The sequence below is a fragment of the Myotis nattereri genome (assembly GCF_964212035.1).
Source record: "Myotis nattereri genome assembly, chromosome: 10".
NCBI classification, from domain to species: domain Eukaryota; kingdom Metazoa; phylum Chordata; class Mammalia; order Chiroptera; family Vespertilionidae; genus Myotis; species Myotis nattereri.
Window position 1 is genome coordinate 57,188,902 of NC_138085.1, and position 72,089 is coordinate 57,260,990.

The following is a 72,089-nucleotide window of genomic DNA, read 5'->3' on the forward strand; positions in this document are numbered from 1 at the left end:
AAGCAGCAGCTGACATGAAATGCATTTGTGCGTGTAGGCTCATGTATTATTTAGGGCAGTCTGATCACAAGAAACATCCTTTACACAAATCCAGAATGCTACTTTGACTTATGTTGAAAATCTCCCGGGTGCAAAGAGAATAATGTGCATGCCAAAGCTAATTTCCCTTTGCCTTTTAGCACTGATTGTGTTAATGTGGTTAAAGGGACCCAGCGTTCCACAAGAAGGAAAATAAATAAGGTTCTAATTATAACTTTTCTTGATAGACTGATTATACAGAGACTTTGCTGGCCATTCATGTGTAGCAGGCGGGAATGAGTATATCTTCATGGCCCAGCTTGCTCTTAATTCCCATGAAAGGCTACCAGTGGAGATTCTCTGGCAAATTAAAAGGGAAGCACTCCAGCTTTGGCATCTGTTTGCTCAAGCAGCTGTCTTGGAGGAAGGTGTCAGAGTGGGAGGTGGACTGCTTGGCGAGGTAAGGGTCATGGCTGATATGCTAGGTTTCTCACAAATATTCCAGAACTTGCAGCCCGATGTAGTGAACACTAGCTTCAGATGGCTATTTAAAGTATAAATTAAGTAAACGGAAATAGGATAAAAAAAATCCAATTCCTCAATAACACTAGATACCTTACAAGTGTCAGCAGCCACATGTGGACGGTGGCTACTGTATAACATGGCATCGGTAAGACGTCGCCTTCATCTCAGAAAATTCATTTAGACAGTTGGGGCTCACATGATTTTCTAAGTAAATAGAAAACTTCTCAAGGACCCCACCCCCAAAGCAAAGTAGGATAAGGATTTATTTACTGTTTGTTTAATGAATTAACTATATCAGTATGACACGTTCATCTTAAGCTAGTGCATTAGGATCTGGCTACCCTTGGTGGGAGAGCAGGGGAGGGGGATATTTCATTCTAAAATACTCATTGATATCTGATATGTACACAGGAAGAATTTCATGTACCACTTCAAAAACCTTCCCAACTAAGCATGAGAGTTAAATATTAAAGATGTATGCAATTGGGTCACATAGCATTAGAGCAAAAATGATTTTTTTAATTCTCAATCACTTTTACTTCAGTTTTTTCTTCCATATTCCTCTTGTGAATTCCTCCTTTCTTTTATTCAAGCCCATATCATTTTTGCCTGTTTCTAAGCCTTCATTTCTGCTACTTCCTCCTCTTAACATTTACATCTTTGAAATCCATTTTGTCCTTGAGTCCTTTCCTTAAAAACATTAACCCATGGTGATCTATTCTCTTTTACTATTATAGATTAATTTATTTACTTATTAGTAAACATTTCTTTAAAACCCACTATATCATCACCATAAGAAAGACAATCCTTTAGGCCAAGAAGACTATAGACTAGTGTAGGAAATAGGATGTTAACCCCTATTTAAATATCCTATTGTCTTCTATGACAGATGAGTCAAAGGGTATTATGGGAGCACAGAACTGGGGAAGCCAGAGCAGCTATTATGCTGAATGATGTTTCAGACAGAGAGACTGTCACACACACATGCATGGAGGCATGAAAGAGCAAGGCAGGCTCACCCTGTTGAGGCAGGAGTGGACAGTGATGAAGCTGGAATGGCAAGCATGCAGCACAATGTAAAGGGCTTGGGAATCTAGCTAAAGAGTGTGAATTCAAAGTTATGAGCAGACAGACAAGACTATAAAAAGTATTACAAAATGTGTCATACATATACTGCAATGTATCTCAAGTTAGGTCAGAAACTCATATCTGAACATTAAATGTTCCAGGAAGAGGTTTAACAAGAGACTATTTCCCATTATTTTATATGTAACAATTTATCTCATTACACATAAACCTTAACCCCTTACCCAATTTTCTAAAATGCATATGCATTATTATAGACCTATATATAAGCAATATATATATTTAGCTAATGTCATACTCAATTGAAAGCTTTTCCTGTAAGATTAGGAGGAAGATAAGGAGGCCCACGCATTCTCACCACTTTTATTTATCCTAGCCAGAGCAATTAGGCAATAAATAGAAATAAAAAGCAACCATATCAGAAAGGAAGAAGTAAAACTGTCTCTATTAACTGATGACAGTATATTATACATAGAAAACTCTAAGGACTCCACTAAAAAACTGTTAAAACTAATAAATTTAGTAAAGTAGCAGAATACAAAATCAACATACAAAAATCAGCTGTGTTTCTATACACTAACAACAAATTACCAGAGAGATAAGTTAAAAAAATCATTTGCAATAGAATGAAAAACAATAAAATACTTAATACACCCAACCAAGAAGAGATATTCCTACATTAGCACAGAAAAGATGGATTACTATCCCCAAACACTGGAGGAAGGATGAAAGACATAACTAAGGGTGAGGTTGAAGATTGCAAACTATTAAAGATTTACTTGTAGAAATGTTTACCAAGAGAAGTGTTCATAATTTGGTATTTCCTTTTGCTTTTTTGTTCATCTTCTCCTCTCTGTTACACACCCCTTTCAGCCCATGAATTAATGAATGGTGAAGGAATCTCACAAGTCAATGATTACTAACAATGGTATATTCAATATTTTCCTGATGGTGATGAAGTAATTGTTACCTGAAGGATCAACTATCTCCTAGCTGAATAAAAAAATTAGAGAAGAAAAATTCTGGATTGATTCCTGGTTTTATGCCATTGTAATTTAGCTCAGTTTCTCTCTCTCTCTCTCTTTCTCTCTCTCTCTCTCTCTCGCTCTCTCTTTCTCAAACCTTTATAATTAAAAAACAATTTCCAATTCACTTTTTCTCTACTAAGATCTATTGGATAACTTAAAAATCAGTTTGTTGTTTCAGGAAGTAAAAATTTGTGTGCTGATTAACATAAAGAAATCTATAAAGTTTAATTAGGGAAAAAATGAACAATAAAGTTTTATTCACCCTACTAAATTTTAGTGGATAATGCACTGCTTTATTTTCCATAGCTTGATTTCTTTGCAATGTTAAAAAGTCTTGAACATTCTCATCAGAGAAGCATGCTTTAACTTTGCATATGTTGAGTGGTGGAAAGTAAAACAAAAGCTTTAGATTTTTTTATTTTCATTTTTTTTCAATGCTTAGGGTTAATTTAAGCAATTGTTCTCAATATTTATTTTCAATAATTTATTATACCCAGCCTATTGTTTTCATTAGCTTTCCTCTGAACTTTAGTAGAAGACTTTGGTGGACAGACGATAGACTTTGGTGTGAGATAATAGAAATATCTATCTATCTATCTATCTATCTATCTATCTATCTATCTATCATCTATCTATCTATCATCTATCTATCTATCTATCATCTATCTATCTATCTATCTATCTATCTATCTATCTATCTATCTATCTATTTATTTCTGCCCCTAGTTCCTGGCCCAAGTCTCTTAAACCCTAATAATGTGCTAAGTGATAAGAGCATCAGGAGCATCTGTTGTTCTAATATTTGTTCTTAACCCAGTTCTTGACACAGGGCTCCTGGAACCCTTATAATTTACTGGGTGATCGGTGTATCTTTTGTTATAATAGGTGGACTCCTGGATCGCTCCTAGATGAGAGCCACATAATTATTTGGTCACGAAAAAGTCCAAACCATGATTAGAAGCTTAGAATTGTTAGGCTCTCTTGAGAAGGGCTACGAAAGGAGTTAATGATGGATCATGCCTACATTAAAAATTCCACTGGTATGGTGTTCAGAGAGCTCCCAGGTTGGTGAGCTCATCTATGTACCAGGAGGGTGATGTGCCCTAACTCCACTGGAACAGAAACTTTGGAGAACCTCCCATACCCCTCAGTCTATGTATCTCTTCATCTGGATGTTCACCTATATCCTTTACCACATCCTTTAATAAACTGGTAAGTGTATTTCCTTGAGTTCTGTGAACTATTCTAACAAGTAATTTAACCCATTGGGGAAGAAGAACCTTTGACTTGTAAGCAAGTCACCAGAAGCTGTGTGTAATGGGAGTTGACATCTGAAGTAGGGGCAGCCTGTGGCACTGAACATTTAACCTGTGGGGCATGGCACTATCTCCAGGTGAATAATGCCAGCATTGAGTTAAAATGTAGGACACCCAGCTGGTGTCTCACAAAATTGTTTGGCGGGGGAAAAACCCCCTCACATTTGGTGACCAGAAGTGTCTCAAGTGAATTATGTTTGTTCTGTGTGAGTAGTAATGGCATAGAGGATGAATATTACTAGGTTTATTCAACATAGAATGCAATTCTTTTAAAGCAGGGGTGGGGGAACCTTATTTTTGCCAAGGGCCATTTGGATATGTATAACATCATTTGCTTAATATAATGCACTTAATATAAATTTATGTTGCTATGAAAAAAGCTCCTGGATTTACTGAATTTGAATTCCACCTGAGATTGCCTTAGCAGGGTCAGACCAAATGATTTTCCTGGCCTTATACAGCCCATGGGCTGGACGTTCCCCGCCCCTGATTTAAAGTTTATTCAGTAGCTTTCAGGCTAATGGGCATGTATAAGCAGAATGATTTGAATAAGGAGAAATTAGTAAGTGGAAATTGACTAAAATTCATCTCCCATTATTCAGTATGTAGGGGACTGGAAAAACAGAAATTTCTTTTTTTAAAAAAAAATATTTCTATTGATTTTAGAGAGGAAGGGAGAGGAAGAGAGAGATAGAAACATCAATGATGACAGAGAATTATTGATTGGCTGCCTCCTGCATATCCCACATGGGGGATTGAGCCTGCAACCTGGGCATGTGCCCTGTCTGGGAATCTAACCATGACCTCCTGGTTCATAGGTCAATGCTCAACCACTGAGCCACGCTGGTGGGGCATTGTATCCACTTTTTTAATAAAGGATTGAACCCCATACCTGGTCTGTAACCAAGGTCCTATTCACTGAACCTCCCAACCACATTGGAGTGGGAGAGCTGGGGGCATGTTTTCAGTTCTCCCATGTTGATTACCTCCCTCCTGCCACATACATATCACATCTTAGTAAACACTCTAGTCTCATCTTTCTTTGTTTTCATATATTCAGCCTTTAAAAATAATGAATACGCCAACCAAAAATTTGCACAGGAATGTGATGCTCTCTGCGTTAAGTGTGAATACCCCTTTTTTCCACATGGGCCTGTGTGGGCATGAGAAAATGTCATTCCCTGGCACAGAGAAAGGCAAGCCCTGCATGCTAATATTACTCCGATAGCCTATGGAGCAGTGACTGCGCCCTGACTGCTGACACCAGCCTTCCAACGTGATTTTCTGTATCTGCTGCTGCTTGGTTAGTTCAGAACATTGCTGTGCCCACACTGCGTGACTATCTCTGCGGCGACGCTGATGGCTTGGCTCCCTGCCTGACTCCACAGCCAGCCGAAGGGCAGGGCGAGCATGATCATCCGGGTGTGAGGTCAGAGCTGTGATTGCTTAAGAATCACAAAGCCCAGAACAGACAACTTGTTGAGAAGCTTCGATCCCCCAGCCCCTCTTCAAAACCACTCAAGCTGATCACAACTAGCGCAGGAGGACAGCACTCCCTGTTGATTTAAGGTGTTACCCCCTGGGGCTAGTATTGTCATCAGAGATTTCCCTCACTCACTAAAGGGAGAATTATGGAACTAAGGACAAGTTCTCAGCACTCAACCAATCAGGAAACTCAATGGAGAAAAGGATTTTTTCCCCCCTTTGGGTTGAAAGGAGATAATGCCCTGAATTTCTCTCTGTAAAGAAGAAAAGGAAAGATTAAAAGGAAAAAGGTTTCTGAAGGGTAACATAATTGTACAGAAAAGGAGGAGCGTTGGGAGGGGAGGCAATATGACCTCAGCTACCTTTCTGCGGTGCTTTCTTGGGAACACCCCACTGCCCAGCCTTCTTCCTAGAAGAGCTTGGCTTGTTTTCTGGACCTTCTTTAATCCTTGACCTAATCCTTTTGTGAATCAAAAGGTAGGAGCCAAGGGTCATTTAAGGAGTCTGTTGCTTTCTAGAATGAAGTTTCAAGAAAGGAACTGCATCTGTCCCAGTCACCTCCCTATGCTGGCTGTCCAAAAAGTATCTGGCACACAATAGTTTCATAATAAATATTTGTTGAATGAATGAATGTGTTATTAGATGCACCCACCTTTAATTATGTTGCATTTTTGCTTTAAGAATGCATCAGTCAAGGCTTGAAGCAGGCAATAAAAAGGGAATGGAGGCCTGGTCCCATCATTCAGCCACTAAGGCTATAGGAAGAGACTGAGATAAAAAGAGTGAAAGAGAATTGGTAAGTGGAGGGAGGTGATGAATATAAGGAAATTAAAAGGCAAAGAGAACACATTTCTTCCTGAGTCAGGCTCTACAAGTGAACATTTATTGGATGAACCAGACTATAATCCCATGAATGCTGCTCTCCTCATTCTTAAACATTTTATCATTATACTAGTGGCCCGTTGCACGAAGATCCGCACAATAGGGTTTCTTCCCCAGGCTGCCAGCACCAGTTTTCCTCTGGCACCTGGGACCCAGGCCTTTGGTCTGGCTGCAGCAGCGAGGCTTGGCTTCTCCACTCCGGCTGCTCCTAGCCCCTCTTCCCCCCCCCCCCAAGATCCTCAAGCGGAGGCCAGGGCTGGCTGGAAGCCTGGGTCGCCCCCGGCAACCCAGGCCCCCAGCTCCTCCTTGAGCAGAGTCCAGGGCCCGTTGGGAAGATTGGCTTCCTCCGTTGCCAGGAGCAACCTAAGCCTCCTGCTCACTCCAGCTCTGTGGCCGCCACCATCTTCAGTCTTCGCTCCGTGCCTGCGTATGCAAATTAACCGCCATCTTTGTTGGGTTAATTTGCATAGTCGCTCTGATTGCCTGGTGGGTGTAGTGGAGTGGCGGAGTGATGGAGTGATGGTTAATTTGCATGGTATTCTTTTATTATATAGGATTCAGGAAGAAGCAAGTGGCCAGAATAATGGAGAAGTGAAGGGAGAGGGAAAGTGGGAGAGAGAAATGGGGTGGGGGAGAGAGAGAGAGAGAGAGAGAGAGAGAGAGAGAGAGAGAGAGAGGTCTTCATGAAAACACTGTCTGAATTATTCCTACAGTCAGCAGCACAGGCGGCTCTCTGACACTCACCTGGATGCAGATAACCTACTACTAAACCTCATTTCTTGTGTAGCTATTTGTGGTTTAGGTTTATTGGATCTTAATGAAACACATTTCCATTTTACCAGAGCTTAAGCCAAAGCTGGTTCTAGTGATGCTTGTGAAATGATGCAAACATGGATTCCTCTTATTATACCCAAATGCAAGATTTAACTTTTCTCCCTTTGCAGACATTCTCCAAGAGACAGCATTTTCTCTTTTATCTGATTTTTGCCCCGCCCTTGTGCCAGATTTAATTTAATTATTGGATCAACACTTTTTATCTCTGCCAAGAAGCCCTAAGGCCAGTGGCAACATTTTTAATAAATCAAAAGGATCAAATGAAATAAATAAATTATTTAGGTGGCAAAGGGCAGAAAAGTTCCAGATGAAACTCAGAAAGGCTCTTGGCTCAGCTCAAATTGGAAACTGCATAATCAGCAATTTTCCGGAGGTTTTCAGGTTATGAGACGAGAGGTTTTTTTTGACATTGCACTAATTATGGCTGGAGTTAGAAAGAAACATAAAATAGCATAAAGAAAAAGCAAAAAACACTGATTGGAAAGTTGGCCACAGCTACCACTCTCTGACGCCTCATTTCTCATGACAAACACCAGAGAAGTAGCTCTTTGTGGTGAGTTTGTAAGACTAGGCAGTTTAGGAAGATCTGTCTCTTTTTTTCTTTTTACCATAGCCATTCCTTCTTCTTGGGGTAGGGTGGGGGAGGGGTTCATGGGCAAATGTGGTTTGATGACTTTTTATTTCTTTTAAATGTGATGGTGTGACCTTGAACCATTTCTTATCCTCATTGTTTAACCAACACATACACATACACATACTATTTAGGTACTACAAACGCCCAAGATTTTAACTCTGTGAACTCATTAGCCATCCAGTGTGCATTAGCTCTTACAAGTATACAGCAACAGCAGCAGCATAGTTCCATTTATTGCTTCTCAAGCACTGCCGTGTTTAAAAAATTTTTACCATCTGTTCTGGCTTAAGCCAAAGCTGAATTAAGAGGATAAACTTTTGCTATTGCTTCTGTTACTGTTGTGATATTATTATATTTTAGGAATTGGGAGGAGGTGAGAAGGCAAAATACATCTATATAAAATCTCTAAAAGAATAGGAGATGAGATTTCTCCCTTAGCAACTAGTGAAATTATTTTTGAACTTGTCCATGAAGTCTACTTCCTTCCTCCTTGATAAGTTCCATCAGAAGGAAGTTGAAATGATTCATGAAACTATAAGTAAAGCCATCAGTCACGTATTGATCAAATATCTTCTGAGTTTCAATATTTAACTAGGCTTTGTGGTGCTTAATAAAGGGGGTGTCAAACTTAAATGTTGCCCTCAATGAACTCACATTGTAGTTGGGGTTGACGAGATGTATGTACATGGAATAAATAGAAAAAAAAAGACTGTCCAAATGAGAAGAAAAGGCATACAGACACATTAACCATAACAGGGGCTATGGAATAGGTTTATAGCACTATTAGGTCTTACATGATACTTAACACTTTTTAAAAATATTTTTTTATTTATTTCAGAGAGAAAAGGAGAGATAGAAACATCAGTGATGAAAGAGAATCATTGATCCGCTGCCTCCTACATGGCCCACACTGGGAATCCAGCCCGCAACCTAGATATGTGCCCTGACTGGAAAGCAAACTGTGACCTCCTGGTTCATAGGTTGATGCTTAACTACTGTGCAATGCCAGTCAGGCCATAATACTTTCTACTAATATTATTTAAGCTATGTTGGTACTACGTATACTATATTATTGGCTTTCTCTGATTTTTATCTGGCTAACCCAAAGAGGAATTCTATGTGTCTAATTTAAAGGTACATGGAGAAATTACTCTATGGAATCAGAGGTTATGTAAAATATCTTTTTTGCTCTATCTTAATCCTTGTTGTCCATTAGAATCAAATAGAGAGCTTTTATAAATTAATAAATGTATATATTATTTAACTAATAAATTAGTAAATTAACTATTAGAAACATAAAATCCCTGAATTCTACCCAAGACCCCAGGTAAGGCCAGGGCATTAGCTGTCTTTAAAGTTCACCAGGTGATTTTAATGAGCTTCCAGAGAGTTGAGAATCCCTGAGTTAATTAGATCCAGATCTTATTATTTGAATTAATCCCTTCTCTCTCAAACTTGTGAATCAGTTTTTCCTCTTCTAGGTTTGCTAAAAAAATCAACAATTCAAGTGCCTGTCAATAATCAATGATATAATATGGGCAAATAACACAATAATTAATAAATAATAATATAAGAATAAACTGTATTTCACATACTCACAAGTCTAAACCTACTTTTGCCCTGTATATTTAAAAAATTTTTAACACCCCACAAAATGAACTATTTCTCATCTTGAAGCACTCTGTTCTCTTAGATTTGATGACACTATGTTCTGGCATTGTTCATACCTGCAGGGCTGCTACTCCTTTTCAGTTACTTATCCACATCTATAAATATCTGAGATCCACAGAGCTTGTTCTTATAAAGCCCCTTTGCTTTTCTCTGTAACTTGGTAATGGCACCTACTCCCAAGGCTTTAGATATCCCAGGTATGGCGGTAACTCCTAGATTTAAATGTTTCGTTTTGAGAATTCTCTGAGTTCAAATTCATTCATTCAATTGTTTATTTAGTATCTTTACTTAAATGGCTCCCAGTGTCATAAGTTTAATGTAGTCAACTCTGACTTTTGGAGATTCAAGATAAAAATATACCTCTCCTCAAACCTTTCCTCTTCAAAGCAAATGGTCTCGCCATTTGCCTACTTTCCACATACACAGAATCATCTTTGCTTTGTTCTTTTCCTCACCGTCTTCCACATTAAACCCATCAGCTGGTCATCTACATTTTACCTCTAAAATATATTTTGAATCCATGCTTTTATTTCCGTCTCTACTGTCTCTACCCCATCTCCTCATTATACCACAACCTCTTTTTTTTTTTGTAGATTTACTGATTTTTGCTTTGTTAAATTTAGAATAAGATTTAAACCACTAAATATGGTCTTCAATGCTTTGCATAGTCTGCCCCCATGGACTCTTCAACCTCATGTCATATCATTCCCCACTACTGCCTATCCATTTCTCTCCAGGCCTTCATTTGGAATTATTTGTTCCTTTCCCAGTTGGTACTCATGGGCAAATACATGGGCCTAGTTTTTTTTTCCCTTGGGGATAGTTTTTTCTTCAACATTATTTTTTCCGGTCCTCACACAAGGACATGTTTATTGATTTTAGAGAGAGGAAAGGAGAGAGGGAGAAAGGGAGGGAGGGGGAGAGAGAGAGAAACATCAATTGGCTGCCTCCTGCACAAGCCCCAATCTGGGATTGAATCCGAACCCAGGTATGTGCCCTGACCTGGAATCAAGCCTGAGATCTTGTGTAAGGTATGATGTTCTAACCAACTGAGCCACACCAGCCAGGGCCCTTTAACATTTTTAATTATTATCATCAATTCAGCTTTTTATTAAGTCAGCTTTGGTAATTTATATTGCTTTGGGACTCTTTATTGGTAAATTTAAAAACTTAGGTAGAATGGACTAAACAACTCCTATCCTCATATCTTTTTTCTTCTGATGTATTTATAATTTCGTTTCCTTTTATAAAGATTCCTAATATTGTTTCTTTTTAATCTTCTCTCCTTTACCTGGACTATTACAGAAGTTTTAAAATTTATGACTGTTTTCCAAAATCACCATCTGAGTTAATTAATCCTCTCTATTACTTATGTTTATTTGCAATGTAGCAGGCTGTCCCACCCATATCCTCTTGGGTCTTATGATTGTAGTGCCATTGCGGGTCTGAACCATGTGATTTCAACCATCTTTAGATGATTTTTTTTCTATTTGTGCCAAATTAGAAGGATACCTGGTTAGTTTAAGCAAGAGTTTTTCCAACAACTAGCAGTCACCAAGAGACTAAAAAGGCATATTGGTCATTGGTTATTATTCTTTCTGCACTCAATGATGTCACATGCACCCTTGAAGAGATCCCGGACAAGAATCTATTGCTTTCCTTTGTCCCTCAATGCATAATTCCTCTAATATTCTTTGCATGAAGTACTATTTCTCTTGCTATAAAAGCCTTTTAAAAGTCTGTATAGGCGAGTCATCCCACATTTTCATAATAACAAATATCAAGTTGTAGTGTGTGTGTGTGTGTGTGTGTGTGTGTGTGTGTGTGTGTGTGTGTGTTTGGGTTAAGATTTAATGCATTTCTTGTGGACTGCCACAAAGGCCATTACTAGTCATTTGCACTATGTTTGTAACATGTATAAGTTGAAGACATTTCCTATAAACAAAATTTCAGCTAGAGGTGCTAATATTTTTAAAAAGATAACAAGAGATAAAAATGTAATTAATGTGAGTGACTTCACTCTCTGTTCTACTCAATGAGCCCAAGCCTAGAATGAGCATGAGACAGACATTATAAATCTGATTTTCCCTCAGTTATCATTCTCATATATTTATTACATGTTCAGAGAAGAAATAAAATATGGGTTTCCGTTACAACATGGTCCTTAAACACAAGGTAACCTCTACATTTTTTTCTTTTTTCTCAGAGGAAAAGTGAATTCTTGCATTGTCGGATAAAAATTAGCTATGTAGAGAAATAATATGTAAATATTAGTAAAAATACCAGTGCTAAATCAACTGTATTAATTGAGTCATTCATTTAAACAAAAAATCTGTTGACTAACCACTACATGCTAGACATTGCCCTTCTGCCACCCACTTTAAAGCAATGATTTTATCTGATAAATAGCAAGGTCAGCTGAAAGTTTTACATCAGAGAGCTGGAAAGAAATCAAGTTTGGAGAAGTAATGATGGCATCACTAATGGGTACATTTTGTTTTCTATTTGCAGAGTCTATATTTCTTGGCTATGGAGACAGAATATTGGAACTGGAGCCAGGGGACCAGGGTGTTAGTTCCCACTCTGCTGCTAACAGGCAGTGTAATTTCAAGTGAGTCATTTCTTCACTTTAAGCCCCGATTTACTCATCTACAAAATAAGGAGTTAAAATCTTTTTTCAGCTCTCTAACCTGTGGTACTAAATTTAGTTCCCCTGGTTTCAGGAGAGACAAGACCTCATATATGAGATATTGATTTATTGCTAGAAGTCACTTTACATTTGGTTTCTCAAGCTTTTTGGTTCTCATTGTTACCATTTACAAAATGGAGATAGATATAAATCCCAATAGCATCTACCTCACATGAAGACTCTAAAGTTAAAATAGAATATTAGATTGGAATGTGCTAGTAATAAGAAATATCATTATGACTAACACATTGCTCAAATGCATAATTACATTGACATTCTTTTGCTTCATCATTCTCTCCTTAACTTCTGTTTTATTAGCTAAGACCCACATACATGTCACTGACTTATTTCTGAGTATTTGGGCTTCTACCCTTTGTTAGCAACCCTCAAAAGAGAAAATTTGGGCTATTTGCCAGTTACCCAAGAAATGTTTTGTAACATGATAAAACTAGAAAAATCTTGTTGAATTATCATGGATTTCTATTAACAACAATACTCTTCATGTCCTTATAGCAACAAAATAAAATAATAATTAAGAGCTGGCTAGTTAATTTGGCTAGTTATCTATTTTTTCTGAGTAATATTTCTGAAACCATTTAATGATCTCTGAAACAATCCTGATATGTTTATTGTTGGTATCGTCTACATATCATCTTCATTATCTATATTGAAGGTTAATATAAAAATTGAGTGAAATTGTATTTGTGATAGTATTGTGTGAACCATAAAGCATTCCATCAATGTTTATAATTAACTATTAAGCCAGTTAGAAAATTTTAACTACATGCTTCAGTTTTCCCAACAAATGACTACATTCAAAGTCTTATCCACAAGTGCAAATTAAGTATTTCATTTTAAAATTATAAATTATTACATAATGAGATACTACTCAGTCATAAAAATAGAAGGAAATTTTACCTTTTATGACAACATAGATAGACCTGGAGAGTATTAGGCTGAGTGAAATAAGTCAGTCAGAGAAAGACAAGTACCATATGTGGGATCTAATGAACAAAATGAACTAAGAAGCAATAGAGAGAGAGAGACTCACAGAGAGAGCGCAGTCTGACAGCTGTCAGGGAGCAGGGGCTGGATGAGGAGAAGTGGAGGGATTGAGCAAAAAAGAAAATAAAAGATAAAAATCTCATGGACAAGGACAACAGTGTGGTGATTGCCAGAGGGACTGGAGAGAGGGTTGGAGAGGGTATAGGGGGATAAATGGTGATGGACAAAGACTTAACTTGGGATAGTGAACACACAATACAGTGTACAGGTGATGTGTTGTATAAATTTGCACCTGAAACCTGTATAATATTTTTAAGCAGTGTCACCCCAATAAATTCAATAAAAAGTAAAAATCAAAGCAGAAGTTATCAGAAGGAGCATATCTATGTAAAAGTTTTGTCCAATAAAGAGATTTTGAACATTAATGCTAAAGCATTGTGAGAGTTTTGATGATGATAAAAGTATAGAGAAGAAAAATTTGTGGCAAATAATAGACAAGATTTTACCAGTATGCGGGATAAAATTGGCACAGAGCCAAGCAAGATCTTAAAACTCCAGCTACTTATATTACCTATAAAACTTTAATTTTTGTCAATAGTAGATAATTTGGAAAAATATTGAAAGGCAACCAAGTCAGTTAATATTCTGGACTTAATTTTCACCAAGAGACAATAAAGTACTAATGTGGTGATGGAAGGGAAGGGAAACTTTATGGAATTTACAATAGAGAAGGAAAGGAACCTTGAGTATAGGGCAGACATGTGCTGTGGGCTTTGGGAGAAAAATTTTTTTTTTTAATGGAGAGAAAATGTGTTATCCAGTAACCCAGATGATCTGGAGGTAAATAGGGCCAAAGATAAATGAGAAACTCCAAACAGAATAGAAACTCTAAAAAATACAATTTTATAAATAAGACCTAATAGGAATAAATGAGGAAACAGCCCAGGTAATTGTGTGTTTGGTTTCAGAGTTCTCTATAGCTCACATTTAAAAACCACCTAGGAATCATGGATGTCCTATTCTTTCCTTTTATAGGCAGGAATGAGGGTTAGGGAAGGTAAAAGAATATAGCTTCTTATAAAGTAATGAAGGTGTTTTTGTACCATTGATAGTGGGGAAGAGCATGTAATACGAATAGAGCCACAGCTGTCTCGTAATTATTCACCATATTAACTATAGATAAGTTTTCGTACAGACCATGGGAAACTGGAGGGTGAAACAAGACTGTAAAAAGATAAGATGCCTCAATGGGTCCATTACTCAGGAAAGAAATACATTTCAAGAACAGACAGGACATGCTTTGATTTGGTTGCTGTGCCCAGAACCTGACCCTCTCCAAGAATTTTTCTCGGGAACGCTAACCATTCTCCGGGCCCAGGAACTGGTGGAGCTGTTTGTAACATCATAGATTAGCCACCTTGTTATCAGATTTTGAGCTCCTGAAGGCTGGACTGCAGACCCTACCCTCCACTTTCCATGTTACACTTGCAGCTACAAGTAGCTGTCTTCTCCCTTGTGTGTACATAACCGACCACTGGTGAAGGGGGTGAGAGCAGAATTCAACACTGCCTCTGCTTCATTTGGCTCAAGTAGTGACAGGTGGCCTCAGGCCCATTGTGTCCAGTTTCAACATGACTCAAGGTCAATAAGAAGAAACTCTTTAGCATAACTGGTTTAAAATTAAGTGAACAGGTAAGGTATCTTATTAGGGTTGGTTTCAGGGGAATAACACATGCAGTATGACGTCTGATTTCTTATTGTTGTTGTTTTTGTCCATACCTAGGACCAACAGAAAAAAAAGGAAACAGAGAAAATGAAACTATATCTAGAGTATAAGGCCTCTTGGATGACTGCATCCATTTTTTTCCATATAAAGAACTTGAAGCATTCCCCTACAGAAACCCCTAACAGCCATGCTTTAAAACACATACCAGGTATCATGAAGGTTTCCATGTCCCAGGAGGAGCAAAAGCAAAGAGGCTGAAAGGACAGAAGAGGAGATGGGAAGGGTATAAAGAAGTGAGAGGCGTCTTTGTGGAACACTTTCCAACATGCAAGGGAAATCCACATAGACACAGGCCAAATGTGTGTCTGTAGGTGAGATCTTGTACCATACAGAGTGTATGTGGGTAAGATAGCCAGACCAAAGATATCCTCCTCCATCCCATCCCCTGACTAAGTAAAATTCAAATTTATCACTGGGAACATGAAGTAAAGAAGTTTAAACCTTTTCCATGACCACCTTTACCCCATCTACAGAGGGGTTCTACCGCATGCCCAGTGGCCCTGGGTTATGTTTGAGGAGACTTATATCTGGGTTTTGGATCTAAGTTACTGAATGTGATAGACTCTGAGATAAATTTTCCTACTAGAACTGAGAAAAGGATAGATGTTCCTAGACGACCGCAGTTATGGCAGGAAATAATTGCAAGATGGCTAGAGACTAGATGTCCTGAGAAAACCATCGCAGAGCCACAGGGAAAATAAAGATACTTCTCTGAGAGCGGAAACACATCCTCTTGGAGAATGTAAAGTTCATTTCAATAGCAATTTTACTAAACAGATAACTGAATGCATTGAGTATAAGTAAATGCACTAAGTTACAGATGCATAAGAAATGGTATCATCTCAGCAGATGATCCATTCATAGATCCTAGCATTCACCATTCTGGAGCACAATAACCAAATGGCTTCCACTGCACATACTTGAAATTGTTTGCTTGAGAGCTTTCTCTGGACCACAGCACAGAGTCAGGTTGCAAAGCCACACGAAGTACTTTAGAGCTATCACCTCTACCCATTTACCCCCCTAGCAGCCACTTACAACAGACGGACAGGAGTAGACAGATAAATATCCCAATTTTCTTAGCCCCCAGACAGGAGGATTCTGTAGTATTGAGCCTCTGTCACCCGTAGCAGTAACCTGTAATACAACCTTAATGGGATTCTTTCTCTTTCCTAAGTCACTCCCCTTATGCCCCGTCCAATGCTCCTTGGAATCACCTCTCTGAAGAGCATTCTGATATTGAGAAAGCTTATTGGATGATGGAAGGAAAAGTTCATTGTTGTGGCCTCCTGAAAATGTTACAAAATAACAGAGCATTTGTTGGAAATTCTGTGATGGGCTAAGCAGGTCAGGAAACATGTATACCTAAGTTTCTTGAAGTCAGACTCCAAAGAATTATGCTCAACATAAGTGAAGAGTAAATGATCTACAGATGCCCTTCCTTTTTTTTACAAGTGTATCTGTCCATGTCAAGACTAAATAGAGTCCACAGAATTTTAATGTAAACATTAAACATTCTGGTTATTTTGACATTTTTAGAAAACAATAACTAATACTAGGAGAATGAAAAAAGAAAGTTTTTCCCTGATTTTAAGAGTAATACTTAAAGAATATTTCAAATTTTGTCTACAGTAATGAGCTTAAAAGAAAAATTAGAATTATTAAAAAAAAACAACAAAAACAAACAGATGGCCCTAGCTGGTTTGGCTCAGTGGCTAGAGCGTTGGCCTGCAGACTGAAGGGTCCCAGGTTCGATTCCGGTTAAGGTCACATGCTTGGATTGTGGGCTCAATACCCAGTGGGGGGCATGCAGGAGGCAGCCAATCAATGATTCTCTCTCATCATTGATGTTTCTGTCTCTCTCACCTTCTCCCTTCCTCACTGAAATGAATAAAAAATATTTAAAAATATTTTTTAAAAATAGATGCTCTGTGGCCAGTTTTTAGGAGTTGTAATAATTAATAAACAGCATTACAACTTAAACTAATTCCCTTGCTCAATAAATTTGCTGAGGGTAACATTAGGGAGTAAATTACCTGTATCCTGATTTCAAGGCAACTTAGTTTCTCATGATCTACTGGGTAAGATGGATACACTGAGTGAATTTCCACTTAAAGGCAATGGACAAGTTGATATGCACCATTCTAGTCAGTCGATATATATTTTGCCTATCAACCTTAGCAATATTAACATTTTGGACAGAATAATTATTTAGGGCAGGATTTCCTGTGATTTTAAGTTGTTTATCAATATCCTGATCTCTAACCAGTAGATATCCTTAGCTCCTCACCTCAGTCATGACAACCAAAGCTGTGTCCAGACATTACCAAATATCTCCTCCCACCCCAAATTCACCTCTCAGTTAAGAAGCATTGCTCAGCAGGAATCTTTTGGGACCGGTCTCATATTTTTCCTAGTGAACATATTTTCACTAAATGTGTATAAAATTTGCCAGTGATTTTGTATGAGAGGATATTGTGTGAGAGAACAAGGTTATGCATTTATCTCAACTAGTCAGTATTCAAATCCAATACAATAAATCTCTTGGATCGATATAAAATCCTACATTTACATTCAAATAATACATTTCACAGTTACAAGTTAAAGGAGACCTATCTCAGAAAAAAATCTGATGATTTTAGTCAATCACAATTCAATATAATTCAAATAAGTATTATATACTTTAAAAAATAATGAAACCTTAAGTGTCATTAGAGAGAATAAAGTTCAAATCAAGGAAAGTGATAAAACCCATTGTAATTTGGTCATAAAAATACTGTGATTATTTCCGTATCACATTTTGAGAAGAGCAGAGGTTCAAGAGAAGGGTATCTACACTAAGAAAAGAGAAAGATGCAAATTGACCGTACCTTCACGATGCCCACCAGTCAATCAGGTGTAAGTATGCAAACTGGCCCAACAAAGATGGAGGGTTAATTTGCATATGCAGGTGCCGAGTGGCTGGGGTGGGGCAGGACGCAGGCGTTCCGCCCTGCCCCAGGTGCTCTGGGCTTCTGGGAAGGTGGAAAGGTGGCTACAGCCAGAACGAAGGCAGTGCCAGCAGCTAGGGCAGGGGTGGGCAAACTTTTTGACTCGAGGTCCACAGTGGGTTCTTAAACTGGACCGGAGGGCTGGAACAAAAGCATGGATGGAGTGTTTGTGTGAACTAATATAAATTCAAAGTAAACATCATTACATAAAAGGGTACGGTCTTTTTTTTTTTTTAGTTTTATTCATTTCAAGCGGGCCGCATCCGGCCCGCGGGCCGTAGTTTGCCCACGACTGAGCTAGGGGAAGGAAGGCCCATTCTTGCATGAATCTTCATGCATCAGGCTTCTAGTTAAGATTATAAGATGTTTAGCAACCATACAGTTGGAGTACTGACCAAGGGAAACCAGAATGTTAAGAATGGAGAAGAAAGAAAATCCAGGCATGGGTGGAGGGAAGATGATGATATTGGAATGGCTGTCATGTAGAAGATGGAGTATATTCTATTTTTCAGGAAGAGATCAGAATCAATGAGTGGAATCTATAGGAATCCAGAAATAAGAAGTCACAACCATCTTATTATGAGATAGATTGCCTTGCAAAGAAACAAACACTTCTTTTAGCTATGGCTTTGTCTGGGAAGTTATAAAAGTGTCATCTATACCAGAAGAATTATTAACTCAAACCTTTAAAGTATTCTTAATTCTAAACATATAATTTTAAAATAATGCTTTCTTAGTAGATGCCCAGAAAATTTTATGTTATAATGTTGAAGAGGTAAATATTCTTTTAATTATTATATTTTAATAAAGTTTTGAACTCTATTCAAAGCATTAATTACATTACATTTTTTAATTCTCATGATCCTATAAATTATCTCATTACCTCACTTTTACATATGAATAAACTTCCTATAATTGAGTGATTGCCCAAGGTCCAATAGTTATTAATTTTCAAATGTAGGATTCAGACATAAAATGCCTTGATCTAAATTCTGTGCTTGTGACAGATCACTATTGAGTTGTTTTATTTAACTGTTAGAGCACATTGTTCTAAACAGTAAACATTTGAAATATCACAAACCAGAAGCATTCAGCAAGACTTATTTTATTTATTTCTATTTTTACTGGACGATCAATACTGTAGCTCCATATTCTCTTATTTTCAAAGAATTATTTTAAGCCCTTAAGGAGGATTGCTTAGTGGCACCTTATAAACTATCACCATTTCTTTCATAGGGATAGGATTCATGTAAGAAACATCAGATGCTACCACCCAAATATCCAGAATTGCTATCTTATGAGAGAGAATGATACTCAATCACAAGAATACTCACGGCAAAAGTACGTAGATGTACTTATTACAGTTGGTCCAGAACCGCTCAACCCCCTTGATAAAATCATTATCAAGAAATGGTCAAAGTGCTTTCTTTGTATAACCCTCATGAAGAGCAATTTTCTCCTTTAATTTAATTTTGAGATTAAGTAGGTATTTTTATAGTCTACCTTTCTCTCTCAAATATTGTTGACTTCCAAAACCTGGATACTTTTGGTGGCTGGGATCTTGCTGCATATTAGATATGTACAACATATCTTCAAAATACTTAATCAGTTGTTCCAATCCTTGGATAAGTTTGTCTTTGAATGACTATCAGGTTGTTCAAGAGAGTGGATATATGGCATGTTATCTTTATATCTAATGTCTCACTGGTTCTTAGCTTTTGGGGAATTTTGAATCATATGACCATTCAGGAAATTCTTTTGACCTCTAGTTTTTGTTGTTGCTGTTTTCCTTACTGATATTTGTGTGACAGGTAAAAACCAGTGTCTAAAAGTAACCTTACTATGTCTTTAGGGCAAATTTTTATTGGGGAAGAGGAGAAAAAATAAAAGATATTCATGAGGTCATAACATTGGGATAAATAAACACTAAAGAAAATATAATGAGTAACATTTTGGATCAGGTTTTAGTCGTGCTTGGTTCTCAATGAACATCAAACTAAAATAGTTTCTAAAGAAAAATCATCAACTATTAAAGATTGATAGAATAGAATAGAAACTGTGTTGGAGGCAAATCGAATATAATGAAAAGCTGACCAAGAAGCATAGTTTAGTAAATAGCATAAAAGAAGACATGAAAAAGTAAGTAATGAGGCATGCCCTTTTGAGAGTGCACCATGCCCTTCTCTTGGGCACATACTTTTTTTTAAACCTTCGGGGACTGCATGGGATTTGCAACCAGGGGAGCTGTGAGCAGCAAAACCCTGGCACCTGTCTCCAAGGCCCCTTTTCTGGCTTTTCAGTGAGCCAGTAACAGCCCCACATTGGCACATTTCTTTCCAATAACATTTCTAGAGACCAACACAGCCCTGCCTGGCCTCTCTCCAGCTGCTTCTTCTATCTTAAGCCCATCCTTGTTCCACTTTCTCTAGCTTTAATCATTGCACTCTCAAAATTACACACACACCCACCCACCCACCCCCACACACACACACATACACAGAGAGAGTAATGACAATATAGTGTCCCACAGATCCTTAGGTGAAGAAAGTTTGAAAACAAATGTGGTGGATGATTATTCAAGGTGCATTTCTCTTACTGTTGTTTAGAGGGTGGGTTTTGAAGTATAAAAAGGGAGAAGTTGCTTAGAATCACTTTCTTTGTTTAACTTTTTAATATGCAATATATTTTCATATATGTTTGCAAGCACACACATACATATGTAAATATATATGATTGAAAACTGAGTTTTCCTTTAGAAAACATGTAAAATTTTAAAAAAAAAAATCTCCCTTGCACATCTGAACTGTTAGCATCTGGAACATATGCAGTGATGTTCTACCACATGCTTCCCTCACAAGGCTCTGCTGATCTGAATAAAGTAGCCAATCCTACTTTGTCCCCTCTTCTCTTTCATCCGTTGATTTCAGCCTGGGCATATTGATCCCAGATTTTCTAGGTGATTCACAAACAGCTCAGGTTAAATTAACTTGAGGACAGTGTTTCGAAATGCAGAATCACTCTCACTTTTTTATGCCTGTTATTAAGCATTGTTTCCAGAAGATCAATCTTTTAATTACATTGAGCCTCCCTACTGGTGGTTCTCAGTAACAAGAAGAGTATTGTGCAGGAATTGAAAAAATTAAGGGGTGGAAATAAAATTATAGCACATTGCCTTTGCAAAAGCAATACCTCAAAGGTATTGAATAGTATCTGGTCTTTATCAGTATATCTGAGGTTGATCCTATAAGCTCCTTTAGGGGTTCACCTCTATGAGTTCACATTTGAGAGAAAAAACGTATACTAGCTATATGCTAGCACTGTATGCATGTTGTGTAATGAGAATTGTATCAAGCATGTTAAATATCACATACTATGAGATTGGCTCTGTTATCTTTCCCTATTCTAGAAATGAAGAAACCAAGGCTCAGTGATATTCATTAGCTTGCCTATGGCCTTAGAATAAATGGCAAAGTTATGTTAAATTTACTTCTATCTTACTGCAAAAGTAATGGTATTAAATATTATTTTATGTAAACATTTATTTGACTATTTTAACGCACTTCCATATTTTTACATTTTGTATGGTGTCACTATTTCTTGTAAGTAGAAAAAAATAGAAATAATTCCTAGCACTTTGCAGATGAAAAACACAGAAACACAGAAAAATATAGTGGCTTTTAAAAAGCACATAAAAGTATACAAAGAACAGATATATATTGAATGTGTTTTTAGTTTAAGAGATATTACACTACAAATTCTTTGCACATCTACCCATTGTGCACATCCCCTCCCCACCCCCTTAGACCTGGGCTGGCCTTGGTGACTTACTTGACCAATGTGATGCAGTGAAAGTAATGTTCTTATACTTCAAGAGCTTTAAAAAAGCTCTGTAGCTTCTACCCAGCTGCCGTTCAATTACTCTGGGGGAACCAGGTTCCCTGTGGAGGGCTACTCAGAGACTACCATTCCATGAGCTTGCTGTATGCAGAGGCCACAAAAATAGGAAAAATGCCTAACCAGACCTAACTATTCTCACCATCTCATCCCAGATACCAGACAAGTAAATGAAGAAAACATTTTGGGCCTATTGGCCCTAACAGCTGCAATGTGGAGAAGACTGCAAAACCCAACCAGCAGCCAGGAGCAAAGCCCCAGAGATATTTACCTCAGGAGAGCAAGCCCAGACATTATCCAGCCCTTAGAGCCATTCTGCTCAGCCCTAGTCAGCACCACGGAGAGCTCACAGTTGCTCCCAGGAATGTTAGAATGTAATGCTACACTGCTATCTCTCAAGTTTAGTTTATCTGCCCCAGAGTTGAAGTGTTTTATTATGGGATTTAAAGGTTTAGCTCTTGAGCTACAATACTAGCCACAGGTTTCCAGGGAACATTTTCCTGAGACACTCAAGGCCATGTCCCCAAGCAGATTTTAAAATCAATTTCAGGCTTCCATTTCCCTGTGAAGTTACATAAGGGGCACTGATTCCCACTGAATTTTAACTTCTCCTCAGACACTTCTTTTATGATTCGGTCTTGTCTGACTGTGGAAACCTTAAAAAATTGTGGGAATCAAGGGACATGACAGACTTATGTCTATTTTGAGGAGAGACATGTTGAATGCATGAATAAGAATAAACTTCTGGTGATGGAAGGTACATATTGCATACTGTCATATCTACCAGGAAGTTTTAGTACTTTAAGTATTAATAGTGTGGTTTGAGGTGCATTTTTCTCTACATGACCCTGACCCTGCTCCCTTTGAATCATATTGCTATTTTTCAGGAGTCACTTAGGCTATGGAGACATTTTGGTGGGGTGGGGGCACATCAATCCAAAAGGGTCTAGGAAGTAACCCTCTTCTTAACAACAACAACAAAAAAGTGAACAGAAATTCTAGGCAGGCTTGATTTCATACTTCTAAGCATCTGCCATCCACCCATAGACTTATGAAATCACCCACAGAGTAATATCTAGTCACAGGAGCTAGAGAATATATTTATCTGTCACTTTTAAATTCTAACCTTTGAAATGTCTAGGAGCTATTTTTTTTTCTCTCTCAGATTGGATAAAGGGCTAAAGAATAGCTCCATGTTATACAAAAGGAAAGAAAGAAAAGATGTGATACCATTTCACCTTTGTTATCTCTTTATGCTGATTTGAGTCCCACTGAAATACAAGCTGGGATGAAATAGCAAGTAGGAACTAATGCCACTGGAAGCAGAAAAACAGACAATGCAGAATCTTTAAGGACATTCCTTTAGAGACTCTGACCTACATGGAGTTAAATTCTAGCTTCTCTTTTCTTTCTGAGGATTTTGGATACAATTTTTGGTGTATTGTTATTTGATTATAATCCTCCCCAAATACCTACTAGTCATTTATAAAAAATCTACCTAGCTTTATGTGAAGTGAAAGCAATACCTATAGTGTTTTGAAATACTGAATGTATATTAGGCCCCTGAAAAGTTGCTGATAATAAGAACATGGATAAATGTGTGTAAGAACATTCTAGACGAGCAAACTTCTCAAAGTTACATGGCATATCCCATAGCAATTTATTCTAGTACGTGTTACTAAGGATTCACAGAGGCGCCAAGCACTGGGAGTGAGAAATATGTAGCTGAGGAGAGTGAGAGAAGAAAATATGCTTTCTTGCTAAATATTAGCTTCATATCTAGATAATTGCAGCCGAAAGTTTAAACCTCATTGGCCCCACCAAAACACCACACAGCAAATGAACATTTTTTTTTTCTAGCCCACAAGTAAAGAATAACATTTAAGAATACTATGACTAAATAGGATCTTAAGAAATGTTGGGCTGTAGGATCCCAGAGGGAAGGTGGGGGAAGGTGGGTGGGTGGGAAGAGATCAACCAAAGAACTTGTATGCACATATGCATAATCCATGGACACAGGCAATAGAGTGGTGAAGGCCTGGGGATGAGAGTGTAGGTGGACTAGAAGAGGTCAATGGAGGAAAACAGGGGACATATGTAATACTTTTAATAATAATGATTTTTTAAAAAAAGAAATGTTGAAACACCCAGCTGGTGTGGCTCAGTTAGTTGAAGCATCATCCTGTATACTGAAAGGGTTGTGGTTTCTCTTTTCTTTTCTTTTCTTCTTTTTTTTTTTGGTTAATCCTCACCCAAGGATATTTTTTCCATTGATTTTTAGAGAAAGTGGAAGGGAGGGAAGGAGGGGGGGGGCGAGACGGAGATAGGAGAAAAAGAGAAACATCAATGGGAGAGAGACACATTGCTTACCTGCCACATGTGCCCCTACTAGGACTAGGGACCAAGTACATGCCCTTGACCAGGAACTAAACCCGAGACCCCTTGGTTTACAGTATGATGCTCTAACTATTGAGCAATATTGACAAGGCCAGGGCATGGTGTGGTTTCAATTTCAGGTCAGTGCTTATATCTAGGTGGGGTTCTATCCCCAGTCAGGGCACATATGGAAGGCAACCAATTGATATTCTTTTTCACGTCAATGTTTCTCTCTCTTTCATTCTCTTTCTCTGATTCTCTTTCCTTCTCCATCTACCCCCCTTTATAAAAATCAATAAGCATGTCCTGTGATGAGGATTAAAAGAAATAAAATGTTGAAATCAACTGGTTCTTTAAATATAGTTTACTGTTTTTCTCAAATGGTGTCCATGAGCACAAGCTGGTCTAAAACACAGGTCTCTCATGTTCATTTAAGACACTTTCTAAAATTCAGATTTTAATGTACATTCAAAAGCTCAAAAATAAATATAGTATAGCCACAATTACTGATGTAGGCAGACATCAGTATTTTAAGGGTTTTATTTGAAGGGTGATGAAAAATATTACTAGGAAGAGTAACTGGTCATTTCGATCCGATTTGCAAACAACTAGATTATCTCCAGGCAGTATTATAGTTAAGTTTTCTGGCTGAGTTAAAAGATAGTCTAGTTCTCTTTTCCTGAGAACAATGACCAAAATCTCTAATATGTCCCACAGGTCCTTGTAGGAACTGAGATATGTACATATCTCCAGCCTGTATTTGTATCACTATACCCTTCTCTCCTATACCTGCACCCTCTTAGCCTTCTTTTAGTCCTTATAATGGTCCATTCACTATCCTGAAATAGTTAGTTGGAGCATATTGCTTCTGCCTCAGAGAAGGTAAATTTAACATATTAAATTTCACTATTCCAATATAATATTGTATTGATTCTTTGCCTCTTTCCTTTTCTACCACTCTCCACCCTGCCATTTATATTAAAATATAGATGCAAGATAAATAAACACTGTGTTACTTAAATCATAATATTCTAGATTAAGAGACAGTAACATTGTTATGTGGCAAACTCAGTCTTTAGGGCAGCCAATAACAAGATGAAGTTAATACTGTACTTTATGGCCACTCTAGTAAGGATCTATCTGAGAACTACAAAGACTGAACTTGGATATTGTGACAATATATTTTCTCTACAGTGTAAAACAGAGAATGATTTATTTCAAGTTGCCTAAAGTACTTTCTGTATGGCAAGGCAATCCAGTAGTACAAATTATACACACTATAGAGGTGATAATTACCAGTGTTTAGTCTATAATTAATCAGTTAGCTGGTCATAAAGTATAGGTAGAACATTGTGTGATGTACATACTATTTTTGATATGCGAGTCCCTGCTGTTATAGGAGATAATTTTAAGTCATACAGTAATGAACATTTATAATTTGAATGGCTAGAAACTACTGGAATTTCATTGGTGAGGAAAATACAAAATTTACTTTATGAGTACATTTAGGTAAAAATGTGAGTTGACAAAAAAGGAAAATAATGTAGCAAGTTGCAATGGAAATGAAAAAAAAAAGTATAAAATTGGGTTGTACATAACTAAAATATTAATCTTTTCATTTTTGCCTTAGTCCCAGATACATGGGACTACACTTTTGGAGGTCACAACCAATCCTTGTCCAACCAGCTTAAATTTCCATTGTCAGTCAAAGCTGAGCTTTTTCTTTTAACTTTCTTGGTAAGTACATATCTAAAATTATGTTATGTTGGACATCATGTTTATCTTTGAATCCAAATTGAAATTTGTATCTTTGAATGTGGTTGGATTTGTTCCCTTCTTCCAAGTGAGAAATCAAGCAAGAAGTGGGTGAATTACTCAATCTGTGGGAGCAGAAGGATCTCTTACATAACATTTTTGTACATGGAACAAAGGAATGTGTGTGTGTGTGTGTGTGTGTGGTAACTAATATTACTGAGATTCTGGTCTAACAGGTGGTGAGGTAAGAAGGTAGGAAAGAGGACAGATAGGGAATATGTAGGCAGTGGCTGGAGAATCAGCCTAGTCACGAGTGAGTACTAGAGATTGTTTGGACTTTTGTTGTAGATCAAGGTTCTGTGCTCAAGGCAGCTTTTTAATACACAACACTCTAGTATAGGGTCCATGTTTACTTAAAATCAGTGGGCTAGGTGAAAAAACCCGCAGTCTAAGTGACAGCCCTATGGCCTCTGCCCACAGAACATCCAGGCCCTAAACTCTCTGTCATGGTGCTTAGCTCCTACCCTGAGCTGCCCTTTTCATAGACTCTTCCATCTGGACTTCACATTCACATCCTTCAATTTCAATGTCCTCAAGTCACATTGTTTGGTCTCTTATGCTTTCATAAGACCAAACTTTTTTCCACATTCTTTCAACTCACTCCATATAATCCTTCTACTCCTATCTGTGGCCACTGTTTTTTTAAGAAAAAGCCCAAGTTATTAAATAGTTACAATAATAAAAACTGTGTGATATTGGCTAAAGGTTAGATGCATAGATCAAGGCAACAGACTAGATAACCCAGAAATAGCCATACAAATATACACAACTGTTTTTTCACCAAAAATTCCCATGCAATTCAATGGAGAAAAGCTACCAGTTTTAACAAATGGTACTGGAGCAAGCACACTACTATAATTAATAAAAAGAAAGAACCTTGACCTGAGTCTCACACATAATACAAAAATTGAGTCAAACTGATTCATGGACCTAAATGTAAAACATAAAACCACATAGTTATCATGAAAACACAGGATGAAATCTTTGTGATCTAGAAGTTTTATGCAAATTAAAACCACAAGATATCACTAAATATCTATCAAAATTGAAAAAAATAACAAATAATAACACCACCAAATATTGGTGAAGGTGCAGAAAATCTGCATCACTCAGACACCGCTGGTGGGAATGTAAAATGCTACCTGCCGCTGTCCTGGGAAAGATTAATATTTTTTTGAAATGAAACAAGCACCTACTATATAAGCAATTACACTCCTGGGCATTTATTCCAGAGTAATAAAACCTTAGGTTCATACAAAAACCTGTACATACATTTTTATGACAGTTTTACTCAAAGAAGCCAATAATAAGAAACAACCCAGATGTTCTTCAACAGGTGAATGGTTAAACAAACTATGGCACATCCATAACATGGAATACCACAAGGAATACAACAAAAGGAACATTTTACTAATATACCCAACAACGTAGATGAATCCTGAGAATTATGCTAATTAAAACTTTAATTCCAAAAGCTTATATATGTTTCAATATATATAATATTCTTGCAGTGACAAAATTCTAGGTATGGACAACAGATTTGGGATATGGGAGGGAAGAAGGACTTAGGTGTGGCTATAAAAGGGTAACGAGGAAGCTTTGTGTTGATGGAAATGTACAGTATCAATGTCAATATCTTGGTTATGATATTGTATATGGGAGTTACCAATGAAAAAACTTGAGTAAGGGTACACAGGATTTCTTTGTATTATTTCTTATAATTTCATACAAATCTGTAATAATCTCACAACTTAAAAATATTAAAATTCCTCTGGATACAGTGTGGAACATAGTTCTAGGAAAGCAAGACTTTAGCAAGATGAGGTAGTGAACTAAGGGAGAGGAGGAATGAATGCAGTTTAAGTTAAATCACTAACCATGGTATTTATGAGGACTGTCCCCATTGGAAACATATAAAGTTGGTAGAATATAGCACTTCCTGAATGTTTGGGTGTGGAGGAAAGAAAAAGAAGGTACTCTGGATAAAGTCCAGATTTGGGAGTTGGATAATTGGGTGGAAAATGTTGCTGATAATCACTGAACTAATTCATTTAAGAATAGAATCAGGTTCAGAGAAAGGAGATGAAGAAAAGCAGCCATGTCAATTAAATATATACACAGAGAGAATATGGAGAAAATGGTGCCACACCTTCTACTATTGCAGGAAGGAGGATGGTACATAACATTTATCACAAACTATAACTGCTGCTAATATTCACTCAGCTTTGTTTATTTTCATTACAAGCTGTATTACCTAAATCACAGATGTTTGCAATGAGTGTTAAAACTTTGTGTCTTGTTTCAAAGATCTAATTTTAATTTACATACACTAATGAGAGCTGTGAATTATATTGTACAGAGAACAATCAGGTTTTGATGTTGAGTAATCATCTTCATTTCACCTACTTTTAAATATGCATTTTATATGTTATGTTTTCATTAGGCACACATGGTATTAATTTGGTACGTTGAAAATTATATATATATAAACACATTCCTGACACACTCTAGACAACCATCCCTGACCCCCCGCACACCGGCCCACCTCTACTCATTGTATATGTATGCCTGATGCTGTGGGGAGAAGGAGTTTCATCTCCCATCATCAGATCTCTGCTAAGTGCCCTCAAACCCATGCAATAGAATATCTAGTGCCTAAATATTCCAGCTCATTTCATTAGTGTGTAATGAGAGAAAGAATGAGCATCTAGAAATTGCAGTTCTCTCTGAAAGGCATAATCTTCCATTAATTTCAGATGAGAGCTTACTGGCTCTCAACTAAAATACACTGCTGAATTCTTTTAACCTAAAGAAAAATAAGGGTAAGACCTTAAATTTGGGGAGCTGATAAAGATGATTTGGACAACTACATATTCTTGGATCAAATTCAAACATATTCTGACCTAATTTTTTTAAAAAATGAAATCACCTCATTTGTAATGGAGAGAGCAAAACATTGCTGCTTGTATTTCCTATTGTATTTTCTCCCTCTGCTGGCCAAGTGCTACATCAACATTGAAATAAATAAACCAAAAAAAAAAAAAAAAAGGATGTACTCCTCTGCACAGTATAATTAGGCTCTAAAACTGGGAGTGTATATTGTGAGGAAGTGTCATAGAATGTCTTTTTTATTTTTCTCACCTTCAGTGCCCTTAAGAATTCTCTACAGTCTCCCCCCAAAAAATAAGACAAAACATTCTGCCCTTAGGAAAGATGTATATTAGTCATGTCCACCTTGGTGTTTTGAGCCATCCACTTCCTGGAAGAGTCCATTCAATTTCATGAACATTTATTGGGTCTACATGTCTCAGGTGCCCTAATTGTTGCTGGACATATAAGTAAATATCATCCTTCTCTATCCCTCAGGAACTCACAGTTTAGCAGGAAGGTAGATCCATAAAGAGTTAAAATTCAGCATAAATGCTGCAAGTGAGAATCCCATAAAACAACAGAAAATTACAGGTGAAGAAGGAATTTTGTAACCCGAAGAGTCAGAGAAAACAAACAAACAACATACAATTATGATTCGAAGCTTAAGGATTTCGCTAAGGAGGATGTTTTGGGATGGTGAAATGGCATCGGCCAAGGTATGGAGGGGTGAAGCTTCATTTTGGAGTGATGAGTAGGTATGTGGCATGGAGTTGGAGTTTGTGAGTCTAATGCAGGGGTGGGCAAACTTTTTGACTCAAGGGCCACAATGGGTTCTTAAACCGGACCGGAGGGCCAGAACAAAAGCATGGATGGAGTATTTGTGTGAACTAATATAAATTCAAAGTAAACATCATTACATAAAAGGGTACAGTCTTTTTTTGTTTTAGTTTTATTCATTTCAAACGGGCCAGATCCGGCCCGCAGGCCGTAGTTTGCCCACGGCTGGTCTAATAGCTGGAACCCAAGCCAGGAAATTAGGTTTGTACCAGAAATTGAAAAGCCTATATAGACATTCTAATAACTTGAGACCCTGTGTTATCCTATACAATAAAAGGCTAATATGCAAATCGACCGAATGGCAGAACGACAGGTTGCTATGATGTGCCCTGATGACCAGGGGGCAGATGCTCAACACAGGAGCTGCCCCTTGATGGTCAGTACGCTTTGCTCAGCCAGAAGCCGGGCTTATGGCTGGTGAGGACAGCGGCGGTGGCGGGAGTCTCTGCGGGCAGCACTAAGGATGTCCAACTGATGGCTTAGGCCCGCTCCCCACAGTTGTCAGTCGGACATCCTCTGAGGGCCCTCGGACTGTGAGAGGGTGCAGGCTGGGCTAAGGGCCCCCTCCTCCTGAGTGCACAAATTTCGAGCACAGCGCCTCTAGTAGCAAACAAAAGAGCACAACTAATTTTAAGCAAGCGCTTAACATGAGTATCTTACATATTTGCATCTGTGGCTTGATTTTGTTCACTGGAAAGGAATTTACAGCCTAGATAAGAAGGAGGGGCAGAGTTGGATGACAGAGACTGTTTCTTGAGCTACTACTAATTATGGCGGGTAAAAGAGCTGTGGCCAGTAGCATTTAAGGCTGGGACTCTGGGCTTGGCTGCTGTTTTCTGTTTATTTATGTTCAGCTTTCAATGACTTAAGGAAATAAATTCATGTCAATTTGACAGCAGAAGTGAGAAAGATAGAAGGCATACTATCTCCAGTAATTCTATCAATGCCCAATGTGCAAGGAAATATGTTTTTTAAAATGAAAGTAGGTTACTTCTAATTTTCTAAAGGACAGTTTTAGATGGGTTGATGCATAAATAACATGATTTGCTCTGGACTGCACAGATCTCCATTTGCTTCAGAAGTTGCACTTTTTATTCTGTGCCGTATTAAAAAAAAATTGTACCATGTAAATGGAAATGAAGGCAAAGCACCTAAGCTCCTGTTAAATTAATTTTCTAACTCTGAACATGGACTCAGTGTCACTGACAGGCCTGGGGAGGTTTTTTGTTTTGCTTTGCTTTTTGTTATTTTTGCTTTTTTGCTTTTTTCCCTGAAGCAGCAAGATCTTGCCACACTTCCAAACAGTGAAGTTACTGTTTTATTGACTCCTCTCCTCTCCTTCTTCCTTCCTTCTTTCTCTCCCTCCTTCCCTCCTTTTTTCCCTCCCTTTCTCCCTCCTTTCTCTTTCTCCTTACATAGCTAATATCTTCCATAGTTAAATTAGTATTTTTTTTAACATTTAACATTATTTTGTATTAGTTTTATGTGTATAGCATAGTGATTACAGTCATATACTTTACAAAGTGTGCCCACTAATATTTCCAGTACCCACCTGGCACCATACATAGTTATTACAATATTATTGACTATATTTCTTATGATGTTCTTTAATTCCCATACTATTTTTAACTACCAATCTGTAGTTCTCAATCCCTTCATCTTTTTCTCCCCCTCCCCCAATCCCCTTTCTTCTGGCAACCATCAGTCTGTTTCTGTTTCGTTGTTGTTTATATTGTTCTTTAGATTCCACATCTAAGTGGAACCATATGGTGTTTGTCTTTCTCTGACTGATTTATTTTACTTAAAATAGTACCCTCCAGGTCCATCCATGCTATTGCAAATGGTAAGATTTTGTTCTTTTTTATTATTATTAAACTAGAGGCCCGATGCATGAAATTCATGCAAGAGTAGGCCTTCTTTCCCCCGGCTGCCAGCACCAGCTTCCCTCTGGCACCTGGGACCTGGCTTCCCTTGCTGCCCTGGCTTTGTCCAGGAAGGTCGTCCAGAAGAATGTCTGGTCTAATTAGCATATTACACTTTTATTATTATAGATAAGTATTTTTCAGAGAACCAAACAGCCTGTGAAGAAACATCTCCTAAATATACCCTCAGAAAAGATTCTATGTATAAGTTGATGCACTAAAGGGAAAGCTTTGCCTTTTTAATAAGAACCAGTTTCTGACTTAAGAAAGTCATGTGACTTTCCTCGGTCACAATAATCTCACTCAAGAAGTGAAAGGTTTGTGTGAGATGATCACCGAAGTCTTCTCCGATTCTAAAATTCTGTCTTTTTGACACCCAAACAGAATATACTAGTTTGTCCCTAAGAGATTCCCTCATGTCTATCCCCAAGTCGTAAACCCAAGAAACAGTGCTGCAGATCTCCCTCAGATGACATCATGGCCATTGAGCCCATCCCAGACACCCTCAGGCCCAGATGGAGCACAGAGAGGCCAGTAAAGTGTAAGTCCAACTATTTGAAAGTTACAAAGACAGCTGTCAAAGAAAACAGATCTTACACTGCTAGCTTAAGTGAAAACAGCTTCATAAATGACAAGACTTTTTAAAAGTAAAATTATGCTTAGTTTAATGCCTAAAATATGGCATTAAAATATTAACAGTAGATGAACTTAATTATTATTGGCATGTCTGGATATTTTCTGGGGAGAGTGGCAATGTTTCAACAAGTAACAAATTGAAAATAATATATTAGTACATCTTTTTTTTAGTAAATATATGTAGTTTGCTTTAATTTCAGGAAAATAATTGATTTTCTTGTTATAATCAGAATTCTCACATAATTTGTGTTCTAACACTAGATTAAAAAATAACATATTCAACCTGTATAATGTTTATGTATGTTTACAGCAATAATGTAAACTCAAATAAAAGGTTGAAAAAATAAAATTGTTTTTTATATATAATTTTAAAGTTATTTTTCTTCTATGGCATTTAAATTTTTAAATAAAATCAAAATGCATTATACAAATCATAACTGATTAATATAAATCATTTAACAACATTTTATCAATAAGGATGGGACTTTTATTTAACTTTTTAAAGTGATGATTAAACTTTAACTTTTTAAATGCAATTCTAATGTTCAATGTCCACGTAATTGACAATGGAAAGAAATCAGTATTAGGCATATGCTTGTTACTTCTAACCTATACAAATTTAAGAGTAATATGATTCATTTAATATTTGAAAATGGTACTCAGCCTCACTGTAACAGTCAGGAATATCACTCTAGAAAATGATTATTCAGAACCACCAACTACAAAACCCATAAAGGAAGAAAAAAATGGCACTTGGCACTACTGAGAAATAAAATTTTATGAAACAATAATCTATACACATTTATGCAACATGAGAGGGTATAATTAGCAGGTTAATTAATTTGATTTTTTTTTCTTAACTTAAGCACTTTAACCCTCCAATGTAGATATCAGTACCACCTATAAACTTTTGTCATTTGGATGTAGTTGGCTTTTCTTCCCACCCTGAATGATGTTGGTCATACAAATTAATGTTTGGAATTATAGATTGGGCTTGGCCAGATTAGAGCACACAATTTCAAGGGACAGAAGTACATATTTTTGTGAACCTATATGCATAGTATGCGGGGCCTTTGAAGCATGAGGTCTTATCAGATCTAAGGGTGGGACTACCAGCTTGGTAGAAGGGAGTCTTGTCTAATACGTGTTTATGTTCCCTATCATTGTTAGTCACGTTTTCCTCAATCTTCTAGTGTCTGCACTTCATTTTGAGTGCATGAGATTTTGAAGTTGCTTCCTGGGTTGACTTTTCCGGCATGGTCCTCTCCCTTGTCTCCCTCACTGGGTGGGACAAACAAATTGGAACCGAAAGGGAGATCATTATGCAAAGTCCATAGTGCCACAGGGTAAGGGATTTTTATTAACATGACTGTTTTTACTTATATTTAATAAATTATTAAAATACAAATTTAAAGAATACTTATATGAGTTAGAATGGCTTTTAAATAAACCTTTTTTTTTTTTTAATTGGGCCACTTTATAATGGTGAGTCCTCCCTGCGATTGAAGGCAGTCAGAGAAGATATATGAAAAGGTGTGTCTTGAAGTTAAATAACAGAAGGTCATTTTAAAAAATGATTTAAAAGTTAGACAAAACTATCATTGAGATGAAATAACAGAGGAATTAATATCCTAGATCTCGCTGGCCAGTCAAGAGAGGGAAAATCTCAAAATTAAGTAGGGAACTATATTGTAGATAAAATGGAACATTAGTGAACATGTCTATCATGCATATCAGCCAGAGGAAATATGTTCTTATGCTTATTATGGCAAAAACTGCCATATCTAGGAGTTACTTTCTGCTATGTTTTGTAGCTGATGTTTGAGTAGTGACTGACAGTGCTGCGATTCTTAAAAACAAAACACAAAAGGAGTTAGAACTGGAGAAGACTTGAAGAAGATATGTAATCTAGTTTCTTCAGTTTGCACATTAGGCAGTTGTACTCTAATAGTTTTGAATTAAGTACATTTACATTTTTTAATAGAGATATATTATTTTTATACATTTTGTTCTAATTGGTGATTCCGAGTTGGAAACATAGCGGCTTTAATTGTGTTTCTATGTAAATAAATGGTTTCATTTTTATAAGTGAAATATCTGAACTCCAACTTTGTGTTATCTTAAAATCAAATGAATCTTTTTAAGGTTGTCCTGTCTTTCACTCTTTATTTTAAAGTAATAAATACTTGTTCTCACAGCAGCAGTTAAAATCTCAGGGTCAGGAATACTCTGCAGCTGTGATGTGTGAAGCTAGTTAAGAATTACTCTCAACTCTTAAATATAATAAGTGGAAGCAAGTATGTTTATAAAGAAAATGAGGATAGAAATTTTGTCAGGTTTCAGAGTCCATTGAGATCTTAGCAGAGATGACTTGTATCCTATATAATAAAAGCCTAATATGCTAAGTGTCCGGTTATTCAGTCATCCATTCAACCAATCAAAGCATAATATGCTAATGACATGCTAAGGCTGCTCAACCGCTCACTATGGCATGCACTGACCACCAGGGGGCAGACAGTCAACCAGTCACTATGATGTGCACTGACCACCAGAGGGCAGACGCTCTGACCGGTAGGTTAGCTTGCTGCTGAGGTCTGGCCGATCGGGACTTAGCAAGATGGACCGGACACGCCGTACCTCCCACAGTCCCTCCTTGACTGACCAACTTTCCATGTTTCTCCCTGGCCCTGATCATGCACCAGTGGAGCCCCTTGGCCTGGCCTGTGCCTGCTCACAATTCGGGACCCCTAAGGGGAGTCGGAGAGCTGGTTTTGGCCCCATCTCACAGGCCAGGCCGAGGGACCCCACTGGTGCATGAATTCATGCACCAGGCCTCTAGTGTCAAATAACGAAAGAGACAATGAAGATAAATAACAGTCCTACCCAGTTTGACTCTGTGGTTAGAGCATTGGTCCATGGACTAAAGGGTCATGGGTTCAATTCCAGTCAAGGGCACGTACCTTGGTTGCAGGCTCCATCCCAAGGTATGCGTGGGAGGCAATCAATTGATGTGTCTCTCTCACATCAATGTGTCTCTCCCCACCCCCACCCCTTTCTACTTTCTCTAAAAATCATTGAAAAAAATACCCTCGGGTGAGGATTAACAACAACAACAAAAAAAGTTAAATGACATGTCAGAATATTATTATATCAAGAATCTAGGACAGTGTGATAAACAAATATTAGGCACCAAAATATGACAAAGGAAGGCTGGCTTATGTATAAACTTCAGGAAGGGTCTCATTTCCTTGTCTCTGCCTGGGGTGAAGCAGGAACTCACCATAGCTTTATTTTCAGAGTAAACTCATCATAGACTTAAAATGTGTATATGTGCATATACAGTAAAGCAGCAAAAAAAAAAAAAAAAAAACCCACAAAAATCCGCTTGAGTATATAACTTCCAAACCTCAACAATCCACTACTTTTCAGTCTCTGAGGCATCACCATTTACTCACTTACCTGGCTTGCTCATAAACTCTAGAATTATTCCCGTCTGCTCCTTTTCCAACTGCGCAACCAAGCAGTTGTTCTGGTAATTGTTAAAAGATCCCATTGCCTTCCCTACTTCTGTCTTAATTCAGGTCCGTTCAGTCATTCTTTAATGAACATTTACTGAGGATCTACTCTGTAGCAAGCATCAGATTGGGTCCTGGGTGTGCCAAGATGCATGCCTTATTGTCCCTGCACTTGACAGTCCAAAACTGATGTATTTAAAACAAAATATAAAAGGATAGAGATGAAGACAAGGAAAGGAGGAAGCTTGTATTAGTGAGATGGCTGTTGATTTCCCAAAAGCTTATTAAGAGAGCATTCTAATTACTTCCATTATCTCTAGAGTGTCTCACCTCAAGACATTCTTCAGACTGCAGCTGGGGTACCTCTCCAAGATGCAAATCTCTCACCATAGCAGTCTTCAGTGGGTCCCTACCATCTAAAGAATAAAGGGCAAATTACTAAGCGAGATGACATAAAACTCTCAATGGTCTTGTCAAGGCTTCCCTCTCTATCCTTAACAACTGTCACCACTTCTGTACACTGTTAGCACCTATAACTTCTGCTCTAATTATAGCCACCTATTTGTGGTCTCTCACATTCACCCTGCCTCCACATCTCTGTGCACATTGCTTCTGCTCTTTGTCCATTCCTTTCCCTTTCTACAGATCTTTTATTTTTTTAAAAAAAATATATTTTATTGATTTTTTACAGAGAGGAAGGGAGAGAGATAGAGAGTTAGAAACATCGATGAGAGAGAAACATCGATCAGCTGCCTCCTGCACATCTCCTACTGAGGATATGCCCGCAACCCACGTACATGCCCTTGACCGGAATCGAACCTGGGACCTTTCAGTCTGCAAGCCAACGCTCTATCCACTGAGCCAAACCGGTTTTGGCTCTACAGATCTTTTATGACCCACTTTATCTTCTCTGGACCCTCCTTTTGTCCCCCCCCCCCATGTGCTGAAAAGGGTGACATCTCTGCACGTACTCAAATACTGTCACATTCAGGGTGGTAGTTAATAACTTTTGACATGCAACACTCACCCCGGCACACCCTCAGATCCCATGCCCTGGCCCAGTGCCATGCAGCCTCAGGTCCCTGCTGATCGCTCATTACAGCTCATTAAGGGAACCCTGCCTCCACTGTGGACACAGCCATCTTGTGATGGTGTGATGGAGTGATGGTCAATTTGCATATTACCTCATTATTATCTAGGATAAGAATGCCAAACAAGGCATTCTCTTTAGTAGAAGAAAACCTGAATAAATGGAGAACTGCCCAGAATAAAAAGGCCAAGGCTGATGCATACACTGGTTGCCACCTTTGGAGTCTTCACAAATAATGGGAGGACATGCATGAACTTGTCCCTCCAACCTACTTCACTTTACTTTCTGATGAAAGTAAAAGTCCTGAACTTGATGCAAAAGAAATCAGCTTGGGTACTATAATATAGGAATTAGAGGTACAGTGTGGAGACAGTATCAATCAGGGTCCAGTTAAACAGTAGAAGCCATATCAATATATACATTTTTTAATTAAGATAAAATTTTAATGCAAAAGAGAATTAACTAGGCATAAAATTACTAAGTAACTATAGATGGGGAACAAAATAAAACAAAAAATGCTCTAATTATCAGGAAATAGCTACCTCCACTAGGGAAAAAGGGAAGAGCTTGGAATGATATAAGACTTAGACATTCATAGGAAAGCCCCCATGGGTCTGAGGCCTAGACCTCTTGGCATTCACCTGCTGCTGTGGGAGAACTTGCTACTGGGAAAGAGGTATTGCCGGAGTGACAGCGAGAACAAGCAGGCAAGTAGTAGACAGGAAGGACTATGTCCTTTCTTCTCCAGCTGTATAGGCCCCCTGTAACACCCCCTATTGGCTGAGCCTAATTACAAGCCAGATGTCAAAGCCAAGATGTATTATTATTATTTTCTAATCCCCACCTGAGGATATCTTTCCATTTTTAGAGAGAGGGAAAGACAGAGAGAAGTATCAATGTGAGAGAAACACAACGATTGGTTGCCTCCTGTATGAGCCCTGACCAGGGCCTGGGCTGGGGAGGAGCCTGCAACCAAGGTACATGCCCTTGAGCAGAATCAAACCCGGGATCCTTCGGTCCACAGGCTGATGCTCTATCCACTGAGCCAAACCAGCTAGAGTTGTTTATTATTATTATTATTATTATTATTACTATTAATTTTACCGCCAGCATAAGGAAAAATGTAGAAGTGCAGGTTTGGAGCTGAAGAGTAATAGCTTAATATGAGCATGAATACTTTGACAACAACTGGTGGTAGAACAGATGGGGTACAGAATGAAACACCTTAACATGCCTGAGAGCCTTTGAGCACAGCGAGGTGGAGCATCGCTGGCTGTCAGAGGCTGCTCCCCCGCCCCCCCTCGAATCCCCAGCTCTGTCCCTGCTGTCTGCAGCCCAGGCTGGGTGACCACTCAGTACGAACAGCCAGCTCTCTGGAATATGTTGGCCTAGCACAAACCAAGCATTTATGGTTCTTGGACAAAGAAATAATCCTGGTGATGCAGTGATGCCAAATAAATGACTTTAAGAGCCAAGTCAGTCCCGAGTTAATTGATTTAATGTTCTATAATTTCTGAATTCACAACAAAATGAAATGCTAACATCATAAATGAATCATTATCAAACTTGTCCCTGTCCTGAAGAAATATTAATACCAGCAATGATTGGCATCCTTCTAGGGCTAGGAAAGGCGGGAACATGTACACTTAAGTCCCCAAGGAAAGAGTTAAAACCAACATTAACAAAACTGGTTAATGGATGGATAACTCACAAACAGGAAAGAAGGAAAGGCAGTTAAACCCCATCTTGATAGAATCACTTTTTTAAAAAACACTGTTCGTTTCCACCGTTGTGTATTGCTCATTACTTGAGGGTAAGGAGTCACACAGCTAAGAATCCAATCAATACCTGCTTTACAAGACAACTTAACCTTGAGTAGTGCTAATGCTTCTACAAGACTCCTTTAAGCTAGTTAAAACTGCCAGGTAAAAGTCAGGAAAATTAATATCAGCTTACTGCCACTGAGATATGAAGAAAGAAGAACAAACCTAAAGAAATCAGACAAATGATCTCACACCAGTGCTTAGAAACCTACAGTTAAAGTAACTTAAAGATTTTTTCTATCTGATCACAACTTCCATTTCCAGTTTCATTTTGTACCATGCTTCCAAGGACCTCCAGTAACCAGCATTCAGGATTACTCAATTCTGTTAAGATTAAAATGTAAACTTTTCTTGCTATTCCCTAGGACTATAAGGTCTCCCTATACCTCCTGCCTAGTGAAATATTTTTGAACTTTTATCAATATTTCCACTGAATCAACTCCTCTATGAAGTCTGACTTTGTTTGCTCCCATTTTCTCCCTTGGCCTTTAATAACAACCATGTAGCATTGGTATCTTTGTAATTACAGTTATTATATTTCTCAAATCTAAGATGCCATTGATTGCAATGTGCCCACTGGATAAACCCTGGTGCCATCAATTTCCTGAAGCATCCAACTTGAGATGTGATGAAGCACAAATAAAAGGTATGTTTCAGAATTGATGAAATATGGTGGTTGTATATAGGACTGCCTTCTTGCTAAATTGCTAAACTATGAGCTTCAGGACAGCAGGACACATGATGCAATACTGTGCCCTTAATGTCAAGTGTACTATTTGATACATAGGAAATTCTTCAGTGAATGCCTATTAAAGCACACCCAAAAAGTTAATATGCAAACTGAAATTGTATCATTAGCAACACTTTTGTAGCCTTGACTTTGTCCTATGATCACAAATGATAATGTGTAGGATGAAAATAAGTGATACACGGTCATAAGATCCCAACTTTCTTCTCCCAAAACTTCATGACTTTAGCCAGGGTTACTGGTATTTGCAGGATGACTAGGCATTTATACATGTAGTTTAGTTTTAATAGACCTGGGGAGCCCTGAACTCCTAAAATCAGCCATTGTTGCCTGAAAATCCCACCTATAGGTAATCCTCCCATTGTAAGAAAATGTACAATTTCCTGAGGGGAAATCTCATTAAGTTTTATCAGACAGCATCATTATCTGAATCAGTTCACTAGGTCCCTCTTCAACAGCAACAAATAATAACTAATCCAAAAATAGTTCTGATAAAATAGAGTCCTTCAAGTTTATTTCTAGCATTGCCCAAGATCAGGTAGATTTGGAAAAGAGGTTTCAGAACTGAGGACTTACAGGGACCCTGGGGATCAGCTGTTCAAGGCAGAGTGGAAGCTGGAGTTGGAGCAGCAAAGCAAAGACATCATCTTGGTAGGAACACTACCTTTCTGGGAAAAAATAATTGTATTTCTATTCCATCCAGTAGTCTTTTTCCTTGCTTCTATCAGTTGCTTCTATTCTGCATTCCTGCCATTTATGGCACCTCTTTGCCTTAGGCATATTGCTCTACAAAGTTCATATAGACATATCAATGCCTCTTTCTTCTCTCCTTTCTTTGTCACCATCCACCAAGTTTATTTGTGTTTTCTTTCCCTTCATAATAGTTTCCTAGAGCAAGAATTCTACTTGGGCACTGGCCAGTGTGGCTCAGTTGGTTGGGTGTCATCCCAATGCACCGAAAGGTTGTCAGTTTGATTCTCGGTCAGAGTACAAGCCTGGGTTGTGGGCTCCATCCCTGGCAGGGGGTGTGCAGGAGGCAGCAGATTGATGTCTTGGTCTTACATGAATGCTTCTCTCTCCCTCCCTCCCTTTCTCTCTCTCCTCTCTTTCTCTAAAAGAAAAAAAAATCAATAAAAATTCTTTAAAAGAATAACAAAAAGAACACATGATGTTTAAAAAAAAAGAATTCTACTTGGAAATAAAATGTGTATCAGTCCCATAATACACAGGTCCCTGGAAATGTTCAGCTTCTCACTCTATCATTGCCCTGTCATTATTGTTCCCTAGGTCAGCTCAAGCTCTACTGGCTCTAATTGAAGTGATATATAGGGCACAACCTCTCAAATTAAACTACGTCCTCGACAAAATGTGTGAGCTTTCATTCCAAATATCTTTTGTTTTTCTTTTTTTTTCTTTTAGTCTGTACAGATGTGACTGAGTAATTGGACTAAATATGCCCTTCCATGTCATATAACTGGTTTAAATTATTGTTTCTGCACCTGTGCATTTTATTCCTCCTCTCCACATTTAAAACATTTAAGTACAAAATACTCTGTTGTTTACCTCTGTCAGCCCTACATATCAGCCAGAACCTCTCTACTTAGGGAAATGTGTCCTGATGGATGTCTCACATGTGGCCAGGGCCATCCACCTGCCAATATCACAAACAACAAAGCTTTGCATTATATAACACTTTGAACTTTTTCTAAATTCCTTAACTTATATTTCCAATCTTCAGCTCTCTCTTATTTAGTTGAAACTTAGAACATTTCTAGTGCATTTTTAGTCATTCATTTTTTTAGTAGTCATATCATTTTTGACTAGCATTCATATAGTTTTTATCACTATAATTCCGCATAATCAAACCAGCAATTTTGAACGTTTTTATTTTAACTATATTTTTTGCAAAGCATACTCCATTACCCCACCTCTAAAACTTCTATTTAATTTTGGAAGCTGAATTACTGCCAATATGTCATTCAGGGTTATCCCCAGTAATTTTATAATCACAGTTCTCCCAATGTGATCCCTAGGCAAGCATTCTGACTTCTTTCCTATAATTCTTCTCTTGACAAGTTACCATCATCCTTTGGGTAATTATTAAGTTTCTTTCTCTGCTGTCTTCCCCTCGGAGATCGCATCTGTTCACCTCTCCCCACCCCTAAGTCTGACATTTCTCTAATAGAATAATTGGGAATCAATAGTTCTAACGCTGATATTGTGAAGACTTGGAAACTTCTATGCCATTTGTTTTCCCCCTTTCTCAGATATTAATTATTCACTCTCTGTGGTAAGTAGTATTCTAGCATGGCCCCCACTGGTTGGTGTACACCCTGTACAATCTTCTATTCAGTGGGGTAGACCTGTGACTACGATGGGATATCACTGAGTGCTATGGTTGGATAATATGGGAAATGAGGTTTTGTAAACGTAATTAAGGTCTAAAAGGGAGATTAGCTGGGTGCACCTGACCCCATCAGATAAGCCCTTAAAAGAGACAAGAAAAGCACTAGGAGATCTTCAGCTGACCTTGAAGACACAAACCTCTGTGTTTGGAGAGAACCATATGTCAGGAAACTCTAGGCAGTGTTTAGAAGATGCGAGTAACCCTTAAACAACAGTCAACAACAACAACACACTGGATCTCAGACCTACAAATGGAAGGAACTGAAATTTGCCAACATCCATATTTGCTAGGAGAAGGACTCTGATCTCCAGAGGAGAACCCAGGGGGTTTCACATCTTAATTTCAGCCTTGTGAGACCTTGAGCAAAACCCCCAGCTATGTCATCACCAGACTTCTGTCCTATAGAACCTGCAAAGTTAGCGACAGTTTGTTACACAGCAAAAGAAATAAAAAACAAAAAGATATGTATTTTCTCTGTTCTCCTTTTGCTGCCCATCTCTCCTAGTGACTGTAATTCCCAGTTCTAACAGCAATTTTTAGAGGAAAAAGGACTCAAATCCTGCCAACAGTCAACCTCTCCCTTGGGCCTGTTTGCATTTCTTCACTCTAATCCTTACTCAATGATTTTTCTCAATTTATTCCTCTTTGTCTCCAGGAATGGCTTTGTTTGTTTGTTTTGGCAATTTCCAAAGTAATATACTTAATCTAGTCCTTTTATTCGCTTTTATTTACAAGTAACATCCTTTTGGCCTACTTCCTTCATTAGTATTCAAAGTTGAATTCAAGAGCAAGCCTGCTATAATGGCATGCTTCCTGATGTTCCAATGAAATTGATTGACCCATTCATCTAGTCATTCATTCACTTTTTCATTCAACAGTTAGAATGTCAACCTAAAATGTCAGGTAATCTACCAGGCCCTGCTGTTTCAAAAATAAATAAGAGACAGATTTTGGTTCTAAATAAAAGATTGGGCAGTTGTCAGAATCAAACAAAATATTAAATAGGATTTTTAAAAATTATGCAAGTTAATTTAAGAGATTACTATTTAGAATAAGATATAAATATACACATGCATAAGGAACAAAAATTTAAGGCATTTATAGGACAAATAGCAAATCAGTTTAAGAGAAGAATTGAAGAATAGGAATTCATTGTTGTATTTTATCCCTCAAAATATCAATCAGTGTTTTGCTTTTCTTTGAAGCGATCATTCACTGCCATATTGTAAGCAATGAGTATATGTAGAACCATGTATCAAGTATTCAGGATTGGGTAGTAGGAAGAGATGGGATGAAGGGACATATAATCTTGCTGCTAAAAGCATACACTCTATTTTCTGTACATGACTACATTGACTGTCTTCATAGGTGACTCTCCAGAGTGCCTTGCCTGATGCCGATGGACTAATATTTGATATGTGAACAACAGACCAGGCACAGATCAAGAGCACAGAACTGGTGTGGTAGCAACAAGCCACTGTCAGTTTCTATCAACATGCACGATTTGACCTATAGCACCCTGAGCATAGGCAAAGGGCACGCAAATTATAGCCTTGGGATATGCAGCTAAGCATGAAGTTAGCAGAATGAATGTCAGTGAATTGGGGTAGGAAACACTGCAGCCTGAAGAGAAAACAAATACATTTCATCTAAAGAGTGTGAATTTCCCATGGAAATGAGAAACGAGAATTCCTGAGAGAACTTATTTTCCTTGTCTATTTATTTCTGCCCTGTAGGAAGATGATAATGGAAACTATTTTAATAACACTGTAGGCTTTAACAATAGCAGTGCTATTTTTGAATGATAATATAATATTTTCTCTAGAGTCATAAACATAATCAAAATTGCACTTTAAGGGTATGGGCATCATCTTGAAACCAGTCTGGCCATGATGTTTAAAAGTCTTTGGGCACTGGATATATGGCAGGCAAGCAATACAGCGATTTGCAGATGTTTGTGAGAACATGTGAAATCATCAGACAAGAAAAGGTCATTTTTGTATAGCAAATATATCCTAGGTATTAGTTTCTACCTTACTCATCATTCCTTAATTGTTCAGTGTTGGAATTGCTAATTTTTTCCTTCTTTCCAACCAGCAAAACTATTGCATAAACAGTTTTCATTTAGGCAATCTTAAATCTAAAATTACATTTCAAATATCCTATCTAATAAAAGAGAAACATGGTAATTGGCATACGACCGCTACCCTTCCCATTGGCTAATCAGGGCAATATGCAAATTAACTGCCAGCCAAGATGGTGGCCGGCAGCCAGGCAGCTGGAAACTAACATGAGTCTTGCTTGCTTCACTGACAGAGGACTCCAATGTTCCCCGCCTGCCGTTGCAGGCCTCTGAGCTGCAAGCAACTATGTAACAAACATAGAAGCTAAACAAAACCCCAGAAACCTGCTTTAGTCCCAGGCTTCAGCCAGCAGAATCGCAACATTGTAAGCAAAGGCCAGAAACCTACTTTCAGCAGCGGAGGCCTAAGAGCTGGAGCCAAGCCTGAAAGCTAAAGCTGGCCCAGAATAAAAAAAGAATAAAAGGAGCAGTTGGGAGCTTCAGTCACCCCCAGCCTGAAAACAGCCCTCAGCCCCTCACCCAGACTTGCCAGGCACCCCAGTGGGGACCCCCACCCTGAAGGGTGTGTGACCAGCTGCAAACAGCCATCATCCCCTCACCCAGGCTGGCCAGGCACCCAAGTGGGGACCCCCACCCTGATCCAGGACACCCTTCAGGGCAAACCAGCCAGCCCCACCCATGCACCAGGCCTCTATGCTATATAGTAAAAGGGTAATATGCCTCCCAGCACCGGGATCAGTGGAGCCATGAGGCCTCCTGGCACCGGGATCAGCGTGACAGAGGGCAGCGCCCAAACCCCCTGGTTGCCCTGCAGCTCTGTGTGTGACAGGGTGCAGCGCACCAACCCCCTCCTTCCCCCCACGGGCCCTTCTCTGTGTGTGATGGGATAGAGCCATAACCTCCCCATCGGCCCTGCCCTGAGTGTGAGAGTGGCGGCACCCCAACCCCCTGATTGGCCCTGCTCTGTGGGTGATAGAGGGCAGCACCCCAACCCCCTGATTGGCCCTGCTCTGTGCATGACAGGGGGTGGCGCCGCAACCTCCGCATCGACCCTGCCTTGAGTGTGACAGGGGACGGTGCCCCAACCCCCCAATCGGCCCTGCTCTGAGCCCAACCAGGGGCTGCACCTAGAGATTGGGCCTGCCCTCTGCCACCCGGGAGCAGGCCTAAGCCAGTAGGTCGTTATCTCTTGAGGGGTCCCAGACTGCGAGAGGACACAGGCCGGGCTGAGGGTTCCCCCTCCCCACCGAGTGCACAAATTTTTGTGCACCGGGCCTCTAGTTGCTATACTAAAAATCCATGGTAAATGTTTAAAAAGTGTTAGTTTGTGAATCATTTGATATAACCCAGTTTCAGTATCAAAAAGTTTTTACCTTCTCAAATTGATGTTACTAAGATCTTCCCCATTAAAAGTTAAAACTCTGTTGTTATACACTCTGCACAGTTGTCCTTCTTTAAAAGTAGATATTAGTCTTTTATTCAATGAAGCTGGTTATTAGTTTCTCATTAGCAGACTAAAAATCTTCTCAGAGATGTAATCCAAATGGGAGCTGGAAAGCCCCAACACTGTTAAAATAGTTGCAACATAAAAGTTAATGATTGAACTGTCCTTATAAATTTCGATTTACATAGAATTGATTTTTAGGGCATATTTTTGTTTGTTTGTTTGTTTGTTTAATATGTTTTTATTGATTGCAGAGAGGAAGGGAGAGGGAGAGAGAGAAACATCAATGATGAGAGAGAGTCATTGATTGGCTGCCTCCTGCAGGCTGCCTACTGGGCATGGAGCCTGCAACCCGCACATGTGCCCTTGACTGGAATCTAATCAGGTACCCTTCAGTCTGCAGGCTGATGCTCTATCCACTGAGTCAAACCAGCTAGGGCGGGTGTATTTTGTTTTATTGTGTTTGATTTCATGCTGTACCAAACACTTTAAGATATCTTCATGCATATTCATGTGGGTAAACATACTCATGTCTACATTCACATGATCACATTCACATACAGAAATCCCTGATTATACATTCCTCAGGAAATTCCATCCTTCACCCTACTCAACTGCTACTTATAAATAAATGATTTCTAAACTTGTTTCTCTAGACCAAAACTTGAATATCCAGACTTGTCTATCTCACTGCCAGTTAAACATCTGTAGCTAAATGTCCCATAAGTATCTGAAAACACATTAAGTCCAAAAATAAACTTACGGTACCTACAATTCTCCCTGTCTTCCATTGTACCTTATTCAATGAATCATACCATTAGAACCATTTTCTCATGACAGAAACCTGAGTGTGTTAGAAACACTTATGATCAAAACCTCCATGCCTATCAATGACCAGATTCTGAGAATTTCAACTCTAAATTCTTCTTAAATATATACTCTCTTCTTCATCTTTTGACTTTTTTTTTTATTGCTTAAAGTATTACAAAGGGTATTACATATATGTCCATTTTATCATCCCGCCCTAGACAGTCCCCTAGCCTCCCCTATGACTTTAAATTTCAATCTCCCTCCATGTCTTAACACAATATTTCCATAGATTACTTACAAATCCTTCTCTTTGTAGGCCAAGCTTTATTCAAAACCTCTTCATTTGAGATAGTCTTAGTAAAAGCAAATCTTAAAAGTAGAAAAAAAGTTTAATGACTACTCAATATACACACAATAAAATTTAGACAAATATTAGGATGGCATATATAATGCATTCTTCATAATTTCTCCTAATTTCATCTTCAACTTCAGCTCTCAGCCTTCCCTCTTGCAGAATAAAGTTAGGTTAAATGAATAAGGAGCCACAGCCAATAAGCAACAACAAAATCTAGAAGGAATAAACTAAAAACAATTATAAGATAGATCTAAACTCAACTATATAAAATGTAATACAATTTTATATAGTTGAGTAAGGAATGTAAGCCTGGATGAAAAAGTAAGACTTGATTATATAGCATTTCTAAGACAGGTTAAATACAAAGATGTGAAACATTTCAAAGGAAAAAATGGAAAAAGATATGTCAAATATTAATTACATCAATATTATCTCCATGTTATTATTAGATGAAGTAGATCTTATGACAAGAAGTTTTTCTAAAGCTAAAGAGTGACAGTTCATGATAAAAGGGGCAATTAGGATGACATAATAATCTTAAATGTGCATGCAACTAATAAATGAGCTTCAAAATACATGAAGCGAAAACAGACAAAACTGAAGAGAAGAAAAGACAAATTAACAATGATATTTACATATTGTAATACCCTTCCATCATTAGTGATTAGAAAATTTGACCCAAAAATAAGTAACAAAGTAGAAGATCTAAGTAAAACCATACTAACTTGACGTAATGGAAATCTGCAGACAATTTCACCAAAAATGAGAGTCCAACATTTTTCTAAGTGTCCATGGACTATGAGCTTTATCATAAACTAGAGGCCTGGTGCACAAATTTGTGCACAGGTGAGGTGCCTTGGCCTGGCCGGTGATCGAGGCCTATCAGAGGGCCGGCCAGCCAGAGGGAGGGACCGTGGGAGGTTGGCTGGCTGCAGGAGGTTGGCTGTGGCAGCACACAGACCACCAGGGGGCAGCCCCTGCATTGAGTGTCTGCCCCCTGGTGGTCAGTGTACATCATAGTGACTGGTCGGGCAGTCATTCTGGTTGTTCAGTCGTAATGGTTGCTTAGGCTTTTATACATATAGATAAATCTCAATACATTTCAAAAGATTATAATCTTACAGAATGTGCTCTTTAACCATGATATCATTAAATAGGTATAAATTAAATTACTAAAAAACTATATATATAAAAGCCTAAGTGACCATATCCAAATTTGGGGGATGCTGCTAAGGAAATGATTTGAGGGAAATTTAGATATTTAAATGCCTATAGATAAAAATGAAGAAAGAACTGAGTTCTTGACCTAACTTTCCAACATAAGTAGTGTCTTAGTCTAGTTGGGCTACCATACCAAAATACCATAAACCGGTGGATTAAATAACAAAAACTTGTTTTCTCATAGTTCTAGAGGCTAGAAGTTCAGATCAAGGTGTCCACTTGGTCGGTTTCTTGTGAGAGTTCTCCAAATACTACAACAATGGGAAGTAGGGCTTCAACATCAGAATTTAGAAAGACACCATTCAGTTCAGTTCATAGTAAGATGATAGGGACCAAAAAAATAAAGGTAAATTCACTATAACAGAATACAAATAAGCAATAAAGATAAAAGCAAAAATCAGTGATCTAAGATGGCTGCGGCACAGGAGGACGCTGAACTAGCCCTCTCTCATTAGCAAAATCAAATATACTTGTATATCTGTAGCAATTACTCCGGTGAGACAACTGAATGTTGGAAAGAACAGTTTCTGATAACAAACATGAGAAAGAGACTGAATAGAGAAGGCTGGGAAGCTGAGGAGCCCTCTAGTGGTGGGAATTCCCCTCTCTGGAGGAGCTGGTGAGCTCCATTGCTTAGGTTCCTCTCCACTTCGGGCAGGTGTAAGTTCTATTTGGATGCTTTGGCCTACCTTCTGGATCACCACAGCCATAAGTTCACAGCCACCTTGCCTGGAGACTTCCACCTTGGAACAAATGGAGTAAGAGGCAACAACGTGGTGCCACCTGGCCTCACTGAGATGCTCCTGGTAGCAGGTCTTAAGCACCTGCTCAGCTCCAGGCCACTTCCCCAAACTTCCCAGCACAGAACGCGGGCCCAGAGGTCTCTGCTGTGCAAGACCACTTTCAGTACAGCAAACAAGAGATTGCATAGAGAAGACTGGAGAGCTCTCTGGGCACTGCGGGAATGCTCTGAGGGTGGAGAGGACAGTGAACTCCATTAAGTTCCCCGCCATTGAGCTCTATTCAGGTGCTCTATACTGTGTTCCTAAACACATCACTGAGCCTATTTCAGCCCAGATCAAAGGGAACAGGCAGGAAGGACATTGCTACATGCACTTGGCATCTCTACCCACAGCTGTTGTGCCTCAGGAGGCCAGTGCCCTGGACGCCTTAAGCACCTGCTGTGCTCCTACCAGCCTGCCCAAACCACCTTGCACACACAGCCTACACAGAGTCTGCTACATATGGCTACTTTCCCAAGACTGGGAGATACAGCTATTTTGTCTAATTCATATTGATATTAAATAAGGGTTCCCTGCCTGATGCTTTTTTTTTTAAGCAAACATATCCTCAAGATTTTATTGTCACATCATAAAACAAAACATGAAGCTTAAAACTGGATCACTTGGCCCTTCCTCTTATCAAAATGCTTGCATCTCTTGATAGCCAGCATTTTCTTAGATCTGCAGTTGGGCTCACAGCTTTCAAGCCTCAGCACAATCTTCTTTGTAATATTAGCCTTTTTATTGCGGAAAATCGGCTTAGTCTGCTCACCAAAGCCAGTCTGCTCCCTGTCATAACGCTGCTTTCCCTGCGCATCCTTGCCCTTCTTGTACTGTATTACCTTGTGGGATTGATGCTTGCCACACTTCTTACAGAAAGTCCCTCAGATTTTAGGGTTGTTCACCATGCTTGCGAGAGTGCTATTGGAATATAAAGAGCATGGCACCAGCTTTTGAGAAAAAAAAATAAAGAGGAGCTTTATTTGCTCTTTTTTTCTTATTGCCAGAATTGACTGGCAAGACAGGAGGCAAGGGTTAAACATGACTTCCAGATCCAGGAATTGGGGCGGGGTTTTTGGGGGTAGCAGTTAAGGGTTTACAAGTGTTACTTGTAAGTTGCATTTCACTAGTGTTACTCATAACTGGTGTATCCAAGGTTTTAAACTTAGGTTTTGGGTCTTGTTAGAAACAAGATAGAATCAGGTTTTGAGGTTACATTATAAACAAACAGTCAAACAAAATGAAAAGGTAGAAGACTATCTGAAGAAAGAAGAAAAATCACCCCCCCGCCTCACGAAAAATACCCTAAAGAACTGGAAATAAGTAATTTGCCTGATAAAGAATTCAAAGAAATGGTCATAAGGATCCTGGCCACACTTGAGAGGGGAATAGAGGTAATTTAGGGAGAAATTCAACAAAGGGAGAAAATAAAAATTGAAAATATCTACACACCCAACATAGAAGCACCTAAATAAAGTAATCATTACTCGATATAAAGTGAGAAATCCACAGTAATAAAATAATAGCAGGAGATTTTACATCCCACTTATTTCAATGGATAGATCATTTAGACAGAAAATAAGGAAATAATGGTCTTAAATGTCACATTAAATGTGATCAACTTAATAGACATTTATAGAACATTTCATCCACAAACTGCCGAACACACATTATTTTTAAAGTGCCCATGGAACATTCTCCAGGATAGATCACATATTAGGCCACAAAACAAGCCTCAATAAATTCAAGATAATTGAAATCATATCAAGCACCCTTTCTGCATATAATGGCATGCAACTAGAAATGAACTATAGGGAGAAAACTGTAAAACACACAAATATGTGGAGACTAAAAAACATGATACTAAGCAACCAATGGATCCAAGAAGACAAGAAATCAAAAACTATCTTGAAATAAATGAAAATAAAAACACAACTTTTCAAAATTTATGGCATGCAGCAAAAATAGGCCTATTTAGAGAAATAATAAAAATCCCAAATAAACAATCTAACTGTACACCTACAGGAACTAGAAAAAGGAAAAACAAAACCCAAACATTCAAAGAATTAATACCTGTCCTTCTTAAACTATTTCAAAAATTGAAGAGGGAGGAAAGCATCCAAACTTAGTTTATGAAGCCATAATTTCATTAACATCAAAACCAGATAAAGACATTACAAAACAGAAAATTACAGGCCAATATACATGATGAACATAGATACAAAAATGTTCAACAAGATATTAGTAAACTGGATTCAACATACATTAAAAGGATTATAAAACATGACCAAGTAGGATTCATTCCAGGGCTGCAAGCATGGTTCAAGATTCATAAATCCAATTTATATAATGAGCAACATAAACAGATTAAAAAAAGACACAGATCCAGAGACAGAGAAGCATAGATCACACTGTCCAACCTCAGAGGGAAGGTATGGGAGGGTAGGGGTATGGGGGAGAGATCAACCGAAGGACTTATATGCAAGCATATAAGCCTAACCAATGGACACAGACAACAGGGAGGTGAGGGCATGAGACAGGGGGGATGTGGGAATAAGGACACATATGTAATAACTTAATCAATAAATAAATTTTAAAAAGCAAGCTTCCCAATAAAAGAAATATCATGTAATAATAAAAAATAATAAAAATAAATAAATAATGAGCAAAAACCCTGAACAGACAATTCTCCCAAGATATCAATAGACATTTGAAAAGATACTCAACATCACTAGTCATCAGAGAAATGCAACTTAAAACCAAAAGGAAATATCACCTCACACTTGTAAGAATGGCTATTATCAATAAATCAACAAATAGCAAGTGCTGGCAAGAATGTGGAATAAAGGGAACCCTTGTGCACTGTTGGTGGGATTGTAAATTAGTGTATCCACTGTGGGAAATATTATAGAGATTCCTCAAAAAAGTTAAAAATAGAGGTACCACATGGTCAGGAATTCCACTTCTGGGCATTTATTCAAAGAAAATAAAAACACGAATTCAGAAAGAAAAATGCACCCCTATGTTTATTGCAGGACTATTAGTAATAGCCAAGATTTAGAAGCAAACTAGATGCCCATCAATAGATGAATGGATTAAATATATATATATATATATATATATATATATATATATATATATATATATAGTGGGATATTATTCAGTAATAAAAACAAATGAAAACTTACCATTTGTGAAAACATGAATGCACTTGTAATGTATTATGCTAAGTATAATATTTCAGACAAACAGAGAAATATTGATCTCACTTATATGTAGAATCTAAAAAGAAAGAAGAAAAGAAAGTAAGTAAGAAAGAAAACAGAAACAGATTCATAGGTATCGAGAACAAGCTGATGGTTGCCAAAAAATAGGAGAAATATGGGTTGGAAAAAATAGGAGAAATATGGAATTAAAACAAATAATGGAGAAAATTAACAAAACTAAAAGTTGATTTTTGAAAATTATAACATCAATAAAGTTCTATAAAGACTTTTCAAGAGAGAAAATATAAATTAGCAACATCAGAAATGAAAGATTTATTATTACTTACCCAAGAGACATTAAAGGGATAATAAATATTGGGAAAATATTTATATTAACACAATAACTTTTGTGAAATAGCCAAATTCCTAGAAGAAAATAAAACAACAACAACAAAAAACGACTTACCAAAACTGGTTCAAGAAGAGATAGAAAAAATAATTGACTAGAACTATGTATCTAGAAACTATGTTGTAAACATGTTTTTAGGATAGAATGAGGCTAATTATAAGGAAGTAAACAGGTCACCAGTTCATACATTTGCTAACCATATTTTCCTATTAACATATTACCCTATCTTTGTTCTCTCCCTGTGGTAAATAAACTATATATATTTCCATATGCATGTATATAGCAAATAAATTACTTTTGTAACTGATATCTGTTAAAGAAAAAAATAAATAAAAATGATCTTTTGCCTTTGTAAAAAAAAAAAAAAAAGGAATGAAGTAACTGAATTCATGATTAAAACATTTCCTTCACAGTAACTATCAGGTCCAGATGGTTTCATTAGAGACTTTTCTTTAGCATTTGGTAGAGTTAATACCAAACTGATAGGAGGTAAATTTTTCCCCACCAAAAGAGTGTTTTTTTCTCTTTCTGCTTTGGCATAGTTTAAAATTATTACTTAAAAACAGTTCTTTGTTTTGAAAAAAAAAATTAATTCCTAATAATCAAGTTACTATTAATGTGGTGTTTTTTAATATGTTGCCTGTAACTATTTAGCCTTTCCCAAATTCAGAACAATAAAACTGCTGAGGTATCTTTAATAACTAATCTAACTTTAAGATTCTTGGATGGCAATGGGTAACAAAATGTATCCTTTCACTTTAAAAAAAGATGCCAGATATATTAAAATTCATATACCATTCTCTAGATTTTAATTAACTCAAAACTTATTCTAAAAAGAAATACATTCATTTTCTTTATCAACCCTACAATAAAAAAATAAAAAACTGACAAATGAGAAATTGAAAAAATCCTTTAATTACCAACTACATCAACAAAAATATTTTGTCTCTAGATTTAAATAACCTTGTTGATTGATAGCATCCATAGTTCAATACATAGGATAAGTTAAATTATGTTCATAATATATCTTTTTCCCCCCAGGTTACTCACAAATGACATGCTTATAAATTATTTTGTATTATACCTCAATAGAGAATTCAACTCTCCTCCATTCTAATAATGGATATTTAATATAAAAAAATCATTGAGAGCCACTCAATCTTATCATTAACAGGTACTAACTACCTTTCTTCAGCAGTATATACTTAGCTTTTACATTATCTTAGGCCAAGAGAATGCACTTGATTATACAATTGCATATATATATATATCTATAAATATATGCATATATAGATATAGATATATATATATACCAAAATTTGGTATATACATATATACCAAAATTTGCAGCACAAAGTATTTAAGCTCAAGTCACTTAAAAACCAGTTTTCACATCCATTATAAAGGGTGTCCCAAAATTCACCCAAAAAGTAATTTTGATAGAAAATACAGGTTTATAATTAAAAAGTGTAAATTTTTATTGATTCATAAAGTATACAGTATAGGGTTATGTATGGAATAGCATATCAGGTAAATGGCCTCCACAGCTTCTCAAAATGTCCAATTCTTGACCACGGTGCCGAATTGATGTCCCTGGACTCTCAGCAACACTCTCACAAACTGTTTCAATGTTTTGTGTTGAACAACTTGTTGAAGGATGTCCAGAGTGTTTAAGATCACTAATTGACCCAGTCTCTTTAAATTTTTTAATTAATCTCTTCACAGTTGATGAAGTTAAATCACTATTCCGACCATATTTTGCACGAAAATTGAGAACTGTAGCTGCCAAACCTTCATTACTTTTGAAATATTGCTCAACAATGAAAACGCATTGTTCTTTCATGTAGTGCTCCATTTTTAATAACCCTGAACTGTCAGCTGTCATGCTATCTTTTTTTTTTTTCCATTGGCAACACTTTACGGCACAGATGGCATAAAATTAAAATCTTGCGTGGATTTTGGGACACCCTTTATTACAGAAAAAAAAGCATTCCATGTTAGTGTTTCATGTTTCAAAATTTACCAGTTTTAAAGAAAAGATGATAATGTTTTGGAAACTTGCAAATCTTGATCAATCCCTACCCAACATTCCATTTACTAATTTCTCCTAAAATCAGCCTTGACTAAGTCTAGAGACTAACCTTGACTAAGCTCCACGCTGTAAGTACCGTTAACACCTCATCTCTTTGCATACCCCACTCAGACCCTATGAAGATAGTGTTCTCCCTTGGTCAGCAAAGTTACTGACCATCACATTTCCGTAGTGGTCTTTGTATGGGGCTTCTAACTTTAAATAAATTCAGAATGTATGTGATAATAAATATAATAGTGAGAATGAAGGATTTTTCTTGCATTAAAGATTAATTAAATTCATAACCTCATTACACTTTGATTGGTACTCTGGTCCTCATGTTTAATTGAAGAAATGGGGATGAGGGGCATATATATCAAAGTAGAGTTTAACTGTCACTTTTACTGTCTCACAAAAGAGTGGTTAATATGTTTGAAAAATTCTCAGTCCCTCAAAGTCGATGAAAATATTTCAGTGTAAACATTCACAGAAGTTTTCCAAAAATGTTTAACAATAGTTAAGATGGCCCCAACTATACTTATGGGATATCTTAACTGGGACTGTAAATGGATTTGTGTTCGTGAGACTTTAAAGTGGGCGAGCCCTGTGCTGGCTCCAGAGCTGTGTTCCTAAGAAACCCACAGAGAGCTCTTTGCATTTCCACAGCATGTTGTGGTCATTATCAAGCTAATTTGTGTGATATGCAGTGAAAGAAGTAAATATTGCTACCCTTCTTTAACAAATGAGGGAATTCAGACATAATGGAGGTCAAGTTCCATTTCTAATCCACTGTACAAATTAAAAGCTTTTTTTTTCTATTTCTCATCCCCAAGCCGTCTTAAGGGTAAGCATAATCTTGCTCTTGTAATATTATTTGTTCCAAGTCACTAGAGTCTAAACACAGGGGATAAGTTCATAATGTTTAGAACATCAGTTCATCAGCGAGAATAATCCCATTAATGGTATTTTAATAGGTTTTATCTATAGAGATCAATATAAGCCCTAGTTTGCTAGTTCAGCATAAAATATAAACAAACTGCTTAATACACAGAATGGCTCCAGCAGTGCTAAAATGGTTCATCATCTGAGAAAATAAAACTAACCCCAACAACTGCCAGTTAGGCATTATAAAATAACAGCTTCTAATTATAACTTTATGTAATAAAAAACATCACCCTCATTTCCTTTTTGCCATTTCTGTAACAAAACAGCAGAGAGTTAGGTCAGCATGGAGTATATCCAGACCAAAACTTGATTTTGCTCTGATAAGCTGTATTTACCAACATTAAAGTAAAATAGTTCATGGATTTTATTTTTTTAATATATTTTTATTTATTCAGAGAGAAAGAGAGAAGGAGAAAGAACCATCAATGATGAAAGAGAATCATTGATCAGCTGCCTCCTGCATGCCCCATACTGGGGATCGAGCCCACAACCTGGGCATATGTCCTGACCTGGAATCAAACCACGACTTTCTGGTTCATAGGTCAACACTCAACCACTGAGCCATGCCAGCTGGTGGGTGGTATTTCATGCATTTTATACACATCATGTCATATGTCACTTACAGCAATTCTGTTATGAGAAAGGCAGATATTACTCTCCTTACAGATTAACAGGGAAACTGAGACACAACGTCCTTATGATACTCTTCTAAAATAAGCAAGTGATGGTGGATGTAAGCACCCAAACCTCTGATTCAATCAAGGTGTGCCTCTACCACATTTCTGCATCTCATGTCTTGGGCAATCTTCCCAAAGTCCAATGGACACAATTCTAAGTAAAAATTGTCTTGGTAAAAACAAGCTTATAATCACTGTTGATATGAATAGAATACATTAGCTTAAAAGTAAATTTTCTAAAAATTATTGCCACACTAAAGAAACTCCTTAATATAATAATAATAAATACCATAATATAAATAAATGTCATATTGAAAGTTCGTAATCACTACAATACTCTTTAGTTGTACATAATGCCACCCTGATGGTCTGTTTCTAAAGGTAGATTTTCTTCTTTTGGATTCTAAATTTCCATAAAGTTGATGTGATTCTCATTAAAGCATTCACATGATTTTCTATTCAAAGATACACTTCCGTATTTTAATTTAAGCAAAATAGGTATTCTTTATTAATACCTAAAGCAAAATATTACTAGTTTCTATACTACACTCCTTAAACTACATTTTAGTTTTCTTCTATTATTATAAACTCTTAGTACTATGAGGAATTCATGATATCACATCTCTAATGTACATGTAAACCACTGTTCTTCATCAGATATATGATTTTTGAGTAATGAATGGGGTCCATGCTTGAAAGGTACTCATTTTAAGAGATTTTCCATAATTAAGTTACGTATAAAGCTATTAAGAGCATATCTTTTAGTAACTGATAGTTTTGAATTACTAAGCATGCCCCTTACCTGAAGACACCTGCACATAAATAGGGCTATGGGCCCAGCCAGCGTGGCTCAGTGGTTGAGCATCAACCTACAAACCAGGAGGTCACGTTTCAATTCCTAGTCAGGGCACATCCCCAGGTTTCAGGCTCCATCCCGATGTGGGACGTGCATATGTACAAAAAGAGAATAAAGGGAAACATCATAAACAGTGGATGGGTTCATAAAAGAACAACATCTGAGTTGATGTTTGATTGATAAATTAGAATTTTAGCTATAAATGAAGATAAGGACTTTCTAGAGAGAGGAAATAATATATAGACTAATATGGAGACAAAAAACATTACAATGAGTTGTAAGATTCTGTTTTATGTAATAATTATAATTTAAGTACCTATCATGCGAAAGAATGGATAAAAGAGCTATGAAATAGTAAAATATATCTCAGTTAATAATATAGGACTGGTGCTTACATTCTATTGTAGGAAGATGGATAATTTTAGAAAAATGGTTCATCCTTATTAATATCTGAAGGAAGATATTATTTCCTTTATTGCTATATTTTAAAATGTACTACATTCATCTCCCATTATCATAAATGGTTAGTGATATTAGAAGAATGCATAATACAAGTTTAAAGCAGCCCTCTTCATCAGACAAAGTGATTTTCAATAAACTTAAGTGATTATATAATTCCAGGTACATGTGTATGATATCTAGAAAATAAAGGAAAGTGCATATACATAAAATGTGAGCAGATAGGTCTGGTGTTTTCAATGGGGTAGTCAGTGTATTTGCCTAACTTTACCCCCTCTCTCTACTATAACATTCTTTTCATTACAAAGATATGAAAATTATATGATATCATGAGATTGGAAGAAATTAAATGATTTCAAGTGCCACATTATCTACACAAAGTGCAAAATGAAACAGTGTTTATATATTCCTAGTCTGCTTTATGTGTTCTGCCTAGAAGGTGGGTTATTTAAATTGTCCACGCAGTCCTATCAGCAGAACTGGTATTCCTCACTCATATTTGGTAGCAGATAGTAGATAGATAACTTTTTTGTAAGAGTAAACATTATTTTTCTATAGGACAATCCCTACGTGACTTTTCTGAAAAATAAAAGGCATGCTCTGTCTCTTGATTTAAAAAATGTTGGGGCTTAATTAACACACTGACAAGGAATCAGAACCAAGCCAATAACCTAATCCCATAGCTAAAAACCTATTAGATTAGTTTATCTAAAGTCATTACTGTCTCCTGTCCTTCCTCCCTCTCTCTCCCCCTTTATTTTTCCTTTCTTTCCTCTTAAACATATTTTCTTCCTCACTGTCTCTTTTTAAAGGTCAGCAAATATATTGCCTGTCTGGCACGGCTCAGTGGTTGAGCGCTGACCTATGAACCAGGAGGTCATGGTTTGATTCCCCCATCAGGGCACATGCCTGGGTTGCAGCTTAATCCTCAGTGTGGGGCATGCAGGAGGCAGCCAATCAATGATTCTCTCTCATCATTGATGTCTCTATCTCTCTCTCCCTCTTTGAAATTAATAAAAATATATTAAAATATATTTTATAAAATATAAAAAATATATTAAAAAATAAAATAAAGGTCAGTAAATATATTGAGGAGATCCACATATGACAATAGATCTAAGGAGGGGATTACTCAAAGTATTCATTCTACCTTGAGACAAATGAAGTGATTTTTGACAAAAATGAAAAAAGGAACCCCTTCCCCCCCAAAAAAAGGAAGGCTCAGTTATGTTCAGTGGAAGAAGAGCCATAATTAATAACACCTTTCTGTTCCTTTCAGAAGGAAAAGTGGTCATGTGGAAGGCTTCATGTGGGAATTGCCTACATGATTCCCATAAGAATAGTTTCTGGGATTACAAACCATTGTTGCTGCTAATTTAACTGAAGTAGAGCCTGACAGGGGCTGGGGCTGAAGAGACTGTCAAGACTCAGTCATGAGGGTCATGAATGTCAAGTGGAAGAGGTTGAACTCTATAAAAGATGGGAAAGCAAAACTGGGAAGAAATAATATATGATTTTTATTTTAGGAAAGTTCCTTTTGGTAAGAGTACAAAGAATTCATTAGAAGGATAGTAGTTTATTTAAGAAAAAACTACCCTAGGCTGGGTAATCCTATATAATAAAAGCCTAGTATGCTAAGTGTCTGGTTGTCTGGTTGTCTGGTTGGCCACTCAACCAATCAAAGCATAATATGCTAATGATATGCTAAGGCCACTCAACTGCTCACTATGACGTGCACTGACCACCAAGGGGCAGATGCTCCAACTGGTAAGTTAGCTTGTTGTTGGGGTCCGGCAAATTGGGACTGAGTGAGACGGGCCGGACACGCCCTGGAGCCCTCCTGCCATCCCTCCCCAGCTGGCCAACCTCCTGCCTCCCTCTCCGGCCCCAATTGTGTACCAGTGGGGTCCCTTGGCCTGGCCTGTGCCCTCTTGCAATCCGGGACCCTTCAGGGGATGTTGGAGAGCCAGTTTTGGCCCAATCCTAGGCCAGGCCTGGGGACCCCGCTGGAGCATGAATTTGTGCACCGGGCCTCTAGTATAAAAAAATGACCTAAACTAAGACAATAGTGGTGGGAAGAAAGAGAAAATGTAGAGTGGGGAATTATGACGTCTTCCTGCTTTCTGCAGCACCTTACATAATATCTGGCAATAAATGTCTTCCAATAAATGCAATAGAATTTTAGGGTTTGGATAATGATTCAGGGGAGAAAAAATGTAGTAAAGGGTTTTAAATGTGGCTGCCTTTAATCCAAGCTCTTTTTTTCTGAATAAGATTTAGGTTTTAACATCTTGTTGATGAAGTTATATGGGCATTTACTGCTAAACCATTCACTTAAGTGCAAATAAGCAATGTCTTTTTTGCTCTTGCTTTAACCCAGGCATATAAATAATTCCTCCAGCAGGAATTACTAAGAACAAAAACCTAGCATGAGACTACACAGTCTGTCTCTTTTTGCTCATCCCAACTCGTAGAGGTGACCTGGTAAAATTAAACCTCCTAGGTCTGATCTGAATCAGGTGCTCTGACAAAAAGTGTCTTCCAACTCTGCCAACTAGATCATAAATTTCAGTTTCCTCTGGAACCAGGCAAATAGACTGTGCCTCTGTCCTGAGCAGTGTGCTTCTTTACTTTTTCCTTTCCTCTTCTTTATTTTAAAATCCTATATTGATTGACTAGGAGGAAGTACAGCTTTAATTTTGTTATTGACTAAATAGACCTTCCTGCCTGTTTAGTTCCTGTTTAACTGCAAAGAAAAGATTCATTCAATACTATCTCTGCAATCACAGTAATGATTGCACACTGCTTTATGTTTTCATTATTTTTCTCTGCACATAAATAAGGTGTCAAGAGTTTGAATACTTCATGAGCAGCATTCTGTAAATTATAATAATATACTGTACTTCCTTGACCTTTTTAATATTGTGTGATTTGGTTGGCTGGCCTCTCTATTTATAGCCGTGCTGAGTAGAGGGGAAGGAATGAATATCCTGCTGTTAATGACAATATATATTGAAAGAGTCAAATGATGATACTGTCTTGGTTCAGATGATTATATTTCATAAGATATACAGCATTAGGCATTATAATTCTGATAAATCATTCTGCTGACAAAAGGTATAATGAGATTAGACAATTGCCAAAAATTAATTCATTTACTGACAGAATTTGTACCTAGGCTAAGAAGAGTGTGGATTTTTAACAAAATCTCATCAGAATCCCAAGTTTAAAGTCACATTTATTTTAATTCTCTATCCATACTTAAGATAGTGTGTTTGGTACTTTAGTAAGTATGATTAAAAATAATGATGGAGAACTTCCTTTATACCTTACAAAATAATGATCAAATTATCTTTTATTTTAGTTGCCTGGGAAGTTCTGACTTAGTTTTGCCTTTTGAAAGTAAGGAATTCATTTTTTATTTTTTTTTTAGGTTTTATACTAAATGGTTTCAATGACAGAGATAACGGAATAGAAAACATTTTGAGGGAATAATTCATACCATTGTCTTTTTGGCTCCATGCATATGCCAACTCATGCTATATTACCTGCCTAAAGTATATTTAATGGCATTCTTAACTCTCATAAACTATTCATTAAACAAGTCAGCATTGTTGCTATTTTTTTTATGCCTTTACCTTACAGGAAAGGAAAGAAATACATAAGCCAACTTTATCCCAAGAGAGAGAACCTCTTCTGCATCAATTCGTGTAACTACTTTGCCCAAAGTAACTTCTGCCCTGAGAACATTGGAAGAGAAGATGAGCTCTCTTACAGTTCTTGTTAATTTGTCATAATATATTAGTGTACACATGAACAATTTAATTAATATAATGACCTAGTTCATTTTGCAGGCAGTTGAACTCTGCTCTAAGAACCAGTGCATCATCTATAACCCATGCTTTGAGAAACTTGGCTTTGCACACCTCACTCTGTTCTCATTCGTTTTTTTCTTTTTTTCTTTTTTATGCATTGTAAACAAAGGACTTTCACTTCAAGGAGACCAACACCTCTTCTGAGAAGCAGCAGAGATCTGCTGTGCTGTACCAGTTCATTTTCAATTAGTGTCTTGGATCTATTCATTTGAAGAGCTTATGGGAAGCCATTATTATGTGGTAAAGGATTTTAGACAGGTTGGATGTGATTTATCACATAAAGTGGAATTAGACAGGTTTAGTTTGATTACATAGCGCATCTGTTGAGAAGGTAGTGGAAAGATTGATGAAGTAAAATCAAGTCAAATAGAGAAAAATGAAGTAGATATGTGTAGCATGTAAAAGGATAAATAGAACCTATGTGATTGGAGATACTTTTTTCCCTTTATTTTATTACTAGTTTTTTCCATTACCATGTATCCCCCATATATTCTCTTTCACCTCCACCCCCACCCCAGTTACTTAATCATATCTGTCAATGATATCTATATGAATTCCTTATATATACTCAGGAATTTTCCGAACCTGTCTCATTTTATCCTCACAATGGTTCTCCAAGATAATCCTGCTCTCCCCATTTACAGAAAAGGAAACTGAGGTTCTAAAAAGTTAAATGACTTCCTCAAGGATAAATAAATAGCCAGGCTGAGAGATAGCCAAAGACAGATTATTGTTGTTTTCCCTCCTTTTGTCTTTAAAGTACATGCTCTATCTATGTCTCCATAAACTTTTAAAAAAATTTGTATTTAGTGATTGATGAAAGAGAGAGAGAGAGAGAGAGAGAGAGAGAGAGAGAGAGAGAGAGAGAAGGGAAGATAGAGATAGAGATAGAGATAGAGAAGTAGAGATAAACATCGATTTGTTGTTTCACTTATTTATGCATTCACAACCTTGGCATGTCAGAATGATGCTCTCACCAACTGAGGAACCTGGCCAGGGCTCATTTCTCCATAATATTCTGCAATTTGCTAGTCCTCTTCTCTCAGACTGCTCACACATGGCAGTGCCTTGGGTCTCACCTAAGTGTTGAAGACATTTCAATCTGCCCAGGTACAGAGAAACCAGTTGGAATTCCTTCTTAAATCATAGGTTGTCCACAACCTAGTGAGGGACTCATAAGATAACAAATCATTCAAAATATCTCTTTTGCCTCTATCTAGGTGCCTCTCCCATCAACTAGTCATCACAGGTAGATGCACACCTGATAAATAAAACCCTATTAATGTTTATATGTATTATTTATCCCTTGCCTTGAACCAGAAAAGAATTCAGTTGGCCTCTCCATTGAAATGTTATCAGATAAAGATTTATTTAATTATCTCTCTTAAGAATTCTAAAAGTTTCATTTGAATACAGGAAAATTTTGATCTTCACAAGTTACCTCATTAAAAAAGTATAACATCACAGACTTGAAAAAAACCTGTGATAAAGAAGAGATTGATAATTTTAGTCAGCTAAGTATTTCTGACAATACATAGGAAGCCAATCACCATGACTATGACTGGTCTTGCACAATTAACAATTACAGTGAATTTTCATTTATTATAAAGTGCAGGTCCCAGATCAGAAGGTCACTGGACTAATTCATGTTGCCTGATTCTTTTTTCTCTACTGCCAACATGGTACTCTACTGTTGGATATAAAAGGAATGTCACAGTCACTCTAAGAACTTACTGAATATCCAAATGATATCCAAGAAACATGCTCATGCTCATGATATCCAAGAAACAGGTCAAACCAGCTTTGGATGTCCAACTTAAAAGCCCATTAAGGAAAACAAATATTGTAATTACCATATTTGCTTCAAGTATACAGTTTCTTAATTAAAAGAGAAATTGAATATGATTATGCTTTGTTTATTATATTTCACTAATGTCGTTTATTCCTGCACACACCTAGGAGGTTATTCAGCTTTTTTAGTTGTTATGGAATTTCACAAAATTAAATATTGTTTAAGGCAAATAGGCTATTAACTAAAGATTATAAACTTGATTTAGTGTTATATGAAGTAATTTCACTTCACTGAAACAGTATTTGAGCTGTGTATTAAGTTGAATCAAGTTACAGTAATTAACAGCCTAACATAGCATAGAAAATAATTTTTTTATTATCTTTGCATTAGTACATGGATAAATTATTTTTCAAATTATGATTTGGAAAATTTTAGCATCACGTATTGCCACTATTTTAACTCTGCATGGGGCAAAGTTACTGAAAAGGATGCACATTTTGTATCCTTAATTGTAAATTTCTTTGAAGAGAAAAAAGTAACAAGACTGAGAAAATATTGGTTTCCTAACTGTCTAGGCCTAGGAGGCTGAGCAGACTGTTTGAACACTGTTATGTCCACTGTGTCATACTTGACGAAAGCATTCAAGAAAATCTAATGGATATGAATTCCAAGTACTTTCTACTGGGTGTTTCTATTGGAAGATATTCATCAACTAGGACTCCCAAATATTGAATTATTCAGTAGAATCTCAGGCAGCTCCTGCTTCAATGGTGAACACAGAGAACATTATATCTCCCTTTACCTACTTATGGGCTTCCTTGATGTGAATTCTGTTTAGTTAAGAGCCCTACAAATTTGACTTCTGCTAGAGCTTGGTGAAGAGATTATACATAGTAAGGGCTTTTTGTTCTGTTTTGTTTTAACTTTGTTGGCACCCTTAATGGTGCCACTAGCAGTGTTAGAGATAAGTATCTGCCTGTAGATTTTTAGTAACCAACTCCTGTCAGGATCTATAAATTCACTACAGAAAAAAAGACTCCTTGGGCTAAAATTTGACATACAAAATCTCAGTCTGAAGGAAGAGAGGAAGAATAGAAGGGGGGGAAATGCATGCAGGAACTTACATGGAACTCTCTATATGCTGGGTGATTTCCCCACACACTTCACCAAAACCATCCACAATAGCTATATGGTCCTAACCTTTCATTGCAAATTAGGACACCCATAGAGAGGAACTCAATTTTCTGGCGGATATATTTGATATGTGGAAATAATTATTATGAATAAGTAGAGTTTGAAAAGTGGAATTTGAACTCTTTTATCAATTTTTCATTTTATTGCAGATTCTCCCACACCCTGGTCAATAGTTGGCAAGTTTATAGATCAATCGCCAATATTTTTGTGTTAGTTTAATGCATGCTTAAGTATCTAGGTTTTACTCTTTTCTTTAAGAAATTTACATTCTACCTAGAGTAATAAACTACAAAATATAGAGAAAATGCCCCCAAATTGATAATATGCTATAAATCTTTCCTCTCCTCCCGGTTATGACTACTATTTCCTCTTGAGAACTCAAAATTCTACTCTATTTCTTCCTCCAATTTCTTCTCAAACTACTCTGTTCATCACCATATTCACCTTCCAGGGATTCAAATGTTGAGAAGTTTTAGAAAAATAATCATGGCCATTTTAAGTAACTAAGGTTATTAATAACAAGCCCTCAAAAGAGTGCCTAGCCTCTGCCACATTCTCTATAAATGGTACATACATTTGTATGTTTGTATTATTAATCTCACTATCATTTTTATTATTATACACAAAACAAAACAAAAGTCTTGAATTAGCCATGTCCACACCTAAAGTGAGTGAGTGTGTTATTAATCAATAATGAAAGCAAAAGAAGTGAGCATGTGCCCTGGGCAGAAGTGACCTAATCATTCAGGGTTTATATAGTCTTAATGATGGAGTGTCTTCCTGAAGCCTCACTCTCATACTTCCTATGCCTGTGCTGGCGAGGACAAGAAGAACATTAGGGGCTCCATTCTCAGAGGGTAGTCTAGAATTTGCTCCACTACTCAAATTTCCATTCTGAACACTTACGAAGTTATGCACCACTTGCACAATCACTATAACACAACTTTCCTGTCTCTTACACTGGTATGACCCTTCTCCTTATTCCTTAGCAGTTGGTATCCTCATTAGAAGGGGACCTCTGCCATTGACCTGTAATTGGAATTTTTCCTAGCTCTTGCTAACACCATTTCTCTCCCCCATTTTCCTTCTCTGATTGGAGTTTTTCCTGAAAATGCTAGAGAAATATCCAAACATATTGCTACCCTTCTGACTTTCGGTATTATCATTAAGCTGGTAATTGCCATGATTCCTCTGTGAAATGGGACCTGCTGAACATCAGCTCCAGTTGAGTCAATCATAGTTTGCCATGCCTATTTAGACACTGAAAATGGAACAGTTTTCCACTTCATATGACACTCATTCCTGTAACTGAGTGGGTTATTTTAGCCCAGGTTCCAGCTTCCTTCCCTTCCTTAACAGCCTAGAAACAGTCTCCTGGTGTCCCTTACTAATGGGCAAAGATAGGTCCCTGTTTTGTGGAATTGGGAGCTTATAAAATATATGTAGGGCCTTCTTTTAGAAAAAAGGAGTATACAATTATGAATACAAAATTTAATAGTTTAGGGTCTTGGGAGAGCCCCAAGCAAGTGAGGGAATCAACCTAAAGCTTAAGCTTCAATAGTCTCATGGTAAATATGCCTGCACCTCTGAAAATAAAGGAGCAATTAATGACACCTACATGCATCTATCCTGGAATAGTATGGTGAACAAAAATATAGTTTATTCAGCCAAAATAATATTTAAAGGTTATACTTTGAAATACTTGTAGGCTTACAAAAAAGTTGCAAAAGTAATATAGAAGCTCCTATATATCTTCACCCAGTTTCCTCTAATGTTAATGTTTTACATAAAATGCTATAATTATGAAAACAAACATTAGTAAAATAATATTAATGGAACTATCAGTGTTGTTATTTATTTACACCAATTTTTTCACGAATGCCCCTCTTCTGTTTCAAGAGCCCATCCAGAATAACACATTTTATTGTGATTCCATCTTAGACTTTCTAACCTCCTCGAGGCCTGGTGCATGGATCCGTGAAGCTGTGGGGTCCCTCAGCCTGGCCTTCGCCCTCTCACAATCTTGGACCCCTCGGGCGATGTCAGATAGCCAGTTTGGGCCCGATCCCCACAGGCCCAATCCAGACAGGAGGGAGCCCGATCCTGTGCATTGAGCATATGTCCCCAGGAGGTCAGTGCACATCATAGCAACTGGCCCACCAGTTGTTCGGTCATTTGTTGTTTGGTCACATAGGTTATATATATATATATATATATATATATATATATATATATATATATATATGATATTTGCAGTCTTCTCTTGTCTTTCATGACCTTGGCACTTTTGAGGAGTACTAGGCAATTATGTTGAAGAATGCCTCTCAATTTGAGGGTTTTTTGGGTAATATTTGCTAATGAATGGATTACAGATTTGCATTTTTAGCAAGAATAGCACATAAATATTATACCTTTCTCAGTGCATTAATGCCAATTTGTCTTATTACTGGTGGTGTTAATATTGACCCTTTGATTAAGATAGTTTCTGCTGAGTGTCTCCATGGTAAAGTTTTTTTCTCCCCCCTTAGAAATGAATAAATATCTGCAATTATTCTATTTCTTTTCAAACTTTGCAGACTAATTTTAGCATCCATCCACAAATTATTTTTTTAGAACTACTCTGTAGTTCTCATGGTGATTTGCTGTTTTCCTCATTCTGTCTTTATTTAATTGGAATACTTCTGTAAGAGAGCAATAATCACCGAAGACAAGATCTACCATTTATTTATTTGTTCAATGTCGTATTTAATAAGCTAAGAATATATGTTTTATTCTTAAGGTTACAATCTAGTATTACCATTAGTATTTTGTTGTTGTTGTTGCTCAAATTATTCTAGTTTTGGCCATTGAAGACTCTTTTAGTTTGGTTCCTCTGTCTAAAGCAATTTTGAAATAATTTATCTCTTGCTTTGTTTTCAAACACCTTGAAGAAGACCTTTCACAAATCTTAGCCACTATACAAGTATGCTTCCTAGAGTTCTCCTTTGTACTTGACTCTCTATTACAAATGTTATAGGATGGTCTCTCTTATGAGACTTGGAAAATGTGAATAATGAAGGATATCAGGCTGGCCAAGCATTCTCTTTAGCTTCCAGACAAAAGAGAAAGAATGATTAACATTTACCCAGCCTGTAGACACATACCAGATCTACAAATATGGCCATAACCAATTTTATCTCTCACAACTTGCCTTATTGACTATTTTAGAAACGAAGAAACAATTTAAGTGACTTATTCAACGTAGCACTGCTAGCAAGTGCTTTATAGGATGGTATGTCTCATAGAGTTCTACCAAGACTACTATAGCTACATGGATTATAAAAAATGATTATGCCTGAAACATACATAAATGGAGGAAGGGGAGTTATTTAGATGGGCTACAGGATGAGGAATTTCATGGAAATACATTGGGTATAGTTATAAAGAGATTGCCCCAATGTTCCAAATTTCAATATAACAAAACTTATTTTAGTAAGAGGTTTCAGGAGGATATTTTGGGCATAAGAGCACAAAATACAAAGATTTTAAAAATTAAGAAAACTAATTTTTAAAACTATCTTTAGAGTAGAAATTCCATGTACATTAAATTCCAAGCAGAACTAAAAATATGGCACATTTTGATTAAAATCAGTTTTTAATGTTTTTTCAGGGAAGGAGAGAGTTCCATTTCCTTAGGTTGAGAATACCTAATGCCTTTTTATTTTTTTTTTGCAAAAATGATGAAAATTGAGCTCTTGATTTTTGAGATCCCTCACTCCAAATTTTACAAAATGATGGATCACCCAGCAATCTATTTCTCTCAAGAGATATAATTAAAATTGTCCTATACTTCATTACTTTAGATAATCATGATTTATTTGAATATGTTGTGAACATATAGTGATTTACTCTTATTCATCATAATGGTTTGTAAGGCAAGCCTAAAAATATTTATATATATGTTTACATTTTCTAGTGTAACATATTCAAATGTTGCTGTCAATGTTAATTATATGCATATTGTTTATAAAAAGTGAATAGTATTGGCAATTATTTCTACAGGCTACCAACTTGGGAAGGTTGCACACTTTTTCATGAGGGGAGTATCAAAGTTCAGATAACGTTATTACAGAAACAAAGAAGAAAATGATATGTTATGTTATGTAAAATTCACAGGAGAAATGTTTGAGGCACACCATACCCCACCATAAGGTATGCATAAATGATGTCCATCTGTGTGGGAACTCTGTCAGAGATTCTAAAATGAAGGGATATATCCTGTCTTCTGCGGCTCCCTAGAATTGCTGCTTCTCCAGAGAAATATATCACTTTCCAAAGTCTAGAGCTAGATTTCAGGGGAGTGTGATTTAAGCTGGAATAAGTCCATGATGAATTTATGTAAGAAAAGCATTTTAAATGCATCTTAAGGAATATGATAAAGACTGGGGCATTTTGCATTGATTGTATGGAAGCGTAGAGCAGGTAAACAACTTTCAGGCAGGAGAAAAACTTAAACAAAAATTGGGAAAACATGTGACATATACAAGGAATAGAGGGTAGTATAATGACAAGTAAGTGTAAGAAAGTAGGCTCTAATTATATTGCCAAACTAGGCATTTGCACTTCATTCATAAGCAGAGAAAAGTCATTGAGATTTTTTTTGACATGGTCAGAAGTATACCATAAAATTTTCAATTTGACACTAAGGTAGATTGGAGAGGGACAATATTATAAGCAGTAAGGACAGTTAGAAAGTTACTCTAGGTAAGAGGTAATAAATATTTTATATTTTAGGTTTTTTTAGTTAAAAAGTGAAATGGGCAAAAAAATGAGAAAAGTATCACAAGTTAAAATTTGCAAGAATGATTTGTTTGTGAATTAGAAAGTTCTTTTTCTATAAAAAGCTGGCTGGAAAAGTTATTTTTTACAAGGATAACAATCTATCAAAGGACCTAAAAGTTTTTCATGTACTTTTCAGATATCAATTAAAATATATATTTGATAATCACCTATATATATAAAAGCCTAAGCGAAGGTTATGACCGAACGACCAGCCAGTAGCTATGACTCACACTGATCACTAGGGGGCAGATAATCAATGCAGGAGCTGCCCCCCTATAGTCAGTGCCCTCCCACAGCCAATCTCCCATGGCTGGCCAACCTCCCATGGTTTGTCCTCTGGGCCGGCTGTCCCCGATCGGGACTGGGCGAGACAGTCCTGATCAGCACAAATTGCTAGCCAGGCCTAGGGACCCCACCAGTGCATGAATTCATGCACAGGGCCTCTAGTCTTTTATAAGTAGATAAAAAAAACAATTGTTCATTAAGAAGGTGGGCCAGTCAATTAGCATATTTCCTCCTTATTGGCTGTGGGTGCCGCCATCTTTGTGACAGTGTGAGGGTCAATTGGCATATTCCCTCTTTATTAGATAAGATGAGAAACTATTAAACTTTTAGCCAAAAAAAATTTTTAGCAGGATTAACCTTAAGATATACAGAATGATTTGAGGTAGGAATACAAAAAATTAGGGTAAGTATATGAGCTACAAAATACCTATTTTAGAGTCTTCACTGAAAGAATAAAAAGAAGGAAATAATGCAAGACATGTGATAGGAAATCAATAGGTCTTACTGATAATTAGAAGTCCTTGGCAAGTTTAAAGGTTTAAAACGATGCCAAACTTTGAGTTTTGGTGCCTGGAGAAATGATGATATAATAATAAAAATAGGCTTGTCGGGAGGAAGCACTGGTTTGTAAGAAAAGATGATTAGTTTAGTTTTGGAGTTATTAAACCTAGGGATGGTAGAAAGGATATTGAAAGTCAAGGACTAGAGTTCCTGACTGATGTTGGCCTAAAGATGATGGTTGTCACCATGGGAATAGCTGAGGCTCTAAAAGAAAATATGCAGAAAGAAAATAGCAGACTATTGAAGAAGAAGCCTTGAAGGGTTGTCTATATTTATTGGGTGGAAGAAAAAACTAGAAGTAGCAATGGCAACAGAGAAGCAATGATCAGTCATGTAAAGAAAGAATCAATCTGCACACTGAAGAAGAATGTCATCTAAAAATGTAATAGTGGCTAAACATAAAATACCTTATATTTTGTGAGGATTTGACAGTGTTCAGAATACTTTTCAACAAATTGTGCATTAGAATGGGAAGGGAAGAGATCTGATCAGAATGTAAAGACTGGATGTAAACAGAATGTAGAAAAGTTGGTAACAGACAGTTGATGATAAAAATATCTGGGAACAAGAAAGAACTTGGCTTCAGTTGGAGAGGACATAAGGGAATGGAAATATAATCAGGTTAGGACACTGTATTCAATGACTGTTCTTAGTGTACGAGATTGAGGCTGGTCAAGGAAACAAGGCTGAATTCCATTTCTTAAAACTGAGAAATAAGGCCGACTAACAGCAAGTTTGAATTCATACTGATGCATGTGGGATGCTGAACTAGCGTCGCTCCTACCCTGACATTTCCCCAAAGCCTGGAATGGTGTTTAGAAGATAGGTAAGAATCACATGACTTACATAGGGAAAAGGATTCTGCTTAAGCTGGAGACCCAATGTAGGGATTCATTGTTTTATTTTATCTTGATAGCAGCTTGAGGTATATAGTTAGTGTCAGAGCCAGAAACAGAAACTGCAGTTTTCAACTCCTACGGCAGTGGTTCTCAACTTCCTAATGCCTCGACCCTTTAATGCAGTTCCTCATGTTGTGGTGACCCCCAACCATAAAATTATTTTTGTTGGTACTTCATAACTGTAATTTTGCTACTGTTATGAATCATAATGTAAATATCTGATATGCAGGATGTATTTTCATTGTTACAAATTGAACATAATTAAAGCATAGTGATTAATCACAAAAACAATATGTAATTATATATGTGTTTTCCTATGGTCTTAGATGACCCCTGTGAAAGGGTCGTTTGAACCCCAAAGGGGTCGTGACCCACAGGTTGAAAACCTCTGTTCTATGGTGTTCATATGAGCTTTGTGAGGTCAAGGAAAATAAGGACGCTATTCATTAATGGTGGCAATTCCTGTTGGGGACCTCGGGGAGAGCAGATTCATAGGAATTGAGGTAGGAAACTGCACAGAAGTTCAGAGAAGTGAGGTGTGAGGGCTCCCCTCCCTCCCTGGGTTGAGTAAAGATGTTAATCCATTAATGAATCATGAATAAGGATTTCCAAAATGTTCTTGAAACCCACAGAAAAATGTGGTTTTTGTTTCCTTTGTAACTTCAGCACTGCTATTTAAAGCTTGAAATCACACTGATAGAATCATTTCCACAGGAAACACTAACTTGAATATTTTCTCCCCTTCTAGAGGCTACATGGCCTTGGTTGGCCAGTCCATGGCACTTTGTGAGGTAGAATAGCACCAGACCCATTATTATTGTCCCATTACTAGTCAGTACATATTTTATTAATAAAGTGCCCATTAGGTAAATTTTGAAAAGCTAAAACTAGATTTCTCTGGACTTTGTACATGTTTAATGAAAGTTCTTTTCCTTATGGGAAGAGTGCTGTCCTCCAACCTCTGGCACCAGAGCTGTGCTCTCATCTTTTGTCTTCTGTTGCCTTGAGTTAGTTACAGAAAAAAAAATACAAAGAAAATGTGCTGCCTCTTTGGTGTCTCTCACCTAGTCTCACATAAGGTGATGTAATAAAGTAGCACACGTTGGACTATTCTTTGAACAACAAGCCAGCTAATAAAAAGGTCCTCAAACCCTCAAAAATCCAGCTTGTCCTCGGTGAGCTTGGAGCCCATCTGTAGAGCCCAGGTTATCTTCTCTGCTCCTAGAGCACCAGCAGCCCTACCCTGATCCTTCCACGAGAAGTGCAATCCCAAACCACTGTGCTAACTTAGTGCCTCTCTCCTTGTTTTCACTTGTGTCATGCAACTCTGAAAACCTGTTCGTGGCAAGAGGAGCTGGTGTAAAAGGTACAATCCCGTAAACACTTCTAATTATTGATTCTGTAAGTACCCACCAACTGGGCATAGGACAGGAAACATAGAAATGAGCTCATGTATGCTTT